The sequence below is a fragment of the Hippocampus guttulatus genome, chromosome 3, assembly GCF_054856545.1.
Source record: "Hippocampus guttulatus isolate MCC_2025c chromosome 3, RoL_Hgut_1.0, whole genome shotgun sequence".
Taxonomy (NCBI): domain Eukaryota; kingdom Metazoa; phylum Chordata; class Actinopteri; order Syngnathiformes; family Syngnathidae; genus Hippocampus; species Hippocampus guttulatus.
Window position 1 is genome coordinate 17,576,857 of NC_141263.1, and position 71,622 is coordinate 17,648,478.

The 71,622-nt window shown below is 42.3% G+C and overlaps 3 protein-coding genes across 6 annotated transcripts in view; 2 read left to right on the forward strand and 1 right to left on the reverse strand.

Annotated features, from left to right (window-relative positions):
- Positions 1-12,935: 12,935 nt before the first annotated feature.
- On the reverse strand, positions 12,936-20,655 carry dldh (dihydrolipoamide dehydrogenase). The gene is made up of 12 exons (XM_086107606.1): positions 20,259-20,655; positions 19,779-20,093; positions 19,106-19,166; positions 18,205-18,462; positions 16,827-16,887; positions 16,591-16,721; positions 16,297-16,466; positions 15,999-16,215; positions 15,711-15,887; positions 14,882-15,620; positions 14,529-14,790; positions 12,936-14,420 (listed from the first exon to the last, which is right to left on the reverse strand). The coding sequence occupies exons 1-12, from the start codon at positions 20,310-20,312 to the stop codon at positions 14,415-14,417; spliced, it is 2,451 nt and encodes an 816-aa protein (XP_085963732.1). The 5' UTR covers positions 20,313-20,655; the 3' UTR covers positions 12,936-14,414.
- Positions 20,656-29,500: 8,845 nt separating this feature from the next.
- On the forward strand, positions 29,501-43,800 carry fam120b (family with sequence similarity 120 member B). Of its 2 annotated transcripts, XM_086107145.1 has the most exons (16): positions 29,501-29,581; positions 29,845-29,967; positions 30,750-30,940; positions 31,407-31,540; positions 31,616-31,738; positions 32,301-32,492; positions 32,578-32,842; positions 32,929-33,112; positions 33,204-33,305; positions 33,775-33,947; positions 35,193-35,285; positions 37,930-38,136; positions 38,917-39,058; positions 42,005-42,181; positions 43,072-43,330; positions 43,400-43,800. In XM_086107145.1, exons 2-16 carry the CDS (start codon positions 29,847-29,849, stop codon positions 43,428-43,430), a joined length of 2,394 nt encoding a protein of 797 aa, XP_085963271.1. In that variant the 5' UTR covers positions 29,501-29,581; positions 29,845-29,846; the 3' UTR covers positions 43,431-43,800. The 2 variants fall into 2 exon arrangements, with proteins under 2 accessions (XP_085963271.1, XP_085963272.1); XM_086107146.1 differs by lacking the exons at positions 43,072-43,330; positions 43,400-43,800 and having other exon boundaries at positions 38,917-39,075; positions 42,005-42,152.
- A 12,779-nt stretch (positions 43,801-56,579) lies between these two features.
- The window catches only part of rufy2 (RUN and FYVE domain containing 2), a 16,334-nt gene continuing 1,291 nt past the window's right edge, over positions 56,580-71,622 (forward strand). Inside the window, exons 1-18 of one of the 3 annotated variants that reach the window (XM_086107150.1) lie at positions 56,580-56,723; positions 59,015-59,199; positions 60,846-61,019; positions 61,123-61,240; positions 61,506-61,607; positions 61,750-61,873; positions 62,121-62,185; positions 62,262-62,327; positions 62,414-62,483; positions 62,569-62,670; positions 63,334-63,450; positions 63,535-63,627; positions 64,039-64,113; positions 64,442-64,539; positions 69,173-69,292; positions 69,421-69,550; positions 69,800-69,894; positions 71,294-71,342. In XM_086107150.1, the coding sequence (XP_085963276.1) occupies positions 59,124-59,199; positions 60,846-61,019; positions 61,123-61,240; positions 61,506-61,607; positions 61,750-61,873; positions 62,121-62,185; positions 62,262-62,327; positions 62,414-62,483; positions 62,569-62,670; positions 63,334-63,450; positions 63,535-63,627; positions 64,039-64,113; positions 64,442-64,539; positions 69,173-69,292; positions 69,421-69,550; positions 69,800-69,894; positions 71,294-71,342 (1,674 nt within the window). In that variant the 5' untranslated portion in view covers positions 56,580-56,723; positions 59,015-59,123. Of the gene's footprint in view, positions 56,724-58,706; positions 58,873-59,014; positions 59,200-59,854; positions 60,575-60,845; positions 61,020-61,122; positions 61,241-61,505; positions 61,608-61,749; positions 61,874-62,120; positions 62,186-62,261; positions 62,328-62,413; positions 62,484-62,568; positions 62,671-63,333; positions 63,451-63,534; positions 63,628-64,038; positions 64,114-64,441; positions 64,540-69,172; positions 69,293-69,420; positions 69,551-69,799; positions 69,895-71,293; positions 71,343-71,622 lie in introns of those variants that run through there. The other 2 variants (XM_086107151.1, XM_086107149.1) reach the window with 2 other exon arrangements.

Genomic DNA, 71,622 nt, shown 5'->3' on the forward strand with positions numbered 1-71,622 from the left:
GTTTTTTTACATTTTGGAATCGGCAAAGCTGAGCTGGTTTTGAAATAAAATCAAATAAAATAATCGGCCCTAATTGTATTTTGCCACACTAGCTTCACCTATTGCTATGAATCTGCAGTATGATGGAGTAATGCTAGAAAGACAGCATTCACTAAATGGGAGAAAACCAAGAAATGTGACTGCAAGAATCTTTGAAGGCAGCCTGTATGTAATATGTTGTACATTTTTCTCAATTTCTCTTATTCATAACCAGATAATTTGAGGCCCCTTTTAACTGTGCCCCCCACCACTCCCACCCCTGTCCCCTCCCTCCTATCCTTCCACATCCAGTAGACAGAGGGCGGATGCCGGCAAACACTTCCTCTCTCCATGAAGTTACTTCCTGTCTCTGGGAATCCATTTCCTGTTCGCTGTTACTCCAACAGCATTCCTCGGGACGTCGGTGAGTGTGTGTGTTTTCCTTGCAGTGACACACAGTGTGTGGTGACCGTTCCTCCAGTCTTAGTACTTGTGAACGTTTAACTCTCATCTCAAACATTTGTCTCTGACAGAAAAATGCAGAAAATCCCCCAAACAATCTTTTCTGTAATATGTATCGTTTCTTAATTGTTGCTAACTTTATTTAGGTAGCCACACTCTATCAGTTGGGTTTTTTGAAAAATTATCTGAAAATCTTATGAATAAAAGGACCAATGGGAAACGCGAAAACCAAGACTGACACCCTGCATTGATTGAGATAATAAAATAAAGGGAGAAAAATAAAAAAGAAAACTTGGTAGGAAACAGGCGCAGTTTCCTTTAGCATTAACACTACTAGTCTACATTACATACAAACGCACATTCACACACACACATGCACACAAACACACACACACACACGGTAGTCTCGCTTCTAATCAGCGGCATGTTATCAGGCGGAATATTTGTGCTTATTCAGAGGGTTGGACCCTAAACCGCTGACGCACACACACACACACGAGACGCAAGACATACAGTACATCGAATGAATTTGAAACAAGCATTATCATTCATTTCTTTGCATTCATTTATTGTAGTGGATGTCATTAGATTTTGCAGGTCTCCCTTATGTAGTGGATCATTATCAGTCTTAAACTAAATAGTGACACAGTGGGTGAGTGGTGAGCACATTCCTTAGGTTGGAGGTGCTTGCGTGGGTTTGTTCTGGCTTCCTCAATTTCAGAAAACTTGCCTGTTGAATTCACTGAAAAGTTGTACTTCGGTATGAGTGCGAATGGCTTTTTATCGATGTGTGCCCTGTGATTGGCTGGCGACGAGTTCAGGGCCTGCATCGCCTTTCTCTTAGTCAACTGGGACCGGCTCCTGCTCACCTGCGATGGTAATGCACATGAGCAGTTGTGCGGTAAAGAAAATGGATGGATAAACTAAATAAGAGATAAGGCATTCAATGATTTCTTTTCCTCCCAAGTTTTTGAGTACCTGTTAAATAAGATGGTTTTCCTCGCCTGTTTGCTCTTTGCATCTCTCAACACGCACATCAACTACAGATGAGAATAGTCAAGCAGAGCCCTGTAATCATCCAACAGGAGTGTCTGAAGTCAGGCTGCTGGTGCATTTGTTCATTGTTGGTGCAGCCACCTCTCTCCCATCTGCTGCTACCCATTAGCATGGAAACGGGACCCGGAGCATTTTCACACATACACACACTGGCCATTAATCAAGGAGTCAGACCCTAAATCCATTCCCACACATACACACCACACAGACGAAGACAAAGAGCGTACACACGGACGCAAGCATCTAATCACGGAAACATCCCAGTGCACACTTTACTCCATAATGACCACACCTCTTCTTTCAATTGAGCCGACCTGGCCAACCCAATTTACTTACTTACTTAAGGGGCAACTGTTCCCTCGTGGCACTGTCGCACAAGAGGATTTGTTCCCATCAGCTGTTCAGTGTTTTGTTTTTTTATTGGGTGAATGTGGTGTCTAGCTGGTTGCGATATCATGAATGGGCACATTGAAGAGTAGGCTACATTATAAAGAAAATGAAAATGCAAGTGGAATTTAGGTGCAGGAAGATGTCGCTATCAGAATGAAACAAAAAGCAAGACACACCTGACAAAGGCACCGGGATAACATTACAGGAAGTGAAAATGGAAGAAAATCTGGAGTTGTCGTTCTAACGGCCTCCTCTCTTCTGGGAAGTTGTTCTACAAGATGTTGGCAGAGCGTTTGTGTGTCCATCCATCCATTTGTGAGGTCAGAAGTCACAGATGCTTGACCCAATAGAGGGCATGGCTCCTCATCTCTGTTGTAGCTCATCTCAAAGGTTTTTCATGTCGCACTTCCACACCAACCCAACCCAAGTATCCTGTACTCGATTGACCTGACTTTGTGCTGCAGGAAGAAAAAAAAGAGCCCACCTCGCATTGTTGTCATGAAGCAAGAAGCCAAGAATTTCTCATAAAGTCTTGATGAGATGAAGACTTAAGATTCAATAATAATTGGGGGATTGGAGGATTATTTGCTTACATTTACAGTATCCCATACACGTGGCCAAAGCAGACTTAACTGTCGCGCTATATGCCGGGTTCTGCCTCTGGTTTTCATCAATTTCACTACGATTCAAAATTGAATTTTCAAAGACCCAAATGTAACAGCCAATCGAAATTTACGTGTCTTATCACATACGCTTTAACAACAAAAACACATATAAAGCACATATAAAGATGCAGCCGGCTGCCACCATGCTAACGTGTGTGTGTGTGTGTGTGTGTGTGTGTGTGTGTGTGTGTGTACGCATGTGTGGGTGTGTATCTGTGTGTGGGTGTGTATCTGTGTGTGGGTGTGTATCTGTGTGTGTGTGTGTGAGTCGCCGATGATTTTTTTCACAATTATCTAGTTCAGACACGTTCGACTGCTACCTCGATGTGCGGCAGGCCTTACAAGCCAAGGCCTTCTTTATATTAACACAATATACTCTGTAACTGAGACCAAAATAATGATAATGGTGATGATGATGATGATGTTGATTTGACGTTGTTTGAGGAACTTTGTGGTCTAGCCGAACCAATGACTGATAGTTTATTGAGAGATGTGTCTCAATACTTTTTGTCAAAGTCTTTTTTTTCGCACATCTGATTAAAGAATCTGCGTTGGCTGGCGCAAATGTTCTCACAAAGCAAATATATTCCATCTCAAACCCCATGGCTATAAATCGCGCTGGCTCAACCACTCCACTCAGTCATGACTCCGCCCACTCCGCCTGGCTAGATTAGGGCCTTGAGGGCCCTTTTTTAGATGTGACACTAACCTCCCTTTAGACGTGGGGCTGTGGCCGGCGGTCAAAGTCCAAAGGGCAAAGTCACTGTGGTCTCGCCAAAAAACATGTTTTGGGCCATAACCGCCAAATTCATACACTGATTATGACCGCACTTCACATTAATACTCAATAAGGTAAAATGATGAGGTGATAGCATTAGCATACCCTGAAGTTCAAGGGTCAATTTGACTGTGACATCATAATGTTCTGGACTTTAGGGCTTCTTTTGAAGATTTAACCCATATCAAGTACTATTGCATGAATTCAAAGCATTCCCTGTATATATTGTGCATGCAAAGTGATTTTTGTCATGATTAGTTATTCTTCCAGGAACCCATCATTTTAACAGCACCATCTTCTGAAAACCCTATCATCAGAATACAAAACAGCCATCAACAAAATGTGTCCAAGTATACAAACGGTGTACAAATCTATCTTTTGTTTTATTTGTGGCCACTGAATCGGGAATGTTGAATTTGAAAATAAAAAGTGTATTTGCTGCTTTTACTATCGGAGGTTTTGTACAGTCATTGGTTTGTTTGTTAGTACCTGTACATCAAGATATAACTCCTCCCAATTTTATGTCACAATGTCGTGAATCAAACAGCCCACCCTAAAAACAAAATGGCAGTGTGCATCATTGCTGTCCAAATTATTGGGCGACATTCAACATAGGCTGCATTTGAAAGCAGATGACGTACCACACATTGAAAATGAGTCTTTCTTTTTGTCCTTCTCGGAAGATGCACCACTTCAGTCTTTCACAGACCACCCACATCCCAAGATTCTTCCAAATCAAACTCGTATCATTTATTTCCTAATTGGTTGATTGAAGAGCTTAACAAGTGTGTCTGGAAACATCCATCATCATATCTGTGTCAAATATCGTTTAATCATATGACCAACCAGTTTTTGGTGATATTAAAGGACAAAAAGAACATCTTAATTGGGAGTTGAAGTTGTCAATTTATGGATATTTGCATACAAGATGGCTGACAGCCTAACATAGCCAGGAAATATTCCACACCAACAAGAAGCTGGACCACAATCCGGATACCTGTCTGGTATTGAGATCTCTTCTCACCTGCTGCTCACTAAGAAATAACACAAACCTTAAGAACTAGGTAGACATCTGTTTTCTCTCCCTCTCTCTCTCTCTCCACTCTCTCTCTCTCTCTCTTGCTCTCTCTCCTCCTGTGTGTCCTCTGTGGCAACATCTGCTTCCTCCGCTACTCGTTCCCATCATGCAGTGGGCGTGCCCTTTGTGTTGCCTTGTGCAGCCTCATTGTTCTGGCCAATCATTGTCCCTTCCAATCTGTTCCCACGATGCACCACTAATGGCCAGAAGGCGCTGATGGAAGCTGGTGTCTCTGAAGGAATGACTCTGTCTTTACAACTACTTTAATCCCCCAGGGAGAGATGACAATAAACAACACTTGGAGAAAAAAAAGACAACAAAAACGAAGAAATGTAATGTAATCACCTCCGATGTGGTGGAGCGACTCGCCAGAAGGCTGAGGTGCTTTTGGCGCAGTATGGAATCAAAACATTTCATTGAATCATATTCTGTTGATATGAGTTGAGTTTGAGCAAAACAAAAAAAAAAGGAAAGAAGGAGGGGCACAGTCAGAATCAGTAAGTCAACAAGAGAGATGGAGCTCTGGGAAAAGATCAGAGTCGAGTCCCTGGGGAATGGCGACAGATGAAGTCGCTGAATAAGCTGTCTGTCATTGTGCGACTCGGGCTGCTGTGGTCACTTCGTTTGTTCACGAGCAACAATAGAGCGCGGCTGAGAGAGAAATCTCTATTTTCCCACAAGATTCGGCACTAAAAATCTGGAGTCATTGATGTTCTGCATAGGGATTTGACCTGGTGACAAATAGTGATGCTAATAAAATAATAAATAGTGGAGAGAGGTGCCCAGTCCGTGTGATTCTGCGTTTGAGTCATCTTTTCTGATGACCTAAATAGCAAACAGGAAATTAAAACAAACAAAAAGAGCCCTTCGAAAAGAAAATTGAGGATTACACTTGACAATTAATATTGATCAGTATAAAGACCATCAGAAACAAATGTATGACATAAAGTGCATTGAATGAGTTTTGAAAATAATTTATCATTTCACTGAATCTAACTCTGGCATAGAAATGTCAAATATTTCCCCAGACATTGCTTTAGCACACTGATTCCCAAGCGCGTAAAATTATCCAATTTCATTTCATTGGTCCAAAAATTATTTATCCATAACAGTAATAGACTAGACTACATTCTTTCATTATATGTACTTTTTGTGACATTTTTGCTCGGTGTTGTGCCGTGGGATTTTTGGTGTGTGTGTGTGTGTGTGTGTGTGTGTGTCTTTTCTCAATTCAAACAAGAACACTGCTTTCGAGCAAGGTTGTTTTTGCTGACCTACTGTATACTCACAATGTGCAGTTTTTCTTGAAAAGTCCACCTTGAAACTGAATTTTCAATAATGTACAACGTTCGTCTTACTCTGTCACCCATTGTGCAAATTGCCAGACTACATAGCTCACCCAATCATTGGACAAAATAATGTGGATGCTAGACAAAAGTAGTGTAGCGGAAATCTTTCAGAAAAAAAAACAGCCATTGCTTATTGTGTGCATGTGTCATGTGGCAGCATTTGTGATTCTGAAGGCTTTGGGCAGATTACACTCAAATGGCAACACATCGAAGCTAAAATCTGATTGGACATAGGACATAAAAAAAAAAGACATGGAAAAAAAATCAAATATACTAGTGGAGGCTTGACAGCCGAGAGTATGGCAATGAATAAATAATTTCCTACAATTTCATTTACCGTAAATTGTAAATGTAGGTCAGTGCTCCGAGTAGTGTTTAGGCCTTGCAGGCCCTGGCTCCTAACCATTGGTTGCATGGCAATTGACAGATTTTTAAAGGTTTTGCGGCCCCTTCGAAGAACCGACCGTTATTGGTTTCATTCCTGCCAGAAGCAGCTCCTGGCCTGCTATACGCAGTTAAGTAGAAGAACATGTTAGCAGCCAGTTGTTTCCGGGACTATCTTGCCCTCTGATACGTCAGGGGAAAAAGTAGGTCACCTTAACCAGATGGGCTCAAGTTTCCTCTTTTTGATGAAATCCATAGTGGTCTTAATTATCTGGTACATATTAACAATGGCAACAACAATGTAACCGTCTCCACTGAAGCTTGTACGGAGACCTGCTGTTGCGTCTGGGAGGACAAACCTGGTGGCAATGCACTCTTTCACCTCAACTCATAATACACCACTGTCAATGCAGGATGAATATGAATACATTTTTTTGGGGTGGTTCTTGTTTGAGGTTTGAAAAAGTCTCTTTTTTTGGTTTCATTGTCAACTGTGGAAAGAAGCATGCACTCAGAAACAAAGCCATTTGTTACTCTATAATATGAGAATGCAAAAAACAGTTCAGGAGTGAGTGGAGAGGGGCTACATGCTCAAGCACTTTATTAGTTCATTTTTTTTCTGAAAGTAAACTACAAGCCAGTCTCAAAACAGCAAATCGTTACAGGAAAATACTGTATGGAGGGCCCAAAACTACCATATGTGTTTTTGGCATGTGACAAGAAGCCAGAGTACCCAGAGATAAATCCACACAGGCAGGCCTGGTTTGGGTAATCTGTACAATCGCATTATTAAAATATTTGGGCTGCGACGCACACCCGTTATTTCCTTCTGGACTATGAATATATTTTGGTATAGTCAATCGACTTCATTTGAATCTGACTATGTTGTTGTCTTACAAATGTATTTTCAACATCGATTTCTTATGCCACTGTATTATATATACAGTATCACAAACTGCCTGTCTGCCTTTCATCCTTAGGACGTCACAGTCACACTAATTTACTAATAAATAAAAAAAACTAACTAAACTACTAATAAACTAAATTGCATACTCTCTGTACAAAACTGTTTTGAAAAATATATAAGATGCGTACAGTCAAAAGCGGTACTTGTAACAACAACAAATGATGGGAAACCCTCATGCTGTCACTCTCGTCAAGTTAGCATCAGTTGGTTGTGTAGTTTACCGAAAATGATACAGTATGAATAGTTTTCAAAGTAAGAGTACTAACAGGAAGTACCTATAAACTGCCTTAATCTTGCTAACATAACAGTGTTCCATCAACATGCCTGTGTTTAAGTGTAAAATTAAAATGTCTTATCCCATTAGACAAGACAATACGATACAAACATGACTCGCCTATTGGTCCATTTACCCAGTTTAACTATTTATTTTCTCAGACTTGGTTAAAGAAACAGATTGTGAGCATATAAGCATATTCAATTGTAATTTAGATTTTTAATTAATGCATAAATGCAATACAAATAGTGTTGGAGGGAATAGTCTTTTATTTTGGATTGAGACGCTAATAAGTGTAAAATTCTATATCTTCATTAAAATGTGAACTTAAGTGGGCTGGTCTGAGCCCTGAAACTCCAGGGCTGAAAATAAGTCTCATTCTTGTCCTGTACATAGGCAGGAGGAAAACACGTAAACTCCACACAGGAAGGCCCGGGCCCAGATTCAAACTCATGACCTCCTCTTAACTGTAGAGAGATGTACTAATCAGTCATCCACCGTACAGCCCAAATTGAAACACATTTTAAAAAATATTTTCATAAAAAGTCAAGGCTGCTCTCATTGAAAATGGGTTAATACTGTGGGCCATTTATTTTCTATATTCACGCATAAAACAAATGAAATAGTTTTATTCTTCTTTTCATTTAATGCGAAACATCTCTAAATTCCACTCCAATTGAAAACATTTTTGTTAATTCTAATCGAAAGAGCTTTTACCTAAAACATACTGTATTACTTCTTTACAGCCATAAAGTTTTTGTTTTGCTTGACACCATTTACATTTCTACATGTCTTTTTTTTTATTACTTTTTTACAATTTCAAGAGACAGCAAAAAAAAAAAAAAAAAAGGAGGGGGGGCGCACAAATGCATGGCTCTGGTGAGGGGAGGAGTTCTTAAACCTTTTACAAAAACTTTGTGGGTCCATTTTCACTGAAAGTAAGAATCACAATGTCATGCAAATAGAAAAAATGTCATTTAAGATTTTCTTCGAGGAGAGACACATGAATGGACAGTTTAATCAGCTTATAGCAGAGACACACTTAAACAACCTGTTCTCTGGATTGGATACGGTTCTGCCTACTACCCTCCACAATAAAAGGCATGGGTGGACTGAGTGAGTGTGCAAGAAAGGGACTAGCGCGGACAACTTTTTTTTTTTCATGCAGTACTTGTTTGATTTCTGATGCTAATATTTTGTGCTAAAATGCTCTTGATGGATGTTAATGAAACAGATACACGAATGGTCATAAGACAAAGTGTAGATCTAAGTCAGTTTTATTTATATAAGTGTGACGGCATAGGTTTTTTTTTCTACTTGCGTGCAAATACTTGTTTTGTTTTTCTATTTTCGCTTTGTCATCATGACAAGAAGACCTTTATTAGTCTCGCAATGGAGAAATTCCAGATTCACAGCAGCAAAGTTATGAAAGGAAGAAGTAGAACAACAAAATATAGGACCTGCTGGAAAGGCAGCCACTCACGCTGCGCCATTTTGAAGTCAAAATAACAAAAATAACACAACACAACACAACACATAGTACACAGACAGTCGTGCAATCACCACTTTTCTGCATACACGTTCTCTGAAGCAGTTATAGATGAAAGAGGAGAGGATCAAAGTGTCTCTTTCACCAGTGGATCAGAGACGTCATGCTGAAAATGTGCACACGTCTGCTACAAGCTATGTTTTGAAAGCAAACACAAAGCTATAGCGTACATTGACGAAAAAGAGATTGGCTCACGTAAAGGTTTTTGTTGTTCTTCTTCTTCTACTTCTTCTTCTAATGAATAAAGGATGTTAAATTATGACGGAAGTGACGCAACAGCACACAGTATGGCGGGAGCGGCAGACTACCACAGTCCTTAGTGGCCCGCGCGCCATAAGGACATTTAAAAACCGCAGTGTTTTATCGTACGCAGACACCCCAGAATGATATTCAAGCAAATTAATGCAGTGAAGCAAAATTTAAAAAATAGAATACCCGGTAAGTTAGAAAATCATATCATACTGTACTTTGTCATTGTATATGTACAGTGAGATTGAAGCAGACCTTCTCGGTGAATGGTGAAAACAATAAGTAAAGCACCACAAATGCTGCCAGCAACAGTTCCCATGGTGCATGTATGATGTGACGAAGAAAAAAAATCCACAGAAATGAAAATCATCAGTTTAATGCATTCCCCTCCAGTAGGTGGGCAGTGTTTTAATTGAAATTTGACAATGACTCACAGCAAGTGATTTGTCAAAGGAGAAATTGGTATTATAGAATGTGGTACAGTACTTTTCTTGATGTGTATCTGACCTGCAGTGAATCTAAAAAGTCAACACACCCCTGTTCAAATACCCAGATTTTGTGGATGACAAAATTAGACCAAGATAAATGATTTTAAAACGTATTTTTCAAAAAAGAAATTACAATTAATGTTAGAGAGGAAATAAAAATAAGCAATTGACATCATGTGTTTGCATAAGTGTGTACACCTTCCAATAACTGGAATGTTGCAATGTTCAGCATTAACACAATCACATTCAGCCTTGTGTTAAATGTGAGTTAGCATACACCTGTCAGCATTTATATTGCCTGTGATTAGCCCCAGTTAGGGGTTGTTTTTGTCGGCGTTTCCTGTCTTTTTTTTGTTTGTTTGTTTTGTTTTGTTTTTTTGCTTTGCTTAGCTTTCTAGCTGGAGGTTTTGTGCTTGCAACCGACTTCTACTTCAAACTGTTCATAATTCCTTCCATCTGATCTAAGACTAGTTCCAGCTGAAGGCAAACAACCTCAAAGCATAATGCTGCTATGCCCGTGCTGCGCTGTAGACAGACCCTTTGGAATTTGTTTCATTGGATGATGATACATTTCCCACATGTGAGATTTTAAGAATATGCAACGAGGTCTCTGCTCCAAAATAAAAACAAACGTCAGGAAAAACTTAATAAAATAACATCTGAAATGTATTTGATCTTAATCAGAGTGACTTTAAATGGTGGCAGGTGTGTGCCGACTCCCATTTAACAATGAGCTTGATTCATTCTGTATTCAGCCCAGTTATAAAAAGATGTGCATACTTCTGCAACCACATTATTTAAGTTTATTTTTTACGTCCCCTTTTGACTAAAAATAAATAAAAATCAATTAAGTTGTACAAAGTTTTTAAATGATTGAGCTTGGTCTCATTTTCTTCTCTTTGTTTTGTTGGCTTGCCTTTTTTTTTTTTATGTCTGGAAAACACACATACACCATGGCCTTCTATTTGTACGTTTTAGCGTGAAGGACTGGGGCTATGTCCCTCAGCAGTTCAAAGAGGGCTGTTCTTTCTATGAAGCATATGGCATCCAGTGACCATGGCTTTGTGTGACTATTGACACCAGAGGGAGGATGCGAGTGTGTGCGGTTGTTCAGGGCCACAGGACAGCCTAGTGGCAACAAAAGACAGGCCCTAAGCCTGTCTCCTGTGATTTTCCAACTCAGCGAAAAAGCTTTTGTGGCAGTGGAAAAAAAAGTTAAGTTAAAAAGCTCACCATGGTATGTGCTAACAACCACCCGCCGCTTGTGTAATACAAGCAAATACTTTTTAAGCGGTCACAGTCTCAGTCTTTGAGAGTCAAAATATCCCGCGATTGCCCCTAAGCGCTGGCCCAGTGACCGCTTCCGCCTGCTGCCGCACGTGGTCATTCCAAATGTGTCGCATGACTCACACCATTGTGTGAAGGCCGTCATAGTCCAGAACATCTTAAACCGATTTCACGCAAACACAAGTTGTTTTATCTGTGTTTTGGCCTTATTCTATCGTCTACATGCAAATTAAGATTTACGCTGACTTTTTTGAAAAACTTACCACGACATGATTGCAAGATACAGTATGTGATGAAGTCTTGAGTTGGTTATGTTTGTTTGAAATGAGTTTTTTAATCATTTTTTAACAGATAAAATCTAGGTCAACTTGTATCAGAATGATTGAAGTATGGCGAATAAAATGAGCAACTCTTGATCCAAAACATTAGAGAATGTGTCAAACACGGTGAAGGCAATATTATGGAAAGTGTGTGTGGAGTATAAGCGTTACAACTCAAGACTTTTGGATGGCAAAGTAATAGATTACTCATAAATGAAAAACTCAGCGGGCGCCATCATGGTGGTCGACTGATTAGTACGTTGGCCTCGCAGTGCAGAGGTGCAGGGGTTGATTCCGGCTCCGGCCTTCTTGTGTGGAGTTTGCATGTTCTCCCCGTGCCTGCGTGGGTTTTCTACGGGTACTCCGGTTTCCTCGCACATTCCAAAAAACATGCATGGCAGGTTAATGGAACACTCCAAATTGTCCCATGGTGTGAGTGTTAGCACGAATGTTTGTTCGTCTCTGTGTGCCCTGGCAACCTACTGCCCGAAGACAGCTGGGATAGCCTCCAGCATGACCCTTGTGAGGATAAACAGATTAGAAAATGGATGGATGGATGGAAAAACTCAGTTGCCTGATTTCAAACCAACAGACTCAAACATGCTCTTCACGCGCTGAACTCAGAAAAGAAGCAATTCTTAGCCTCAAACAATCAGCACTTGATTACGATGGATTTTTTTTTTACCCAAGTGAAAAATAGGATGACACGGTTTTTTATAAATATGCAATGGTCCAAATAGTTTGAAGCAAATGAAACTGTTCACTCTCTACATGAAGTGCCTGTAATTTTGAAATGGTCACTGCCATGTTTTGTGAAACCTCTTACCATAAATTAAAGCAATTTACGGAGGCAACATATAAACATTTGTCACCGCCGAAATGTTGTGGGCCTATGCGTGCATTATGTTTATCCAAATGTTTTGCCTTATTTTTATAAGTATTTATAACACTTCAAGTCAAATTACTTTGTTTGATGAATAATTCTACACACCCAGTGGTCACCAAATGACATGTATATGCACATGGACGCATTAAGACACATATGCAGACGCATACACATACGCACATCATAGTCAGACAGGGGCCACCGGCACTAAATCCAGACTGTGGTTTCCCTCTCCAGCTATAAATATCCCTCCGCTTTAAACAAGATCACACACACACACACACACAGATATTCAAGACATTCTTCAGACAAAACTTTCTTCGAGAAATCTGTCAAGACACATAACTAACAAAATTATAAAGTGATGTCTGTGTCATACCCATGCACATTCACACACATACATGCAAAGAGATCACTCTCGGTCTTGCAAATTGATCTATGATTATGGGGTGTATCTTTGTCTCATTTAGTGGTTCCACAGGAGACAGTCTTCTGCCCCGTTACACACAAACATGCGCACAGACACACACAAACACATACCATGACACTATCATTTGGCAACAAGAAATCCCTCTCCTATTTGTTGGATTGTTTTGACTCAAGCCTAAAATATCTCATGGGAAATAAATTGTTTCCATTTCTCACATACATTTTTCTCCATGCATCAACGGGACTGACTTCTATGACGTCCTGCGATTACACCTTCGGCAAACATGAAGACACACATTCCAACACTGACGTACTAATATTTTCTCTTTTATTTTGGAAAAATATTGCGCATTTTTTCCAGCAAACAAAAATCACAGGCTCTGTACAGACATACAATTTTTCTTTTAAATACAACACAGTCACAGTGGTCTCAAGTGCCTAACACATACATACACTCATACATACATACATACATACATACATACATACATACATACATAAAAAAAACAATCATACTTAAATTATAACACAAAATATCACACCAAATTGGAACACAAATAATAATTAAATTAAAAGAACATCTTTGTTTCAATAATAAAAAATACGATTTAAAAACATGAATCGCATGAGGCTAACCAATGATGAGCAGGCAAGGGCGATCGATGGTGGCTAAATGATGACTGGCTAACAGTTGGAAGACGCAAATGACCTTGTCTGTGCTCACACTCTCTCATCAACGCAAGTTACACACGTGCACCCCCGTAGTGCAAGGAGGTCTTGGCAGTTCCGATGACTCCATCATTGTTTGACATAGACACACAACAGCGTCAGAGGTTGGGCCAAACAACTCTATAGTGGTAGTAAAATAACCCATGAGCTGTGTGTGATTATTTTCAGTGATTTTTTTTTTTTTTTTTGCATGTAAAATTCAGCTTGTATTATCAAGGAATATTTTGCCAAAATGATTGCCCTGTGTATCCAGAGCTTCAGGGTCAGGGGCCAGTATGGCCCAACAGGATCCATGTTGGATCGATTTGCAGTCAATACTGGAGTCTTCACTTCTGTACGTTTCTGCTGAGAACCAGCTCAGCGGACACAGCCTGTCAGTGCTGCAGACTTAAAGATGTGTAGTCGGACCACTTGTGTTCTGAAAAAAGAAATCTATGATCTTTTCGGAAATTGTCTCCAGTGCCTTGGAAAGACTTCCACCCTTTGCCATGTCTACACTCTGTCCTCTGCAGCACTGTACAGAACATCACCTATGACAGCTTTGACACTGTACTTTAATAACGATAGCACATAGCACAGTACTACAACTCATAAGCTCCCAGTACTCCAAAGGTACCACTCTGTTCATTCGATCAGTACTCCACAGTACTACTATTTCATCATCCAGGCCAACGCTCCCTTGGATCCACCTCGATGTCAATACTGTATTAGATATGAAGCACTTCCATTGTCCTTCAGCAAAAGTCATTGGATAGCATAAGTACTTAGTCCATCATTGTTTCAAATTTGAACAAGGCATGCGCTACTTCAGGTGCTTGGAAGATACTTTGTAGGGCTGAGCATCAATTATGAAAGCGATGTCCTCATTTGAGGTCATCATTGTCCAAAATTCACTGACTCTGCATTGGTTCAGTGTCACCTTGGCTCCAGGATCCTTCGGTAAATTCCACGGAACAGCAGCAAACCGCAGGAGTAAAACCTCCCGGAGACAAGCTGAGCTGTACTGCTCAGGGTTAGCGAGGACCACCATCGCCCAGAGATTGATCACGATGAGTATCAAACCTGAAAGACAAATGACATCTTTACAAATGCACTCCATTTCATGACAAATCAATGCCTCACTGCCGGTAGAAGTTCTGTCTACTCAGTATGCAAGAAATTATGTCTCACCTCTGTCGCGATTAAGCACTCGTCTTTCTGGTCCGACATGACATACACAGACTGGTATTTGGTGTCTGTGGCGCACTGGTACTTGCTCTCACCACTGGCGCTGCAGTGATATTCAACATCACAGCTTGACTGGTATTTGACATTACTGGATGATTGGGATTTAAGATCACTGCCGGCATGTTGCTTCAGATCGTAGGATGATGGATACATGGTTTCGCTGCAGCTTGGTGACTCTTCCGCTTGTTTCGCTTCTGATGCATCACTACATGACAGAGACGGAGGGACATTGGGAATTCAACGAAATGAATATAATTTCTGAGCATGGGTTTATAATATGTTTGACCACCATGTACCTGTTCTGTCTTTTCCTGTATATTTCCTCAGTATCAAACTCTCCCAGCAGCTCACACTTCACCTGTGGCACGTCGTGGTCCTCCTGTTTGCACAGTGACACCTCCTCAGGCCACAACTCGTGGACGAGGTTATACTCCACACTGGAGTAGCGAGACTTGAAGCCTTGCTTCTCTGATCCACCAAGCCCATTCAGCCCGCTGATCCCACTCAGACCACCAAGCGAACCAGCCAGTTCAGAATGGTAATCTGCCTTTTTGTTGGTGTTTTTAATGGATGTTGTCATGACAGTGACCAGCTCCTTGTCACTGCGGAGGCAATTGTTGGTGGTCGTCAGGTTGTTCATTGTTTCGTGGCTGTCGCTTCGGACGCTGTCGCTGCGATGACTGTGCCGCTCCTGTAGTTTGACCCGGGCGTAGACCACCAACACAGAGCAACCGATGAGAATCACCAGAACTAGGAAGACGCCAGCGCACACGGCGGTCCAGGGAAAACCGCTGTCGTCGTTGTCGTCATCGTCAAAGCTTTCGCTTTCCAGTGAGGAATATCGTCGGTCCGGTCCATCCACCACCGGCTGACCCTTGGGAACTTCTGGTAAGAGGAACTGGCAGTTGTGCCCGCCGTAGTCTGGCAAGCAGGCGCACACATAGCGACCACCGCGCTCATGGCAAGTGGCTCCATTGTGGCAAGGATTGTGAGCACAGCGGGAGATGGGGGAACTGCAGTTTTTGCCAGTATACCCTGCACAAGAAACCAGTCTTAGGAGTCTGCTTGTGTGTATGGTGTACTCTAAAACAGGAAAGGTAAGTCATTTTGAATATGAAATCATACCTGGTGGGCAGGTGCATGTGTAGCCATGTGCTCCCTCCTGGCATGTCCCACCATTCTGACAAGGAAAAGACAGACAATGTCCAGAGAGGCCACTGCTACTGTCCTCACAGTTGGTACCAGAAAACCCTTCAGTACACTGACAGAGGTACGAGTTCACTAAATCCACACATTCTGCTCCTGCAGAGGGAAAAGTAGTACGAAGTCAGCGTGGAAATCACTGATATTTCACATGTCGGTGTTGGCGTTCGTGATGTTGCCGCACTAACAAGCAAGCAGAGGAATGCCTACCATTTAAGCAGGGGTTGGATGAGCAGTGGTCAATTTTTTTTTCACAATTGAATCCAGCGTATCCCATGGGGCACTGGCAGAAGTAGCCCCCCTCCGGGTTGTCGACACAGCGTCCAGCATTGAAGCAAGGCCCATCCGCACAGCTACTGGCACTCAACTCACAGTTGTTGCCATAGAAACCAAGTGGACAGGTGCACTGATAGCTTCCGTCTTGGTCCTATATTAGAAAGGAGGTAAAAGATGATCGGTTTTCTTGTTTCGGTGAACATTTTTATTGACGGTTGTCTCTTATACTTACGGAGCAGCTGCCACCATTGCGACAGGGGTTTCCAGAACATTCATTGACCTCGATCTCACAGCTGGCACCTGTATAGCCAGGTGGACAGGAGCATGTGTAGCTGCCCTGGCCAGTGTTGGTACACGTGGCACCATTGAGACATGGCTTGTGGTGTGTACAGTAGTTGAGATCTGAAAACAGCAAGAAAAAAGGTATCAAAGCAAGATTTTTTTTTTGTTGTTGTTGTTGAAAGTTTAATCTTTTGGCACGCAAGGAACCATATTGCAACTGAATGCATAAATCCAAGAGACTCACCCTGGTTGCAGAAGAGGCCGCCCCATCCCTCCTGGCAGTTGCACTGCCAGGGTTGTTGGCACGTACCATGGAGGCAGCCCGGGTAACGGATACAGTCATCACAGTAACGACCACTGAATCCCACGCGGCACCTAGAAGCCATCATGAATCAAATGCCGTTAGTAACAAAGCCAAGACCATCCCAGTGTGAGTGTCTGTTAAAAATGGGGGGGACAACAAGTCATTTCTCAACTTACTTGCATTCACCAGGTTTCTCACAGAAGCCGTGATCTTCATCACAGCCGGGAAGACAAATTGCTACAGAAATGAAAAACAAAGCAAGAAGGTGAGTAAAGCAAAATGCCTTATCTGTATGTTTGTTCTGTGGGCTGTTTTGTGGCTTTGCCACCATTTCCTTTACCTGCTCACCTGTCTCTCAGTCTTTCATTCTATACTTTGAGCCACTGATAGGAGACCGATAAAAAACACAGCTGTCACAGGGCAAAACAGTCAAATAGAGCAATTAGGGTCAGGAGGCCATTCCTGATAAAGACCACTCACTGCCGAGTATTAGTTTAGACTGTGCTGCACAATTTGCTGGACTGTTTACCTTCAAGACTTTGCTGCTATGGTGGCTTTGGATACCAAAGAATGGGGGTGGTGGTGGTGGGGGGGGGGGGGGGGGGTGAATTCGGGTTTTAGTGTCCAAAGCCACCATAGCAGCCAATGGGCCCTCTCTATTAACACGGTTGCTCTCCAACACAAAAGCATCCCACACAAAGACGCCTTTCTCCCTCTTGACTGTGGCTCCGGAGTCTTTTTTTCCTCACTCTTGCCCACTACCCCCTTCCCAACGACCACCACCTATACAACTGTACACCTATAGCGCCCTCTCTGATCTGTTTCTCCTCTCTTTCCCATCATTCTGTCCTGTTTCTATTTCTTCTCCTCTCGCCTTCAGCATCCCTCCTTTCCTCCTCCCATCTCTGCTCGCACCCAGCCCAGCATCCCCCCCCCCACCTCCACCCCTCTTCCAACCACCTCTCTCCCAGGGCCAGCTGGTCTGTGTGGCGCTAACCACCAGACAGCTGCTCCATTGTCTCCTTGCAGCGAGCAGCTGCCCCCTGAACAACAATACACAGCCCCGCTTGGCCAATCACCGGCTCGGGCCACAACAATGCAGGACCCCCACTTGGCCAATCGGGGAGGAGGTTTGGGGGTGAGGAGGCCCCAGTGGTCTAATGGAAGGCACGCGGCGTGTGAATTACTGAGGAGCCACTGCGGCTCATTAGAATGGAGGCCTCTGGTGCTTGGGGATAACTAACTGACGCCTGTTGCACACGGGCCCTGCATTAGGACACAGGGAAGGGGGGCTTGGGGTCCTTGAACAGCAGCGACAGCCAAGTGACTGTTGGAGTTGCTAACTTTATAAATGACTACTGGATGCCATTTGAAGCCATTATCACAGGTCAAGTTTTGACGCATGATGGAATATGATGTACTTTGCTCTGCGCTACATAGACAGCTATTGGTGAATTTTAATATTCGGTAAATTAGTAACAGTAACAGGAGGAATATCACTGCACCAATTATATCCCAAGCAGGCCGAATGTCAACAAATCAATCGAGACTTACGTTCAGTGCAGTACTGTCCCTTCCAGCCAGAGTTGCAAATGATCTCGCCACGCTCTCCGCAGGTGAAGTGTCCAAAGGCATCGTCTCGGGGCCGACAGAACACGGAGCAGCCCTCGCCATAATAATGCTCGTCACACAGGAAGCGGTAGGAGTAACGTAGCTCCGTCCTGCCTGCTGTCTGCATGTCTTTGGACCATTCCTCTCCAACTGTTAGGTGACGCTGAGTGGTGATGCGGCTGATGAGGTGCTCTGGGTTGTCTGTAAAAGTCACCCAGACACGGCAACTCATTGGTCATTTGTTTTTCATGCACTTTATGCTGCAGAGTATGACACTATCATCGGGATTCAAAACCCAACAGTTATTTTTGCATGTGTACGTATCTGCGTTTTACACAGTGACCAGCACATTTTCCCGAATCGCCACACGTCTGAGCTGTGCTCAGTTTAGTCATCATCAGTGTTATCATTATGTGATAAGATAAGACTCGCAGGTGACACCTGCCCAAAGTGTGTCCTTTATCTCACGCCTTGTTACAGCCACCTTCATGTTTGCTTTACTAATGCAACAGCCATTATTATAACTCCAACCCTTAAATCTTTGTTCACATCCCATTGAGCTCAGAATGAAGTTATTAAATCAGATAACAAGTTCCGTGTTATTGTTTTGAGCTTCGATCACTTGAATTAGGTGAAGAAATGTCATTAAACAAAGTTGTTACTAGTGTAACCTGTTTTTTGACTATTTTGTGTGGATTTTTACAGTACGGGTCAAAATGACCCACAACATGATCAATGTGATTTTTTTTCAACATAATATGAGGGTTAAAGAAGAAAACATTGCCACAATTAGCCTGCTGTCGTGTCTTCAGGTTACACTGCCGTTTCTCTGCCTGTCACCCACCTGTTGCCAGGTCGTCCAGGGAGTCTGTGTGCAGAGCCTCAATGATCAGTGAAAATGTCCCCTGGGGGAGAAAAAAAAGAGAGACACGGAGAGTCAACAGCTGCTCAGCCTGCAGAGCCGCATGAGGAAAGGGGGAAGGGGTGGGGGGGGGGGCTGGCAATAGGGACGCCTCCCAATAAACTACATAGCCTCATTGAAACGCTCTTGATTCGGATCCTAATAAGGCTCACGACGACCTGCTTCCCTTTCACGACCCTGCGACTATCGCACCAGGACTCCGTCGCGAAGCAAACGAGGCGGAATTTCACGCTGCGCTGCCAATGATGTGCCAACTCGGAGGATGTTAAATTTCCCACCACGCCTGGTCGGAGAGAGGCGTTTGGTGAAAACACCACCCGACCGAATCCCAACCCCCATGCGCCCGCGACCCCCCCCCCCAACACCCCTCCTAACCCCACATACACGTACACTCTACTACAATAGAGCTTCTCACACACTGCTGACAAAGACCCTCACAATTTGGGGAGCATCTGTTGTGTTTTATAACTTTTAGAGTCAATGTGCTCCGATGGAACAAAACGATAGAATTTATAAATCGCTCCATTTAAATTCGCAGCTGCGAAACAACAAATGTTTTAAAATGACAAATATCACGATTTCTTGAGTCACTCACCGGCCATGTGAAGCCGAAATTGAAGCGGATCGGGTTGGTGAAGGTGTCCGCGTTCGTTTCGGGCACCTGGAAGGAGTTGGAGCCCAGAACTGGGGTCACCGCACCGCCGTACGTGCAGGGGGGCTCAGGAGACACGTTGGCCTGGTAGTGCTTTAGACAGATCCGGAAGAAAGTCTTGCACTCGCACTGCTGGTGGCCCAGCTGATGAGCCGAACCGCCGCCGCCGCCGCCGGGGCAACAGTTGGCGTTGCCCGACACCCCTTTTTTGTTTAGAAATTCCTGCAGCTTGAGCTCAAACACCCCCGAGCACAAAACCTAAAGTCGTAGCATACACACAGGTGATATTAGAAACAAGCAGGCCGAACGATCATAAGGCTGCTGTCATTTAGGTGGGTTAACACTGAATTAAAATCGACAGATAATCATTGAGTAAAAACGAAGCCGTTGAGCGCCGTGCCGTTAAAATCGATGCTACAATACCTGGCAGGTGAAAAGGGAGAGCGTGACAACTAAGGTCAGACGCAGGCGTCCCATTGTGTTGACAGCCCGTTCAAAATAATCGCTCAAAGCTCCACAGGTTGGTGCAGCTCAACTCAAAAAAACATGGAGAAAGTTTGATGGGCTGGTCCTTAAATCAGAATTCACTTTCCTTATGATTGTCTCTTTTCCCAGACAAGCCTCTTTTTTTATTTAGGATTTTTTTTAAACCAATAAATAATCCGCAGCAGAATGATCCTTGGGGGAAATCCCTGTATGAAATAATTCCAAATAATCTTGCGCAAAAAAAAAAAAAGTGGGCGTCCTTGTTGTTTTCTCCCTCTTGATTGATGAAATACGGGTCCCGAGCGAGGAAAACAAGTTTGCTTCGGTCTCACTCGGGTTAACTGTGCGTGTGTCTGATGGCTCGACGCTCCTGTACAGGCTTTTATATCAGACCAGAACGCGCAGGGTAATAAGATGCAAATAAGGCCCTCTGCTCCTCTTCTTCCCCTCCCTCCACCACCACAAGTCCGCCCCGGGGCCATCACAAAAAAAAAGTGGGGTTGTGGGGGGTGCACTCCACACACAACTTTTTTTTTCTAGGACCACCCCCTCCTCGCTCTTGTCTCTTTCTCTCAAAGGGACACACCAAATGGCTATAGAGAGCTGTTAAATGTACAACAACCCCTCGCTTCCCCTCCTGATACCCCAACCCTTCTCCTTTTACATTCCGACATTTTTTTGAACCCACGAAACCATCGCAGCGCTGAGCTGAACCGCAGGAAGGGCCGATCGCGGACCTCGAATTATTGTTATACTGCACGTTGAAGTCAGCCCGGCACACCCCCGCGAGCGAAAGCTCATCGTCCAAGCGTTCACCTCGGACCATCTGCCGAGCCGCATTCCTTTAGTGTAAGACCTGGCGCGGCTTTCACATGTTCACACTCCACATGGCCTCTTCTAATGGGCTTATCTTTAATTTGTGGCCGCTTGATGCACAACTTTACACCTCGTCAAGCGCATTCATGCCACTGACTGATGACGCATTGAGGATTTTTATTCCGGTAACCAATGAAATGCCTAAACACGCTCCCCAAAAGTGCGCAAATGTGCATCCAAACAAGTAGGACACGCAAGTCATCTTCTGTGTAGGACTGATTCTCTTTGGATGCAAGCAGTAAAAAGAGACTTGGTGGTGTGTCACTCGCGTGGCTGTCATTAAGGGACTTTGAGGGGGGAAAGAGGAGCGTGTGTGTGTGTGTGTGTGTGTGTGTGTGTGTGTGTGTGTGTGTGTGTGTGTGTGTGTGTAGAGGGGGCACATACAGGGAGTAAAGTTTTTCTCTTTGTGCTTTCAGCTGTATGGTAATTGGGCCAGCAGCACCTGCTCTCCCACAATAATACAACACCAGAAAGAGAGAGAGAGAGAGAGAGAGAGAGAGAGAGAGTCTCATCAGGTTTGATAATATCACCGTTCTGCATGCAATCACATCACAGGACCCAATGCAAATCCCTACACTGGATTTGGGATGTGCATCTGCGTCTTTCCTCAGAGAATTTGCACGTGTTTGCATGATGTTAATAAGAGCTTATGGCAGCCATTTTCGCCAAAAACCTGATTTTAACATGAGCTATACTGCTTTATGGATCATCTAATGGGGTTTACTACACTTATAATTGATCTTGCATTCAACAAATGCCAAGCCTAATAAATGTCACCAAGCTTTTTCATAGCCTTGCACTTAGAGTCACTGTCAATACAGTCCTTTTTGATGATATTAGAAAACCTGTATTGTAAATTCTGCCTTTAAAAAAAACACAATTATGCAATTTTTATTTATACTGTCAGAAATGTATCACTTTACCATTGTGTTTTTCATTGTCATACTTTTTCACACCAAATTGTAAGGTGCAACATCGGCGTGTGAAAAAAATAAAAATAAATGCTCTCAACATGGAGCCGATGCCAAATTCCCAATCACATAAAATAAGACTTTTCCTCCATGGCACAAAAATCAAAATGTGCCAGTCTTTAAGATGAACGGACCATTTTCTGGCTATGAAAATATGGTCTTAAGTGTTGAACAGAAACCAATATGTAACCACCTCACTTGTTGTGGCGTTGTTTCATTGTGTGGGTTATGAAGCCTGTGGCTCCCAATGTACAATACAATACAATACAATACAATAGAGCTTTATTTATATAGCACTTTCACAACAACTGCAGCAATAACAAAGCGCTTTACAGAACATGTAACATAAACTAACAACAATAACATACATTGGAGAACATGCTTCCTGCTCGCTGTAAACCTCATAATGATTTGCATTTCAACATATTACGGTAGCCTGAATAACACTAAATACATACATACTATTAAGTTGTTCTATAAATTATCTCCACAATTTAGAATTATACATTTCTCAATATTTGTACCTTTTTTCAGAAGTTATCTTTGAACATTCATAATGTATTCTGAAATAAATTTCTGAATTCACTGAACAGAGTCTTTAATTGTATCCATGTGCTCCAGATGTATTTGGCTAGTTTTGCAAGTTGGCTTGCTCTGATCAGAGGGATGGAAAATTCTGGCTTTATTGTAGGCCAGCTAGCTGACCCTTTGATGCAAATTAGAAATCTGACTGGCCAAACAATCTCATCGCTTGGAATTTAAATTACATTAATCAGCGTCTCTGATTCTAAAGGCTGCAGGTGGATTACAATGCTATGGAAACATATACCTGTACAGGCTGAAGTCCATCCATCCATCATTATCCGTACCGCTTACCTTCACAAGGGTTGCGGGCATGCTAGAGCCTATCCCAGCTGTCTTTGGGTAGGTACACCAAAACAGCCATTCAGACTCACAATCACACCTAGGGACAATCTAGAGTGTTCAATTAACCTACCGTGTTTATGGAATGTGGGAGGAAACCGGAGTAGCAAGAGAAAACCCACGCAGGCACGGGGAGAACATGAAAACTCCACACAGGAAAGCCAGAGCCTTCTGTACTGTCAGGCAGATGTGCTAACCAGTCAGCCACTGTGCCGCCAGGCTAAAATCTTTTTGTACAAAAAGTGTGACAGCCATATACAGGACTGGAAGTTGTTGGTAATATATTGACATAATATCACGGGAAAATATATATATAATTGAGTTTGTCAATATAAGACAGTGCTTGGTGTTTAGGGCACCAGAGAAGACATTGCTGGCCCCCAATGGCTTGCCGCTGCCTCATAAAAATAAGATTGATTTGTCTAAAAGAGGTTCTGTTTTTTTTTTTCTGCGATCCATTTTGGACCCCACTCAAATTGCCCAAAATGGTTCCTTTTCTTAGTTCTTACCATTGCTCAAGGCAAATAACCAACAATGTGCTTGTAATGTGCCCTTTCATGCGACTTCAGGGGCCTTTAACCTTGAGCTTTCACACCATTATCCTTGCTTGACACGGTGCTTCCAAGCAGATACCAGTGTGTGTTTAGCTATATAGGACACTGATTTCATTTAACCAGTTGATTTCGGCCTGCAGCATTGTGGAGTGTCTCAAAGGGTTACAAAGCTCCGATGTGGCCTGTCGTCAAATCTCTCTTTTAGGCCTTTTATTATTTCACCTCATCGCGACTATCGGAGGTGCCCTATGCACCTCTCCCTCTGCTTCCTTATACCATCAGTCATTCATCACCATGACGTGGCACACATTTTGCAATTACTCCTGCAAAGCGTGACTGGGACGTATGGCGAATTGCAAAGTATCCACTCCCCCAAGCAACTCCTGCTCTTACACGACCACGTTTCTCCACCCTCAATTCACGCGCCGAGATTCTGGAATTGAGGACTTGGAGCTCCACCCACTTATCTCCCTATTACGCGCGTACACGTGCGCGATTTTGAGAAATTGTTTAACTGGCCGGCGATTGTTTAACTGGAGTGCTCCTCACTTTGTCACTTAGTATGCGCGTGTTGCGCGTGTTGCTGCGTGCGCGCGCGACCGCCAGCGTGTTCGTGTTTGTGCTCGCGTATGTGCGTGCGTGCGTGCGTGTGTTCGTGTTTGTGCACGTGCGTGCGTGTGTGCCCGTGCGCGCGCGAGCGCGTGTGTGTGTGTGGAGCTAGGGGCTCTGTGACACGCACCACTACAACAAAGGAAGAGGTCTCGCGCCCCGCCGCCCATTCATCCCTTTCTCTGGCCAAGTAATTCCCATTGATTCTTATTGAAGGACGAGTCGCGAGCCCCTCGGGGGAGAACTGTGTGATTTGTGAAGGGTCGCAAGGACAAGACACGCCCCTCCTCGAGCCTGGCCATCTGCTCCCCCAAACACCACAACACCAACTACCAAATGGTACCCCCACCCCCTTACTCCCCTCATCTCTGTACAAATAATTCAATCTCTTTCAACTCACCTCTCAGAATCTGTGTTTACTGTCTTGTCTATTTTATTTTCCTCCACTTTGATTGAATGCATTCTGCACAGGAAGCAACCAGTTGCTGACGTTGGGCATTTCACAGTGGAGGCATGCAGTGGCAATGGGGTGGCCATATGGCTCGTGTGTGCATATGTGTGTCAATGTGTGTGTATGCATGCCAAGAAATGGATGGATGGCTGTCGTGGGAAACCGTGCATCATCGCCATCACACACACTGTTGCACTTCGCATGGTAGCCTGCAGAAATCAAAGTAAGGCCATTAATTAACACATGACCACGGTGATGATGGACTGACCCGAATTGTACTTCTTTTGAATGGGTGGGCTGGATATGCTCACAGGATATAGGATTGGGCATACCAGCACAATTTTATGAGATTCAAACCAATCCTTCCAAAGGTAATACTGCTTAGTTTCGAATGACACGTTTCAAGAGGTATTAAGCATTATGTTAATTGTTGCGACTTTGTTTGCAGTGGCGTTGTACTATACTGAATCATGTTTGTAGTGCCTTTCTGACATTGACAGTCAAAAGTGAGCAGCACTATCTTTGCAAATGATGTATTGGATTCGTACGGTTGTACCTAATCTCGCAACCGGAAACTGTCCATAGTTTAACTGTTTCGGAGTCAGCTCTTGTATTGGATTGTGATCTGCACAACTATAGCCAGACTGCGCGTTATTTGTAAAAATGGCAAAGAAAGAAAAATGTATTGCGTGAAATAGGGGTCACCTGCGTGGTTACCACAGCCACCAGGTAGACCTCAAGGATCCTGAGAAGACCAACGGCCTCTTCTCCAAATAGCTTATCAGTGATGGGACATGATGGTGGTTTTCTCTGAATGTTGTGGAGGTGATTATTTAAAAATATTAGCACTAGCAGAGATTTCTACAAATTCAACGTTGTGTATTGATATTTATTTAACTCCTAACTATTATGAGAAATAATTAAAATGATTAGTCTCTATAAAAACTGAATATCATTACTTAATAATAACAATATAACAAATGTAATTTGAGCAATTTTTTTAAATTTCAGAAATGTGTATGTAACTGCCAGTTTTTCGCATTAATCAGTACCCAAGAAGTAGCTCTCGGTTTTAAAAAGGTTGTTGACCCCTGGTGTGAAACAGTGATCTAAACCCACCCCACCATCCCTTAATTTTTTAAGACGCAAAGACCCCCAGAGCTGCCTTAAACGAAGGTACCAACTCAGCCTGTTAACCTAATCTATAGCACTAGTGTGAGGATTGTCAAATCAGGTTCGAACTCTAGTTTTAGAATTCCTCAATTACGTTTTTTGCCTCATTTAGAATAAAAAAGAGTGAGGCTGGCGGCCCAGTAGTCCAGTGGTTAGCACGTCGGCTTCACAGTGCAGAGGTACCGGGTTCGATTCCAGCTCCGGCCTCCCTGTGTGGAGTTTGCGTGTTCTCCCCGGGCCTGCGTGGGTTTTCTCCGGGTGCTCCGGTTTCCTCCCACATTCCAAAAACATGCGTGGCAGGCTGATTGAACACTCTAAATTGTCCCTAGGTTTGAGTGTGAGCGTGGATGGTTGTTCGTCTCTGTGTGCCCTGCGATTGGCTGGCAACCGATTCAGGGTGTCCCCCGCCTACTGCCCGGAGTCAGCTGGGATAGGCTCCAGCACCCCCCGCGACCCTAGTGAGGATCAAGTGGTTCGGAAGATGAAGAGTGAGGCTGATTTAAGTAGCTGAAGGCCTAATATTGAATCAAATGCCAGTATTTGTCTTTTGGTGTATGGTTTCATCTTAAAACAAGTTGTATAGTAATTCCACAAGTTTGGAGTATGTGTTTTGGAGTGTAGATACCAGTCTGCTTTTAACGATGGTTTAAAACTCAATGACTGAAATTACAACTCCCAGGAGACATCATTTCACAGTACTGTATAGCCGAGGCTATGATGTTTTATTTGAATCCAAAACAAGCCAAAAACAAACAAAGCCCCCTGCATTGGGAACAAATCGCACACTCCATTGCTCGCTGAGATCCCTGCTCTGCGGCCCCCTGGGGGTCCTTGGCCTTTAGTTTGAGAACCAGTGGCCTCCAGCAGCAGGATTAGCCAGGCCAGCTGCCCAGAGAGACCCCAGGCCTCGGACGCTGACACAAGGCCTGACCCCAGGGTGGCTACTATCAGGGTCCCTGAGGGGGATTTGGACAGCTCTCGTTGTGTATGTATGTGTGTTGTTCATTGAGTTGGACAACTGTTGAGCCAGCGCAGATTTGGGCAGCAGTGGTCTTTGTAAGTGTGTGCGTGCTTGTATGGTCAATTCTTTCCGGGGGTTAACTGCTGATCCAGTACAAATGGTGGAAGATGGAGGTGTGGGGGGGTGGGTGGGCTGTCGTGTGTTCCTGGAACATCTGCCTCTGTTTCTTCTGAGTCAAGCTATGGTCAGGAGAGGAGGGTGGGGTGTGGGGGCACACAGAGGGGGCTGAACTGAGGGGCGGCAATGGAAGAGGAGAAAAGGAAGAGTCTGTAGAAGTTGTAGGAGGAGGAAGACGACAACACCCAATGAGAGCTGGCTGTATACATGCTCCCTTCCGCTACTTGTGTTCACCTACACACGAGGGCATGTGGATACTGGCTCCAAATGAACACAAAAGTGAAAAAACAATTTGGCTCATCAACAAACTCTACACCTTAGTGATCACTCACCTGTATTTTCTCATCCGACGGGTTTCATTCTTTTTCACCTATTGTAATGGAGTCTTTTCTGCTCAGCAAATCTTTCTGGAAATTTTATTTGTAATTTTTGCATAACTCAGCAAGCGGACAAACAAATAGTAATTTTTTTAAAGCTATTACAACATAACAGAGTTAACCTTTTGACATTTGGACCCATGGTTGCAAATTATGAAAGAGTATTCATTGGTGTTTTTTGGTGGTGGTGATGTGCAGATTATTACTGAACTATCAATACCTGCTAACCATACTTTGATGCTCTAAAATAATTTTGCATTTCAAAATATCAATTATTTTGACATGTCAGTCATCTGAGTTCCTGTTTATCGTTGATAGGAACACAGTGGAAAGCATCTGAACTTCGAGAGCTTATCTAAATGATACTGCACACGTTTGGTGGGAGCTACTGTTTCTTTTGCCTGAGTAAGTGCGTAACACGAAGGTGACGTGGCATGCTGCTCTGTAACTTAGTCTCTCGGTTTCAGTTTGTAGACACAATAGCAGACCGTAATCAGAGTCATGTGTGGAGCTATTTCACTTCAACGAGCAGCCAAAATGCAGTTTGTGAAATTAGTGAAAAAAATGTAAGGCGCTATGGCAATACAACAAACCTTGTGCAACATTTTGGGTTCACACAGAATGCACGGTATTTATAATGAGTCGGACGGATGAGGAGAATGCAGTAACAGGTGCTGCTGCTTCAAGGACAAGATGGGGCATCTCTAATGTAGTCCTTTGGTGCTGCAGGCAGGTACTATCCAGGTGCCCAGGGAGAAAATTTAATACTTAAAGCACCCATGAAGCTTTGCTACTTTTGGAGGTGTTGAAATAAATAAATTTGTTCATTTCTCCTCTGCCATGTAAATCCGCTTCAATTCCAAGCGCCGACTCTCAGCTCCAAATACACATCCGCGCTCCCCGCCGACACTCCTCTTTCAGCTCCAGCAGCCATCCATCCAGCCGCACCAATGCAGACTGTCCAACAGCGCCGACATATTCGCTGAACAAAGCGGGGCTGTGAAAAATGCTGCCCATTACAGGCGCAAAAAAACACATGGGTCCCAGGTCTGTCGAGCAGCCAGCATCAAATAGCACCGACATCCCCCCATCAAAATAAGTGCTGGTACACGTGTGCTGTCGAGAGCACAGATTCTTCTCCTTCGATGAGCGTTGTGGACAAAATGTTAAAAAACTCCACATGGAGGACAACAACCATAACAAAAAAGCAGAGCTCTTGAAGACGGTGGAAGTGGGACACAACTCTGCACACCAGATTTTTATTTTTCACTTGATATAACAGTTCTACTTTAAACAATAATAAAAAGACAGAAATTTTTGAACTGAAGGATGAGTTGAAACCTCATCAATCTGGATCATCAGCATCTGTTCTGATCCCCTAATGTCCCACTTTTGTCTTGTATTGTTAAAAGTAGAAAGCGTGACTAACTCTCTCAGTCATGTTAATTCTATTTTTTAGTGTACAGTATTGACATGTCTTGTAGTTTGAGAAACTTGAACCTCAACAAGAAAAAAAACTACAACGATACGATATGATTGGCACTAAAATGTTTTCATGATATGTCAACATTACCTTAACTTTTGAGGGCAAATTTACAGCTGAGCTCCCCCTTCCTTGAAGATCAGTTGACTGTGAGAGGTGAATTGCCCTCCGAGCCCACTGAGCATCTGGCTGGGGAACGACAGATGCTGACAGCTGGACTGACAGCCAGCATATGCCGCTTTCTTTATTTCTGCTAAGCTCAGACAATAGAACTGAGAGGGCGGGGGTTTATTGTATGGAGGGTAGACCTAATAGCTTATGACTTCAGAAAAGAGTCTCTATTCTCCTGGAGAGCAATTAGTCCGTCTCTCATCCCAGCCTGGAGAGTTTATGGGTGGACTGAGGCCACAGACAGCAGTGGTCCACTCATATTCATGCAACATTGAGAAGGTTATACTTTTCAAATTAAATCTACAACAGCTACTCTCGATTTCTATTAAATGTGTATCTTTAGATGTGCATGCTGTTTTATCTGTGGAGTGGCCGCACAGATTCAGATCACACGTTTAAACCGAGTCGTGTTGGCCGCATGCGCTCCGCACTTGCGCTTTGTTTTGTAGCGTCGTGACGTCACACACGACGCAGGAAGTGAGAGCAAACCAAAACAATCTGGACGCTGTGCTGCATCACGCGAAATATTTTAAGTAAGTAGCCTGATAAAGGAGATTTAAAATAGTAGCGCCAACAACAAACAGTATGTCTTCAGTTACTTTGCAATGTCAGCCAGCGGCTGTACCGTAACTAATGAACCTTGAAAAATGGAAGCTAAGCTAATCGTTAGCATCAAGGAGAGACGAATCCAAAAAGTAGCATCTATCTCATTCGAACGTGACGACGTCAACAGATATCAAGTAGACGCTTTCTTAGTGCCACTTAATGAATGTTTGTGTGTGCTCTCTTTCTGTAGAAATGGGAGTGAAAGGTCTCCAATATTTCATGGAGCGCTGCTGTCCAGAATCCTGCGTGACTGTCAATCTGAGAGAGATGGCCAGACAACATGTTTCCAAAACAACCGACAACTCTTCCAATTGTGAGTCTATCTATCAGGCTCATGTATATTTGCAGTGTGTCTATAAAGTCACGACACAAAGGCAAAAATGCACATGTTCAAGAAATGCTCAAGACATTTTCAATGTTTTGTTGAATTGGAATAATTCATAACAAATCACTCTAATCTTAAAAGTATTACAACATTTGTGAGAGCAAATAAGGTTGATGTGATTTGCCAAATTCAAGTGCATTTGATATCAAAATCCACATTACTGTCAATTGCTTGTGTCTGTCGGGGGCCTTTCTCAAGGGCACTGTAAGATTATAGTAGGAAACAGACAAGCATCTCTCCAACAATTTGTTACAATTAAAAATGTAACTAAATTCTCATTCAATAAACACTTTTCATGCCAGCAAAAAACTTTAAATTGAGTTGTACATATTAAAGGTCACCTTAATATTGGTAAATTTATTTATTTGAATAATTTAATGATGGTTACAGATTACTGTGTGTGTGGAGAGTCAATTCACGGTACAACAAAATTATCGATGCTGATTTATTAGCACTCAATCATATAGTAATGTACTGGGCAACCAGTACAGAGGTGTGTTGACCACTTTTCTGTTCCGTTTCCGGTTCTTTGCTGATCATCATATTTTTGCCATCTCTTGTACTCTTCTGCGGTTGCATCACTTAAAAAACATACAACCCACTAATTCGGCTGGGGTCTGAAGAGATATGCCAGTTGACTGAATTTACTAAACCTGTGTATGCATTTCTATCCTGAAAATTGTATTCATTTATATTAACATTTGGTTCAGGTCCCACACTCGTTGTGGATGGCATGGGCTGCCTGTGCCACTGGTACTTGTGTAAAGACTGGGTGTGCGGGGGGCAGTGGAAGGAGTACATGAGTATCCTGAGAAGCTGGGTGGAGACCTTCACCTCTGCAGGAATCCGTCTTGTCTTCTTCTTCGATGGCATGGTTGAGGAGAAGAAGAGACACGTGTGGGTGCGGAACACAAACTTGTATAGACAGTATTGTTGCCTTAATAGGATTTTCACACCTTGCTATTTCACCTATGTCACTGGTGTCACACTCAGGGGGCCAGATGTGGCCCGCCACATCATTTTAAGTGGCCCGCGTAAGCAAATCAAAGATGACAACTTCCATGATGCTTGCTAAAATCTGTACCAAAATTTCAAATTTTCATATACAGTATAATTAATCAGTGACATATTGTAAGCATTCTCTTGTTTCCAAACTCCTCATTACAGTTACTTAAACAATAATTGAATAACACGTTATTCTTGACTTCTTTATATAGTTTCAGCCGTAACGGCCCTCCAAGAGAAATGGTAATTATAATGTAGCCCGTGACAAAAATGAGTTTGACACCCCTGATCTATGTGGTGCCTGCTGAAATATGTTCCCTGTTCAATCGGGTTGAAAACTGTTGTTTGATTACTGCTTGCAGGTGAAGCGGCGGCGAAGAGTGAATGGGGAGATATCTAAAATATTCCGTTACATTAAGTTACACGGAGAGCAACCAGGCAAAGATCTCTTCAGTCTGCCATCTGGCTTGGCAACATTCACACGCTTTGCCCTCAGGTTTGCAATGTGTGATAATATTATGATAATAATAATAATAATGATGATCATTTTGATTTTTTGGGGGGGGGGCAGGTCATTAGGTCAGGATGTATTTTGCTCAGTGCAGGAGGCTGACTATGAGATTGCCTCTTATGCCCGTCACCATGGCTGCATGGGCATTTTGGGACAGGACTCAGACTTTGTCATTTTTAACAGGTTGGTTAACTTGAGGCTGTTATTTTTAGTTAAATATGAATGTGATGTATTCATAAGAATGTATGTTGTAATATGAAAACGTATACATTGGTTGTTATTCTGTTGTCTCAAACAACCATAGTGTAGCAAAAATGTGTTCTCCTTCACAGACAAATACAAAGATAAAAATGATGCTTTTATGTCAAGCAAATACTTTTCTACTTGTCACAGACTATAAATATTTTTTCATCTTCATCCATGAAACAAGATGAAAGTATTTCTTTGGGGACTCAGACAAAAGAATAAGAGAAGCGGAAAAATCTAAAAACATTTGGAGAAATGTGTTGATGATATGTGTGATGATATGAATACATTTCAAAAAAAGCCAGCCGTCAAACCACATCATTCCGAGCATACAGAAATTGCTTGCAACAATAATGAAAAAAAGATGGTGTGCGACTTTCTTCATTTTCTTTTGAGCCTTGCACAAATTCATCCCGTGTGTCACTGACAAGTCAAATTGACTGTAGAAAATCCACACAAGGTGCCAGATCTAAATGTGTAATTTTTGTTCTTTTCCAAGCGCTCCTTACTTATCAGTGGCAAAACTTCACTTAGACCGCCTCACCACTGTCCTGTATGACCGAGAGATACTTTGCCGTGCCATTGGATTGAATGTTTCTCAGTTACCGTTACTGGCCTGTCTCCTCGGAAATGATGTGGTGCCAGAGGAGTGCATGCAGGCGATCCGGAATAATGCAATGGCCGCATACAGGTGCGAGTCGGGTCCTCTTCATCTGAGATTGTCATCATTAAAATATTCATCTGATAAAAGACACAAAACATGTACTTTTTCTCAGGAAGTCGTATGATGCAGCCCACTCTGGTGCTCCTCAGGGGCAAATGGTGTTCGCTGTATCCCAGTTTGTCAGCTCTTTGTGGGGCGCAGAGGAGGAAGAGATGGGGCTCATCCCTCTGACTCTGAAACTACCGGCTGCAGAGAGAAAGCTCCTGGAAAAGGGAATTTGCTCCTATTTGCTGGCTGCACTGGAAGTTCCTCAGCAGGATGCCACACCTCCATTTACCTCTACCTTTGAGAAATATGTCAGTCCAGAAATATTAAAGGTATGTCTGGTACCATGCCATGTGCACATCTATAACTACTTTGCTGAGTCTCACCCATGTTTCCCTCTTTGGTTGTCTCGCTATAGGCTTGTAGAGAAAAGCATGTCTCGGCAGAGAATTTCATGGTTTACAATGTCCTGTGCGAAGGAGTGATTGAATGTAGTAACAGTCTGGAGGATGAGGAGGATCATGAACTGTTGCCTCAGGCTGTCGTTTTTAAGTCCTCCAGACAACGCATCTATGGTCTGCTCCTCCTCAACAAGCACGATGGTAGACGCCGAAGACACATAACATGTAGAGTAGCTTTGCACCCATGCACTCCCACGTGCAAAGTCGTTCTTAAAACCTTGTGTGTTTTCAGATAGCAAAGCGGAACCTCCAGCCATCAGAGAGTGGATTGTCTATCCAGGCAACCCTTTGAATGAGCCCGACATGGTCCCCGCCGTGCCAATCTGCATCCCGTGTACAGTAACTGCAGTCCTCATGAAAATAGTCACAGCTAATACACTCAGAGACTTGTTTGTAAATACATAAAACAATTTGAAAGATAATTGCTGAAAACATGTGCAAAGGCCGAGATCTATGGAGTTCTGAATTGCGGAGATATTTCGTTAAATTGTTTGTCACCTTTTCACTTTACTTGTTTTTTTGGTTGGGCGGGAGGGCAGGAGAGCTGGCTAAAACAGCACTTAGTGGTGCATTTTAGTGAAAAAGGCCCGTCGATGACCCGGTGAAGTATATTCCAGCCACCAAGAACTTCAAGCGTTTATATTCTCGTGCCTCAAACATGTAGTTATGTGGATGTCTTTCTTCACCGTTCTTTAAGTCACCTGATAGAATTCCCCATCATTAATGCAGCTTTTGCCACATGCATTCAGTGTTTTTGAATCCTCAACCAAACACTTGAATATTTTATCTGTCTGGTTTTGTAGGTGAGCAGCCCAGTCTGGACTTGATGTGGTTCACTTCTGGCCCGGACGTTTCGGCCTTGCGTCTAATGAGCTTTTTTTCAATATTTGACTGCGAAGAGTTTGCCGAATTGCATGGAGTCATTGAAGACTTTCTCCTGGCTGCTCTTTGTCTGGTCACCTATATTGTCCTCCAGGTACTACCGAGTAGAAGAGTTGACAAATTTTATGGTAGTTATGTTTTAAAGCCAAATGTACTTTGGTTAAAAAGTGCAGATATAACACCAGAACAGACTTTTCATTTTGGATATGATCATCTGCTCTTTCGGTAACATGTGATGTGATGTTAAACAGTTCTCGTGAATAGCGTGTTGGGCGACTTGGCCGCAATTATCACCCAGAGTGACCAGTTTAGCTTGAGAAACGTCAACAGCAGCTGAGATAACCACCCAAGAACTTCATTCTTTCATTCACCTCACCCACATTGTTTCTTTATAATGGGTTTCGAGTGTTAGCCTTTTTCATGTATGTTTGTTTGGCGTTACCAGTAGGCCACCAAAGATGAGATTTTGAATTGCTTTTTATTAACATACAATTTATTACAACTTTGCCCTAAAACTAATTAGGCGTTAACAAGAAACCAATACTTTGTTTTTCAAGAGGAATATCCAGTTGATATGTTTTTCCCTCACCATTTCACAAACAGTTAGGTCCTCGACAGTGGCTGTGTTGATTTTTCCTTTATTGCGGCACCACAATATCAAGATGATTTTCAACTATAAATGATGATTTACAGGTTTTCCGAAAATTTATCATTGAATAATTCCAACCATTTTATGTCGCCTCAAGTAATAGGCTCAAATGTTTTTGGGTTCATCTCATAACTACATAAAAATATATGTGCTATGGTGAAGGTTATATCAACTGTCATGCCATATGGACGTACGGCTTCGATGCCTTGCTTCTGGGCAGCCGCTCTCACTGTCCATATTAGTCGCTGTTGTTTTTCTGGGTTCCAGGTCGATTTTTGACACAACTGTCAGACGTTGGCTTTTGCTTTTTGTTGGTCTAAAAATCAACAAAAAACATCGCAACAGACGGGCAGCTTGTTTGAGGGTCTGTTAGACGAGTAGATGAGCAAAGTTGAGCGGACGGGCCAACAGACAACAGTGGCTGTTGTTGTCTGAGGGCCGCTGTATTCACATTCGCTCACCCCTCGTCTGTTTGAATAGCTTCGGGGTTTGTTTGTTTTGAACACACACACACACATACACACTGGCTGCTTTCTTTACTGCATTCAGGATTGTTACTTTCCCTTGTGAGGACAGACCAAACAAACCGACCCACTTTGAAGACACACCGGGATATGACTGAATTTGAAAGCCATTTCTTTTTTGTACGTCACCATATATTTCTCCATCTTCCTATCGGTCTTTTTGTAGGTACCATCTTTATGTTCGGAGGATGTGGATGCTTACCTGAGTCAGGCTGTGTGTCTGAGGCTCAGATCTCTGCAAGAGCTACAACAGATCAAGGTCAGGAAAGTAGTCGCTTATTTCAACTCGTTCAATATGTGATGCGTTTTCCTATGTAAGAGAACAATGGCCCTTGTATACTTTACAGTAAACACGCTTCTAGTCGGGGAAAATGAAAAGGGGAAAAAAATGTAGAGAAAACCCAAATAGGCTCTTGAATGGGGATCTCGTCGAGAAAACAAACAGCGCAATTAGAAGTGAGCTTGTTATGTAAATGGTGTTGTTTGTATTTTGTGTTTTTCTTTTTTTTTTCCTGACTGTAAATCGTCTCTGTATCTGTCTGTCTTGTCGAGACTATTACACACAGCCCTTACTTTGAAATGCAGTTCTTGTTCATTATCGACTACGTACGTGATATTTTAAGTGCCATTGTCAATCAAAACTGAGTATCATTTTTGCCAAGACAGAATCTTCAATGGGGCTTTTGTCATCAATGGCAAATTGTTCCGCTGTAACTACTGTAGAGACCAGTGCGTGTACCTCACAAGTTTGACCTCTCACAAGCCTGATGTTGCTGTCATCAGGCTGGGAGCAATCCTTCCTGTTGACTTTCTTAAAAAAGCTAATGTGAGATTTAAAATCACTCAATATATAACGTCTGTGGTTTGGTCCGCATCCTTTGTTTAAATTACAATTATTTACAGTTGTTTTAAAAAGTCACGATTCTTGCCAGAGAAGGACCTTAAAGTGTCTTACCAGCTGTTCCTAAAACCAGTCGCTGCCTTGTTGTTGACCCTTTTATTTTCCCTGCTTAATTACCGTACTTATTTTGTGTTTTGACTCTTCGTCTGTTGGCCACACCGTAATTAGGGCAATGTCTTGTATTTAATAGGTGATCTCCGGGAGAGGTTGGAGGCTTTTGGAGGGTGTGGGCCTGAAAATGATCAGTATAGATTCACCACTAAGCAGGGACAGACAAAAAGAAGAATAGGCTTGCATATGGTTTGCCATTGTTGCAGATTAGAGTGTGTGTGTGTGTCCATCATTATATCTGTCTGTCTGTGTTTGCACATTCTACATGGAAATGTATATTTAGAGAAGTCGCTATCATGTTGTGTATGTTCACATTAATGTAAAATGAAACCAGCCATTTGTGTTTGTTTCAAAAGGAAAGAGGTTGCGGTTAGGTTTTGGGATGCCTTGTTTTCTTGCAGCATTCCTCCCCATGGAGTTGCCTGCGCGCGCGTGTGCGCGCGCGCGTGTGCGTGCGTGTGTGTGTGTGTGAGAAAGACGGAGAGAGTGTTCTGGCGACAGTCACCCGTCTGTCCTGGCTGATGCTCACCACATGTAGCTATTTACGTCACACACACCTCAATGAACAGCCTATATACACATGCGCAGTTTTCTGTCTTTTGTCCTACTTTGTGTTCTCATATTCTTATTCTTTGTTCCTCTTTCAGTCTTCTTTTCCTTCTTTGTGTCAGTTTGTTTGTGCGCTTCAGGCTTTTTCTGCGTCTGTCCAATGCTTCATTGTTTTCGATGTGTGAAGCTGTGTTTGACTGGAAGCAGGTGACAGGCAGAGCTGCGCAAGTGTGCGTGTGTGTGTGTGAGTGTGTGTGTGTGTGTGTGCGTGCGTGCGTGCATGCACTCATGTGTGTATATAATCACAGCTATCAGCGCTATCTGCCAAGTGACAGGTGACAGCATAAAATGTGCACACAGTGAACATCTGCCTGCTGTCATTGACGCTTTCCAACATAATGCAATAAGTACTCTGTAGTAACATTGGAAATTGTAGCAAGTCCTGAACTGGATTTATAATGATATCTTAGATAGTGTAACTTGCGTGTTTTTGCAGCTTTCGCGATTTTTGACCTCGAGTAAAAGTATAGGAAATGTGTTCTGTGCGGTGATACTAAGGCACATATTCATTTTGTATCTTCAGATTCTATTTACTGAGATTAATATCAGTCATATCAATTTAAAAAGCAGACTTTGGCCCATGTCAGGATAAAAAAAATTTTAAATAGTGTCACAGGTCCTCACTTGAAAAAAAAAAGTTTAGCAAATAAAAAGAATACTGTATTTGACAATGTTGTTTCTGAACACCACTCATCAATTAAAAAAACAACAACTTTTGAAGAGAATTAGCATTTACAGATGGTGTTTTTTTTCTACTTTCCAAAATTGCGTTTATGTTTTAAAGTGATCAAGAAAAACAATAATTGATTCTTTTCCAATTTGGGAAAAGATAGCACTGCTTATAATGAATTCTCCACTTTTCCTAACTTGGGTTTGGAACTTTGTCTGTGGTCTGTTGCTTTAAATGTTGCTGCCAAAAAGAATTACAGGTAACATATCTGCCTTCTTGTCATAAAGGTTGGTCAGAAGAAAGCAATCCTTAAGGTAGATTAATGGTTGCATCAAGGCACCTTTTCGAACAGCGTTTCCTCAAAGTACTTCCTGGTCATCGCTCTTGGATAAGAAAAGAAAGGAAAGTACCGAAGCAAAATCCAGAATCCCAAAAAGCCGATTGTCCTCGACTGAATTGTCTGCTGAAAGAATGAAAAGTGACGTGGTGCAAACTCATGCTACTTCTTGTCCAAGTGCCGCAACAGATGATCAAACAAAGCATCAGACTATGTGTGATGTGTGTGACCAAGCCAATATAATTCCAAAGTTCTTCTTTTTTTTTTTCCCTCAGCTGCCATTCCTCTGCAGCCGAGCAGTCCAACTGGGCTCTCTCTACATCCGAGGACTGAGCAACATGCTGGGGGCCAACTGTGCCAGTGGCTGCCCACTGTCCAACGCTGCCCTCATGCCTTGGCAGAGCTTCGATGGACAGCTCTTCCACTCGAAATACCTGCTGGCGCATAGCGGCACTGAGCAAGCAGTGCTGCTGGACAAGCATGTGAGTGGGAACAGGGAGCCCAACACTTTAAATAAACTCTGTTTCATGAGGTACACCTGCACGGTCGAAAGATATCCAGGGCTCAAAATTCCCTCTTTACAAAATATATGCCCGGATTTGATTGTCAGTTCTTATTGACTCCATTCCTCTGCAAACATGGACAGGCTAAGCAGTATCGAAAATAAAAGGATGTATGGGCAACTGGACAGCCTGGCGAAGTTGTGATTGGCATGTCTGCCTCCCAGTCGAGGGGTCCGGAGTTCGCATGTTCTGCCCATACTGGTTTGAGTTTTCTCTGTACACCCTTGCTTCCGCCAACTTGCAATTCAGGTTAGGTTCACTGAAGACTTTTATTTTGTGTGGAGTGTAAGAGGAGGTCACACTTTATACAGTTGGGCCAACTTTAGCCTATTATGATTTTTTTTTTTTTTGGTTTTCTTATTTTTATTGTTTTTAGATAGAAAACCCAGTGGTGTTGCTGATAGCAAAAGTTCTAATGATGACCCAAGACTTAAATACAACAATTCGTGAATTTAAATTACAATGCACTGTGTGCGTCTTTATGGAAACAGCTGTCTTTCCCTTGAAACTACAACCACAACAAAAGACATGTTCAACAACATTTTTGACATATATCTTCAAATGGATTTCTTTAGATTGTTTGGATGTGTTCAGTGATGCGTCCATGTGTGTGTACATATCAGTTTGAAGGAAAATGATGTCACAAGTCAGGCCCGATTAACAGCAATGTCTTTTTGTTATTGTCCGTTCTCTTTCCAGCCGTCCAGTCTTGCCTTGTTTCTCCAGCTGAGAGAGAAACATTTAGAAGTTTGCAAGAAGAGAAACAGAGTCTTGCAGTCTCAATCCAAAGTTAACGTGCTGGGACAAAGCCATAGGCCCCGATACAGAGATGGACGCACAGGTGACTAAGCGACAAATGTACATATTTTCTCCTCTATATTTTGTCATTCATCAATTTTCTCTTTCTGAAACATACTTGCTCTGTGTTCGTTTCAGTTTTATTACTATGCAGTTTAAGTTAAGACTGAATTTTGTGGCTCAAATACTCGGCGCACTTGTCAAGAGTCTCATATCAACTGCGGATTTAGTTCCATGTTTTGATCTTGCAAAGGCCTCACATTTGAACAATGCCCACCGGGGCTGAAAATACTCATGGAGCCAAATGGAGAAACAGCATATTAATCTGACCATTGATCAATGGTTGTAGTTCTCTGGTAGCCCTCAGTGAACCACATTACCCAGAGGGCCGTGCTGTAACCACCTCCATGTGTGCTGTGGTCTTTTACACACGCACGCACGCACACGGCTGCAAGCACATGTGCACGCCTGAATCCAACACTTGCTTTGTCAGTACACTAGTAATAGCATGTTTCTGTTTATAGGCTGGGAGCACTCTATTTTAAGACACACAACAACAATGATTACAGGCTTCTCTTTACGTCTCAAACCCCCCCATCAGCCCCCACTCGGCCCTCGGCTCCCCTTTACCTCACTTGTTCCCATACGATGATCCTTTTATCTTCTCTGTCCTGTCTTTACCTACTCATTTCCAAGCAGAATTTTCACACCTTACCATTTTTACCTCCTGTCTGTATAATTAAAAAAAAAAAACAGCTTGATGAACAACAGGGGAGAAACACAGGACGGTTTTAACCCCCCAAAATGAAAAAAAAACTATCTTGGCAGCTTGTTTATTCCCTCCAATTGTTCATCACGCTGTATATGTACAATGTTCAACATAGATGATTAGTAAGTAAACTTTAAATCAATTTCTCAGTGAGCACAAGAACGTTTTTTTTTTATGAGCAGCTTCAGCTTTGGTAGACTTCTCATGAATTCGATTTTTTTTTTAATCTAACATTGAGTGATGCTAGACCCGACCTCAGTGGAATACTCATTGTTGTCACATAAATTACATTTACATTCTAAAAGTACAATTGTGTGCATATTGTCAAACTGTGCATTACAGGTATAGTTCCCTAAGGAAAATCAATCACAAAATTCATTTTGAAAAGTTTTAGAAAAACGAAACAGTTCTCAACAATAAAGAGAGAAAAAGTTGTCACTTTTTATTGTAATCCCACCGCTCCAAAATGCGCTTTACTCCACCGACAGCTCAAGTGAAGCTCGAATGAAACTGCAAGTTGGAAAAGAAATGGAAAACTTCCGCAATTCAAACAAACCTCTGACCAGTGTTGAGTACACAAAAACTATTTCCAGTCAAAGTTTTGACGCGAAACACCACTGAAATGTTGATTGAAATGCTCGTCTTTACGTCAGTGAAGTAATTGGCCTTTCAAATAACTTATGTTTGTTGTCCAAAAAAACCAAAAATACCTATTATTATGAATAGACTTGAACTCTCCGCCACTTGCTGGTCAGTCATCGGGCACGAGTCAGCAGCAGCCTTGTGAAATATGAACCGTCGTTTTTATGCAACTCCTGTGACTTTTGGTGAATGCTTTTTTTTTTCAAGCAGCAGCTTGTGCCAAGTTGGTTTACCCCAAACTGTCTGCTCTTTACTCAAGTCAAGCTCTGTGGGTCTCAAGAGGATGCATAAGATGGAGGGCTGTGCCCTTGCACTTCCCATCATTATTTCAGACGTGTGTGTGTTTGTGTACACACGCGTGAGAGCTTTGTGGTGCCATACCAGGCCTAGCTTGGTTTGTGTTTGTAATCAGGCCCAATTTAGCTCAGAAAATATCTCTCTCCATCCTAAATCTCTCTTTAACCATGAATCTACTTTCCTCTCCCTTTTTTTCCCTATAAGGACAAACTGACATCCATGGTTGTTTTCAGAGTAACTACTAGTCTCATTTAACAGCCTTAAATTTATAGCAAGCCGTTTGTGATCCTTTCGCTTCCAACTTCCCAAAAGATGCTTTCCCTTTTTGGTACATTTCATCCAGACTCAATCATATGTCACTGATATTGTCGCTATCTCTCTCCTTGTTCATTCCAGATGAATATGAAGGACATTTTTGCTATAATTATAGTTATCCATTTATCCATCCATTTTCCGATACGCTTTATCCTCACAAGGGTCGCGGGGGGTCCTGGAGCCTATCTCAGCTGTCTTCGGGCAGTAGGCGGGGGACACCCTGAACCGATTGCCAGCCAATCACAGAGAACACAGAGACGAACAACCATCCGCGCTCACACTCACACCTTGGCACAATTTAGAGTGTTCCTTTAATCTGCCATGCATGTTTTTGGAATGTGTGAGTAAACCGGAGTACACGGAGAAAACCCACGCAGGCACGGGGAGAACATGCAAACTCCACAAAGGAACGCCAGAGCTGGAATCGAACCCTGCACCTCTTCACTGTGAGGTCAATGCGCTAACAACAACGTCACAGGCCAAAATTGTAGTTAGTTATAGTTAATTTTATCAATGTAAGATGTAGTTTCAGTTAGTTTTTGCATTTTTGTTTTGATTGAATTCTATAAATGAAATTGTTTTTCAATTTTATTAAAAATGTTGTCATTAGTTTTTGTTAAATATAATAATCTTGCTCTAGGCTACTTCCTGGTAGGCCGCTAAGCAACTATTACCATATATGAGCAAGCTTTCGCCTGGGCATTGTCATCCATGTATCCTGCCTTGTGGTGAAAACTAAGTGCAGTGTGAAAAGGCCACAAGATAGAGGGCAAACGAAAGTGTTGGCTTTCATCCCCTGAATAAATACAATTTCACATCCAGTAAAACATTGTACATTTTTTTGAGATGTCACCTCTGACCTCACTGCTGATCTTAATCTTTGTTGCATTGTTAAATATTTCTGCTCACTTTTCCGTTGAAGAAAGATGTGAGGGAAAACATGATTTTCTATGCTTGCGCCTTCAGCTGGCGGTGACAACTGGCGGGAGAGGGGCGATACATCGTTCGGAGGATGGACGAGGGAGACTGGGCAGCGAAGTGGTGGAAACAGCAGAGCCAAACTACAAGAGAGACCTGCACACAGAGGAAGGGGAGGAGACCAACATTCCCACCCTCGCTTTCTTGCTCCCTCTGTGGATGAAGGTGGTATCAATTTTAAAACGTCCTTTATTTGAAATCATCTCACATATACCACCATTCATATTACTGATGTCAAGATTCGTCAACTTATTTGCAACTTGAAACGTTTGCATATCCCGCAGGATGAACGCAACGACGACACGCATGGATCTTGTTTTGTTCTGGATTCTTCCTTTTAACCAGGTCATCAGTCGCGCACACGCAGACGCTAGTGCTGCCTGCGTGCCACCTCTCGACGGCATTCCTGTGTTAATGCATGAATCGTGACACTTTGACTCGGTTGCTCTCTTTCTTCCTCTCCCTCGGGCCGCAGTTCATGTCTCCGTCTCTTTCTCACTTGTGTCTCTGGCCCGGTAACGCTTTAAGGCTGCACAGATGTCTTGCTACTACTTTTGTCTCTGAAGTGCTTCGTGGGTCACATGCATGAAGATTCACGGTTAACCAACAGACAGATTGGGGAGGTGGCTAAATAGGGTCATGGTCAAAGGTCGAGATAATAGGGAAGTCCCAAAGCTGGACGCATGGAGATACTTGTGAGGTGACTTTTATTAAGAAGTATTTGGGTCTTGTCCACGTGAACATCTTTATGTTGTCTGCTGACTGCAATCCCTCCTGCTCACGATTGGCCTCATTCACTATATTTCCTGAAATTGTGTCTTTCGAGCTTTCAGTCACTTCGCTTTACCTCTTCAGGAAATGTTTGAATCGATTTCTCCGATATCAAAGAGTTCACCGCTCAGCCCATTTGAGTTTAGTTGCTCACCAAAACAGCAGCGCCTACCGAGGCACGTCACGATGAAGTGGTCTCTGTGGCCACCACTCCCAAATATGTACACTTTTCCGTTGAAGAAAGATGTGAGGGAAAACATGATTTTCTATGCTTGCGCCTTCAGCTGGCGGTGACAACTGGCGGGAGAGGGGCGATACATCGTTCGGAGGATGGACGAGGGAGACTGGGCAGCGAAGTGGTGGAAACAGCAGAGCCAAACTACAAGAGAGACCTGCACACAGAGGAAGGGGAGGAGACCAACATTCCCACCCTCGCTTTCTTCCTCCCTCTGTGGATGAAGGTGCTCAGAACACGAGCTCTCGACCAGAACACACTCTGAGTCGGTGGCGTCCTAGCAGAGGGCGATACCAGTTGGCTCCCAGGTAACATTGCCTGAGGTGTTTAATCATCACATTTGTTCATGGTCCCTCATTTGGAATTCCTCCTCTCAGATGGCGTCAGCCTCCTGCTCCTGGAACGTAACTCCACCCTGTCATAGCAGAGAGGATTAGAGTGCAGGACTTCAAGAGTTAAGAGGGTAGGAAAGAGCTGATGAAAGGCATCACAGAATGAAGTCACTCTGAACAAACTGATTAGATGTCAAGAATGTTTGACTAAAGGATGCAGTAGGGGGGGGGGGTTCGTAGAGATTATTGAGAGGTCAAGGACATTGAAATTTGTCATTTTCGTCAGCTTTTGTTTTGTTAGGTTTTTTTTTGAAGAAGAAACATCCAGTGGCATCACTCGCCACTGATCAAACTTGCTCTGATGGAAAACAAAGTTGACAGTATCAAGAAACAATTGTAGCCAATTTTTTTTTCAATTTTAAAATTAAAATTTGGATTGAAAACAGCAGGAGTGCTTAATCGTCAAACCTTTATTTTTAAACCTTTTGTCGGATCCATGACCACATATGCAATCCATTACAAAGTCCACCACTCTGATCTACTACTTGACATGCTACCTATTCCAATACTTAGACACACACACATAAATCTCATACTACATAAGATTTTGAAAAATATTTTACTTGTGGGGAAAAAACATCACTTGTACAGTGCAGTGACATTAAAAAAATCAAAACAACTTGGATATTCTTCTTTTGGTCACATTGGTACAGTATTGTGCAAAAAGCAATACACTGAAGTAAGAAAACTGTTCTAATTTGGAACCTTACGTAGAAAAATAATGCTTCGTGTTCAACTGGCAGTTTGTTCGAATTGATAATCTGTTTTTTTATATGTGGGTGAGTAAAATATTGGAACTAGATGTACAGTAACCTTGCAGGTGTTACATTACAACGGCGTGTTTTGTGGTATTGCGTCACTCCTTTCTGTGTGTCTGCAATGATTGGTGTGCTTCATTGCTGTGATCGTAGGAATGGCATTGTCCTGTAATGTAATACAGCGTCCAGAATAAGGAGTGTTGTCTCTTCTGGCAGATGTTAATTGGACACTTTGAAAACTTTGCCTCTTTGTGGGGCTGCGACCATGTGACTGCCTCGCTCAGTTCGATGAATAAGATGGAGTCATTTAACGTCACTAGCTGTTATGTTGGATTGGTCTATTAGAATCGTGGAATGTAACAATGGAATGTAGTGTGTTAGTACCCACCTCTACTCATGAGAGAGAGAAATTAGTGGGTTGGATAGCCTAGATGTCAATGTAACGAGTGAAGTGGCCGTGTTTAGATACTAATATGAAGCGGCAGGATGTATTCTGTGGTGAAGCAAATGAGAAAAGGCTGATTAAAGAAGAAGTGGGGGAGGGGGGAGACAACAGAGGAAAAGAAATTTAGGACTGTCGGCGCGAGGTCAAGCATTAGCTATGAGGAAAGCAGTGGGAGAAGGTGGAAGGGAGGAACTACTAAGAATAGACAGACCAGCAGAAAACAGGAAGAGATGGAAGAAGTGAGGCGACTTTGGGAGAGAGGAGAAAACTGACAGGTTCGGAGTTGATGGTCTGTTGTGTTGTTTCAACCACAGGAAACCCTGTTGGCTTCCTCTTTCTATATGTGCGTGCATGGGTGTGGTTCCTCCAGCAGCATGGACAAAAACATGCAGTCAAGCCCATTGGAATCCTCCGGTCTGGGATTGCTCAATTCAACTGTTTCCCCTGCTTTGGTGGCCATTGAATTAGTTGCCTGCTACATTCTCTAAGCACATTCTAAAGCTTTTGGAGCCAAGGCAATTTCCTATTGAATGAAAAGTGGAATGAGTGTGGATTAAAATACTCTGACCATAAACGTGATATACGTGTATTTACATTCACCATCGTGAAACTTATGCCTCTCTGACAGTCTTGGGCAAAATACTCGGGCAATACTATCTGGTTGCTTTCTTGATGTGGATGCGCTTCCATTGTCAAATTGTCGTGAGTCACTGACCCAGTCTGTTATTTTGGATTATTCTACAGATGCACGAACAGCGCTGACACAGACCTCCATATATGTGCAAGACATATTCGGTGACTAAATATATGGCTTCTATACTTACAATATACGTCTAAAAGTGCAAAGTCAAAAAACTGAGGGAGCAACTCCCATAACATATATGAGGCTGTGTATCTGATTGTGATTGAAAAAAAGTGTTCAGTTGAATTGACATGATAATCCTTACAGCTGTATTACATACTTTTAATTATATATAAAAATATATACTAATATATATATATATATATATATATATATATATATATATATATATATATATACTGTATGTATATATATATATATATAGAGAGAGAGAGAGAGATCAATTTGCTTGCAATGAATTGTTGAAGTGTGTTGAAAGCCTGCCTCTTCTTCTCTTACCTGTGGCCATTCTACTCTCCATCATCCCTCCCTCCCACTGTCCTCCCTGTGTCTTTGAATGAATGCACTTTGACTAGTGGAACATATGCTGCTGGTTGTTCAATACCCTCCCTCTGAGCCATAGCACATCCGTGTGTGTTTGTGTGTGTGTGTGTGTGTGTGTGTGTGTGTGTGTGTGTGTGTGTGTGTGAGAGAGAGAGAGAGGAGAGAATTATTGGTGTGTGTGTGTGTGTGTGTGTGTGTGTGTGTTCATTGAAACGTGTCTCCTGTTGCACATCGGCCATCTGTTCCTTGAATGGACTGATGGAGTACTGCTGTAACCATGGCGATAGGCCATTCAGTCAAATGGCACCATCAAGCCACCCCTGGCTGTTTTGTGTGTTTGTGTGTATTTATGTTTATGTTCAGGAATGGAAATGACTGGCCGAGTGGAGGAATTCCCACGTGTTGATGAAAGCATGCTGACGACGTGTGCAGGAACTCTACTAGATTGTTTACCACAAACTCAACAAACCTCATATGCTGTGAGATGGATCTTATTTTGTTTAATTAATCAAACCATTGTTGATTTTACCATAAAAGAAAGTAAATATACTCTTGCATTTTTTTGTACTGGGGGAAAAAAAGGGCTGTGCTCAAGAAATGCCTTGGCACTCTGGACACATTTTGAGCTCTTTTGTACATAAAAAAGTGGTCAAGTTAAGATTTCTGATTAACTCATCCCCCAAAACTTTAGTGATGTCATTAAAGCCAAAGGTGCTTCAGCAAAGTGTGAGTTTCAGGGAGAGTGTGCTCACTAATACAGTCATCTTATTGGGATTTTTTTAATAAATCGACTCCCTATAACATGTTTGGTTCTTTTTCACTGGAGTTACAGAGGTTATTCATATTTTATTAGGTGATAGTTTCAACCTTTATTTGTAACATTGGATTAAATTGATATATTAAATGGTCATACACTGTAATCAAAATGATTTCAATTATACCTTGGTTAGGATACTAATTAGTGAGGAATAATGGGACACATACACACACCCACACACACACACACAAACAACATCAGTGCGACAGTGAAATGAATATTGAGTTTCAACTGTCTCAAATCACTGGCCTATTCATCTGCACCCTCAGACCATTCAGCGACCCCACCCTTACAAACACACTCACACACACACACACAATCCCCACTTACCCATTACACACACACCCTACTCCACCCAGTGGTCCGGGGTCTGCTGGCCATATGTCAGCCCATCTCTTGTGAGACACCTCTCCTGAGACCCTGAGCCCTCTTTTGTGTGCGTGCATGTGTGCGTGCATGCATACCCTAATGTGTTTGCCATTTTTGCTCACGATCCATCTCGAAACTGCTGTCATCCACCAAGTGTTTGAGTGCAACTGACCGCACCACATCTGCACAGAGTCAATACTTGTCTAATTGCCAAATAGGATCAACGCTATTCACCGGTTGTTCATACTTAGACCACCGGGGTCTTCGTCTTTGCGGGGTGTCAGGAAAAGCAACACTTCATGTTGAACTTAATCTGTTCCAGGATGCTAGTTGAGCTCTTATGTGTTCATGTGGACACAGTTTTCCCCATGAGAATCATGGACATACAATAAATCCATTCAAAAAACGGTTTCGCCTTCAAAAAAACATTTATTAACTGTACGGGCAATGTTTATAGTAACATTTTAACGTTGTTATGTGTCGTGCATAGGATTTATGTACTCACCTTTGAGCCTGCATGCAGAATGTGGTGCAATTTTCTCCACGCCACCATGAATGCATCAATCACAATGAGGATCGAAAAAAAAACCAATGGAGGTAAACAAGGGTCTTCCCTTTTTGCTGTAAGACAGTTGCCCACTATAAAGCGACATTTTCGGAGCAGATAAGAGATTTCTGCAGCAAAGTGGAGACTCTACGGTATAAAACTGCAGTGTCCATAGCTGAGGCGCAGCAACATGGTAAGCTAACATTGTATTTGCCTGCTGTGTATCCTCAAATATTGTCACAATGTGATGAATCTTTTTTTTTTCTTTAATTGTTATTATTGTCTGTGCCATATTGTAGTGAGCATCCATAGTGTGTGAACTGCTTTCTTACATTGCATTCAAGGTCAACATCAAACTTTCCATCTTTGCCAACAGCCCTACACCAATTTGGAAAAACACAAAAAGGTAAAGAAGAAGAAAAACCCAAATCCTTACGATGCCTCCTGAGCTGAGGTCTTGTGTGATGATGGCTGACATTAGCTTTGCTCCTCACATTAGCAAATCTAATGAATACTTCCATTCATTTCCTATCGTGCTTGTCCTCAACAGGGTCGCGGGTGAGCTGGATTCTATCCCAGCAGACATCGGACAAGATTCAGGGTACACCCTGGACTGGTCGTCAGCCAATCGCAGGGCCCGTGAAAACAAACAACCAGTCACCCTCACATCCGCACCTATGGATAATTTAAAATCTTCAATCAACTTAACCTGCATGTTTTTGGAACGCGGGAGAAAAAAAAATCCACACTAGCATGGAGAGAACATACAAAGGCCCGAGCTGATATCTGAACCCGTTAAGCCGACATACGAACCACTGATCCACATGTAAGTGCAAATGTATTCTTCTCTTAAAATGATGCGTCACTCCAAGCAAACTTTCCTGCGTGTCCCTGTGAGGAATAGCGAGTTCAATATGGGACTGATTGAATCATCCCCAGTGCTTGGCAGACGGCGGCCCATTCCTTATTGCGGTGTTTTGTTTTCAAGTCCTGTTATGATCTTGGCTTCAGGGTCAACCAAGCTAAATTCTTTCCCATTTTGTCAGCCGTTCTCACCACTGTCGCCAGTATCTGGCAACACAGACAGGCGGATCACACACAGATTTGGCCCAAAAGTGCACTTGTGTTATTTTATCGACATCTAATTTGTCATTGAAAATTGAGTGACTTGAAAACTTTCCTTTTTACGCCTGCATAGGAACTTCTGCTTGCCTCATCATGAAACTTTTGGGAAAATTTTATGGATCCGCTTTGTAGTTCTGATTTAGTTGAATGCATCGGGGAAATATGCATGCTCTGTTTCAGGACGAAAAAAAATCATCACACCATTTGAAAATGTATCATGACTGCAAAAGTCTAAAAACACCATACAAACAAAAATACGGAGACACCTGGCTATTATGCCCACAGGAAGTAACAATTGACATGTGGAGCTTCTCCCACCTTTGCTGCTGTCAAAGATTTGACTCGTCTGGGAACGAGTTTGACGATTTTTCTACATCTTTGAGGCCGCACATGTTGAACTTGACCTCGCAGCCCACAATCTCTGGCCAAGTTCATTTCAAAATTTGAATGGGTTTCTTCCTAACCAAACTCATCAAAGCATGCATGCCATTGAGGACCTTGCTTTTTACATTGGAAACTAAAAAGAATCTTTCACAAACTATTCCCACAAAGCTAGAAGCGTCATTTTCCAAAATGTCTGAAGAACTAAGAGAGGAATCCACATTAAGAGGTGTCTTTCAATTCCTTTTTCTGTTTTGTTTGCAGTTTGAACTATGAAGCCGTGACCCCGCATGTCGGAACTTTTATCCTCATTCTCTCCACACCTTTGATTTCACTTAAGCAGCCATCTTTGTTTTGGGGGATCTTGTGTAAACAGAGTCACAGCGTGCACATACGCAAACATTTACCATTTGCCGCAAATTTGTGCTCTTCCTTTAAAGTAAGCAAACAAGCGTCCGGTGGCATCCTCACAAATGTCTTTTGAGTTGAAGCTCCCACTAATGTAATGCATACTAAACGTGTGCGAGTGAGCTACTAGAGTAAGAGAACTCCAGTGTGTTGACTCTGGCCTGCGAAATATATTTGACAGCCCCTCTCGTTCAAAACAAATCATACCATGTATTGTAAACATGACTTTGAAAATGAAATAAATTACAAATTAATGTTGTGTACATGCAAGTCACCAAGACGACAGGCTATTCAAATACAAACTCATGTGCTCAAGCGCATGCGCTGCCTTAACCCTTTCGGAGACAGCGGTTACTACAGTGGACAATTTATCGGGTTATCATTATTTGTGCATGAAAGTGGTAAAAGTGAAAAGTCCTGCCAACACATTGTTTTTGCAACAAAAACACATTTAGATTATTGTAAGAATATTCAATTCATGAATTCAAGGACATAAGACTTCTCCCCTGCCCAAGTAAACCATGAAACGACCCAAAAATTACAGTACGTTCACATAATCTACGGTAAATGAAACCCGATGACGCAACCCATTGTATTTCTTATCTCAGTGGTATCAATTTTAAAACGTCCTTTATTTGAAATCATCTCACATATACAACCATTCATATTAATGATGTCAAGATTCGTCAACTTATTTGCAACTTGAAACGTTTGCGTATCCCGCAGGATGATCGCAACGACGACACGCATGGATCTTGTTTTGTTCTGGATTCTTCCTTTTAACCAGGTCATCAGTCGCGCACACGCAGACGCTAGTGCTGCCTGCGTGCCACCTCTCGACGGCATTCCTGTGTTAATGCATGAATCATGACACTTTGACTCGGTTGCTCTCTTTCTTCCTCTCCCTCGGGCCGCAGTTCATGTCTCCGTCTCTTTCTCACTTGAGTCTCTGGCCCGGTAACGCTTTAAGGCTGCACAGATGTCTTGCTACTGCTTTTGTCTCTGAAGTGCTTCGTGGGTCACATGCATGAAGATTCACGGTTAACCAACAGACAGATTGGGGAGGTGGCTAAAGAGGGTCATGGTCAAAGGTCGAGATAATAGGGAAATCCCAAAGCTGGACGCATGGAGATACTTGTGAGGTGACTTTTATTAAGAAGTATTTGGGTCTTGTCCACGTGAACATCTTTATGTTGTCTGCTGACTGCAATCCCTCCTGCTCACGATTGGCCTCATTCACTATATTTCCTGAAATTGTGTCTTTCGAGCTTTCAGTCACTTCGCTTTACCTCTTCAGGAAATGTTTGAATCGATTTCTCCGATATCAAAGAGTTCACCGCTCAGCCCATTTGAATTTAGTTGCTCACCAAAACAGCAGCGCCTACCGAGGCACATCACGATGAAGTGGTCTCTCTGGCCACCACTCCCAAATATGTACTGAAAGTTTGTCTGTCGATTTTCTGTGCTCAGGGTTGTTGAGGGTAATTATTCCATTTCACTTAATTAATCTGAAATGTATTGTTTATCAATAGCGAGTATATCATTGATCAACTGTCTATGCCTGTGATAGTGACAGAAAAAATAAACTGAAATAATCTTCCACTAAATGGCAGAAGGTACAATTACAACCTGTGTAGCTTCTTGTTGCCATTCATATAACAAAGTAAGTTGTGGCTTACAGTAATATCCATATTCTAGCTTTGTGTTCAGTTGATCAAGCCCAGACTTCCAACTGAGTACGTATATTTGTGAGTAGATTGAGATGAGATCACCGTTGTTTCAGTTGTCATACTTTTTATGCCATTTTTGTTTGGTGGTGTGCTGTGAGATTTCTCGAATGTAAAATGGGTGCTTTGGCTGAGGTATGAAGCAGTAGCAGTTCTTTACCGCTGCAAACTAAACCCAAACTACTGCAGTGAATGTACTGCATTGTGAAAATAAACAAATACCTCGAGCTATCTAAAAGTCTGCTCACTTGTCCACCCGCCCCAACTAGTAAACCATTTGCAGCTTAGACGCCCGTCAAGTAGGAACCGAAACACGGCGTTTACAATTTGTGAATAAACACGCAGAGAGTGGTTTCCTTCAATCACATGGAGGGGCATCATTGGAAAAATTGCGTGTAAATCAGTGTCGCGGCTCTAAATATCTACCTGGAAACGCTCTCCTCACTGAGGACAGAAAAATTAAAGAGACATGTCATTCGTGAGGAGCACCTCAGGTTGGTCCCCTTTTTTTCCCCCCAACTACATTTTGCCAAGATAATAATGCTCAGTTTTATTCATGCTGTCATAATTGCATCATAGCTGCAATCTCAATCTTAAAGTCACAATTTACTACTTGATTGCGCTGTAATTTAAGTTGGCACCATTGAACTTGTATAAGAAAGCAGATGGAAACATTAACTTGTTGGTTCTTTTTATGACCTTAGACAGCCTCCCACCAACTGATTTCTGTGAGGGTCCGGGGAAATTCTTTTGCACAGCCTGGTAAGTTATTTGACCTTCACACACACACACACACACACACACACACACACACACACACACTCGCGCAAGGCAGGGGGTTACATTGTAGTAAAAGAGGTGATAGTGCTTCAGCAGGTACATGTCACCTCTTCCTGCTCTTTGATTTGCTCAGACACTTCCCTTTAGCATAGGACCGCCAAATACACACACAAAGCTACAGCCTCTTTAGTGCTTGCATAAAGTAACCCTAACTTGTGTTTGCAACAAGTCATGCTTGAAATACCATGATTGAAATGCTAGATTGGTTGCAGCCAAAGGTGTTATGTTTGGAACCACTGACCACACAAGGAGAAAGAAAGACAATACCGTTTTGGAATTTGGAATTGTATAAACCTCGGGAAGTCGATCAATTCAGATGCCATTGCTCACCGGAGGAAGCTGGACTTGACACACAAGCCTTAAATAGTAGAAATGAGTCCCAGTGTCTATTTAGCATGTAACTGTCAAAAAAGGAACAGGGTGAATGGGAAGAAGGAGCTCACAATGCCGACTTTTTCAATCTTTATCTCTCATTGACTCCAGTCATGTACTGTGCTGAAAGAAGATATAAAACATTAATTTTTGGCAAGTCTTGCCAAAAAGCACTTGTATTGTAAAATGCAAAATATTTTATGTTTGCTGCCTTACGATGCTGATTGTCCCTGTACCCCCAAAAATCTGTGGTAAATAGGCCTCCTTCTGATACTTACCAAATACCGTATTTATTCCCAAAGACAAGGTATCTCAAAGTTAGGGTTGGGACACAAAAGGGGTCTTAGGTCAAATTTATTTGTTGTTGTCACGTTAAAGTGCGGAAAATGTTTGATAGAATTGGAAAATAAAATAGTTTAATGTTTGATTTTAGCCTTGATTCATATTTGGCAACCCAAAGCCTACATGCCTCAGTCTCAGGCGCGAAGGAATTGTGACTTCTCCAAGTCGGACAGTAAAGATCACAATAATGATGGTGGAAAATAACTAAATAAATACAATAATATGAAACTGACGTAATAATATCATAATGATTCCTTTTTTTTTTTTGCCTAAGGTTGAAAGAAGTCGTTTTCTAGTCTTCCAATATTGTGAGTGCCTGATAGAGAGTTCATGTAATCATTCTGACCAATATTGTAGGGAACGCAGCCCCTTCTATTGTGTATCCCCCGGAAGTCATCTGACACGGTGATGTTTGTCGGAGTAATTTGCACTACAATATGACATTCAAAATATTGATTGTGAAAAGAAACTTGAGTTTTTCTTTCAAACCTTTGGGCCGACCTCATTATTATGTTGAGAGAGGAACATCATACGGTATGTTAATCCAAGTAACCATTATTTCTTTCGAGACGGTGTGTTTGCGTGTGTATTAGGAGGTTAGTTAGAGGATCATCTCCTACTGTCATTGAGGTGTGAAGCCTGGACTTCTCATGTCCTCCTACACCCCCACCCCCGACTCCCTTTTTACACCAGACCAGGTGTCAAAGCCCCCACTGAGGTGACACTTTTCACTGGTGTGAGAAAGCGCTTCCCTGCAACAACGCACACACGCACGTACACAAATAGTAGAGGACGAGTCGTGCTGGGAAATGTCTTTTCTTCTTGTATCGGATCAAAACAAGAACTTTTACAGAAAGCAACAGCCAACTAAACTCATGATGTCTGTGAACACATTCTAGCTTTTAGGGCCCACTAATAGTCTGACTTGCGGTTGGTCTGCACTGAGATTTATACATTCATTGAGCATTAATCTCTACCTTAATGGGTGTCTGTTTTTAGGAAGCTTGTCTTGTCCTGCTCTTCCTCCTCATTTCCCCTTACAGATAAAGATGTCACTCAGGTTGAAGAGACGTGTGTGTGTGTGTGTGTGTGTTGGTATGGCGGTGGATGTTGAGTCACCCGCATGAGGGCAAACACCTTTTTATATCAAGGCACCAAAATGACTTTTAAGGGCTGAGATTTTGCGGGTCTGTGTGAATGAGTATTGTTTTGACAACTTTTCAAAGGCTTGCAGAAGTGTCAAAAGTATTCACACTCTTTATTTAAGCACTTTAGTAGAAGTACATATCCTTGTGTAACCAAAAAGAAAAAAGTGGTAAAATGTATTGTCCATAAAAGTTTGGTGTAATTAATTCATGTTTAAAGGCAAGCTACTATAAATGAGGTGTTACCTTTTCAATTGCGCCAGTTGTCTAGGTGTCGGCAAAGCCGTTAAAGCATCGATATCTGATTTAATGAGCCATTTGCAGCTTTACAGTGCAAACAGGTCCGTGTGTACATAGATTTGCATGGCTTTCCCGAGATGTTCATCTCGAATTAGCTTATAGACGACAAAATGAACAACTGTAACAAAATGAGTAGGAGCAAAAGAGTTGATAAAATCGAATTGAAGACTTTATTGTACATCCAAATGGATGTAATGAAAACATAAAAGACAACAAATAATAACAATGACAATTATGTAGTACTAACTGCCAAGATGAGAATTTTCTTGTAAATGTTCCCACGGCTCGAGCGCTTCTCGACCCTCGACCGTAGCTCAGAGACGGAGAGAGGGTGCTTGAACCGTCATCCATTCTTGTTTTGTGAACCTGTCTCGGCGAACGTAAACTGTCAATCTCCTTTACAGTACTGGCTCACTGGTAAACATATTGAAATAAAAGGCTCAGTTGATTCAATGAACAGCCAGCTCACCACAGACTTGGCTGGAGGGCCTATCCTTTGGTGTGTGGGCCATTGAGTGAGTCTTTTATGTACCACGAGAGGAAGCCCACGTACCACCACACTTTGAGAATTAATTGTCTGTATCATTTATGTTGCCTCTTAATGAAGGTGCTTTAAGACTGTGGATGCCAAAAAACATTCTCTTGGATCACTCCCACCTCAGTTATTGTAGCTGTATCTGCCGGTGCATGTCACAGAACTCCCTTGTGATAAAAGATGATAAAAGTTGTCCTCTACTGTCCTCCAAGGTGTCTTGTTCCACATGGGGGTGGGGGGTGTCCACGCGACTCCTTCCAACACAGACAACGTTTGATGTATCACCCCCTCCGCCTTCACATCATTTTCATGGTTTCAAGCACTCTACTTACTCGTCTGGAGTCTTTTTGTGGTTAGCATTTAGAAAACCTATTCAAATCACACTTTGTTTCATTACAGGCTTTTGATTATGCCCATACCTGTCAACTCATACGGTTTAGCCATAGTTCATACGGATTTTGTGGTGAATCTTACATATATGGCCGTATCGCACAAATCATACGGATTCTGAAAATTTCCGTTTTTATGTTTTTTTTTCCCCTAACAGGTAGTTCCGTTTGCTTTTGCCCAGAATGGTGCTAGTCTACTCGAATGCTTTCATTTCCGGTAACTTAAGTAATGCCACTAAGTAGAATGATGATTAGACATTAACCAGACATCGTATTATGCAGATCTACAATAAATATCATTGAAAATTTTGCGGGGTTTTTTCTGCCGTTATTTAGACATATAAAATGCTTTGGTATGTTATAAGGATTTTTTGCTCTTTACAAAGATTTTTTTGGTAGTTAATACAGGTTGACGCTCCGAAAAGTTGACAGGTATGATTATGCCATCCCCAACTAAGTGATTCAAACGTTGACCCATTGGAAAAGCAGTGGTATCCGTTTTTCATTTTATGGCATAATCCACAGCAGCGAGCGCCCCCTAGTGTGTGTGCTGATTACGTTTATTCTAAATACTGAACAGGCACTGCCAATGTACCGAGTTGACAAAGAGAGTAAGTCTGCCACCTAGCGTTTCTTTTTCAAGGCACACCACATTGTTTCAGGGTTGATCAGTTGCAATTCATGCATCATAGACCCGAGTCTTGTATCACCTAGTTAAGTAATCAAATTTAGAATTAGCGAGTTATTGCTATATTTCCAAAGAGATGTGACCTACCTTTTATTTTGATTGTACTTGAACGGTTTTAAACTACTAGCACATCATGTAAAATGTTTGAGAGGAATAATGTTGACTGTTTGCTGTATTTGTCCATTAGGCCATCCTGCTTCACACCACTGTGCTGTTCAAAACACCAACCTAAATTAGCTGCCATTTCCTTAAACGATCCTTAATGCATCGAAAACCAAATCTGCGTTTCAAAACAATGAAAGCACGGTGCAGTTTTCAGTGTGAATTCAGAAAAAGAGAACATTAAAACATTGAAGATAACCTGTATTTGAATACCCATCAAGCGTGTTTACAGATGCAGAGAACCTTTGCTGAATAAATTATGCGTTTATATTAAACGATGGATGGATGGATGCATGTAAAACTGTGCTCTTATTTCTCATAGCGGTGCCTAGATTATATAAACAGCTGTGTTGGTATCTGGTATTGTTTATTTTGGCAGTCTGCAAGTCATTCATCCCTATAAGATCTTTCTGTCCAATCATCAGGGATCAGACTCAACACTACTCATGTACCCATTCACCAACATGCATTTTGCACTCATTCACATCTTCATGTATTTATAGCACATGAACAGTAAACCTCCTTGCCGTCTTGAGTGGATGGATCTTGCGTTCTCTCCCCCTCCCTCCTGTCACTTCCTGTCGCATCCATCCCCGACTATCCCCACCCCCGTCTCTCATTGGGTACTGTGTGGTGTGATGGTTGTGGTTTCTGTCTGTGATGTCTCTGCCACAGCATGTACCGGATTACTGCCCTGCATCAGATAGATAGATAGATAGATATTTTTCAACATCATGGGAGTGGAACGCATATTTGTTTGCTGAGCTCGTGAGGTAAGATGTCACATGATATTGTTTATGGGATGATGGCTTGATACATAACGTATATGGCATGTGTCTCATCTGTTGAGGTTGTGTTCATAAAAATCCATGTATTATCCTTCAGTACTTTACAATGTTTATCCACAACATACTGTACATTAAGTCACATTCCAACAGTGCTGCAGTGAGGCAGGCATTTATTGCCATGAAACAGCATCTCATCCCTATTGGAGAAAAGAGCTTTCACCGAGCAGTGTGAGCATCATTGATTGGCTGGTTGAGCCCTGTTGTTGAAGGACGTATAATACATATACTGTAGTACTAACACATTGTTGTACATGTGAGATTCGGGGAGGGGGGGGGGGGGGTGTCAGTGAGGATGGGCTTTTAAGTGGAGGACGGAGTTTGGGAAGAGACTGAGAATGCTTTTGTCAACTTCTGTATTGACCAAAACAAATACAGTGGGACCTCCAAAGTCAAACACAGTTTGATTGCTGACTCACCTTCAGTTTGTTTTAATTTCAGAAGCAAGGTGAATTAATTCATTCCAAGCCTCAGTTGTTACCACCATAAAAACATGATTACCGGTAAGTGTACAGACAGCGTTTGAAGTAACAGTACAAACTGACCAGCTATCCCATGTCGTAATAAGTATTAGTTCCTTGTTCGATGGTTATCATTACCGGTACTCTTCCTATTTAGCCTACTAACGCAGAGACAATGGTGTTTAACAGGGCTGGATGATAATGGAAATAATAATAAACATGAATATTTGAATTGAGATTAAAATCATGATTAATAAAACAATTATTCATTGACTTCGAAACTTGTAAAAAATGTCTTCAACTACTAAAAAGTCAACTATCAAAGTCAAAACTATCATCATAGTCACATGCTCATACATCACTGCATGTTGAAGACTTGATTTTTGAGCCAACTATTCTTTTTGTCTAATGCAAAATGACCTTGTAAATAGAATGTGAAATTCAAGCCTTTTGCGTTTTCATTCTGCTACATCCACACCTCTGATGCCTAGCGTCTTTGCATCAATTCAAACCATTGAATAAGCGTCTCTATTGTCGCTTTATATTTCTTTTTTAATATATATCTCAACTTTGAATATAACTTGAAAGACAATGAGAAGATTAGTAAGAAAGTAAAATAAGAATATACTTATATACAGTAATAGCAATAAAAAAAAAGCAATACATGAAACCCAATACCGACTGTTCCTACTGTGTGTGCATTTGCCTCTTGAGTGCAGCGTGGTGCACGCATCGAGTTTATACAATGAGACATGAAGAAAGTTGGAATTAGTCTATTAATATTTAATATTTAATTATAATAATTAATATTTAATTTTTTTTAATTTCCCCAGTGTGGGACTAATAAAGGATATCTTATCTTATCTTATATGATTCTTTTTTCACAGAATGGGAGGAATTTGTGCCGTTGTGTACTATGTGTGTGAGCTTCCACAACGTTTGTGTATGAATATTTGTTATTTGAAGAAATAGCACTTCTGAAGTTGATGCTAATTTGCCGTTAGCATGTCAATGCGATTTTACATTGACTTTAGCATTAGTACTTGCGATGTTTTTGTAAAATAAAAAAAAAATAAAATGTGGTGAATATAAATATACAATGTGTGTAAATCATTTTTGTTGTGCATTTAGCTTTAGAGAAAACTCCAAATGTTGTGTCATTAAACAGCTTCAATGCTGCTTAAGGACGGCAGAAGCACATTAAACTGCTCAGCTCACACTTTTGACTCTTACGTGACCTACAGCGCATGACAAGACAAGTAAACAAATAAGCAGGAGATTTTAGACAGTATGAGGCAGCAGTGGCCATCAGACCACAGGGCGTCAACACTGAGTCATGAGCAACGTTTTTCCTCTGCAGGAACTTAACAGTGAAAAAGGATCTGGAAGTAAACCAGTCATATGATCCATGGTCAGCCGGAAGCTATTAGGGTGAGAGAGGGCCAAGGGAGAGAGCTCTTAGCGCATTGTTGCAAATGCACATGAAGAGGAAAAGGGCAATACATCGTTTATTATTGCCTCCGGTCATAGTTTGTGTTATAACGGACGCTCCATAGGGTGCTAGCTTCCATATTTCTTCTCATGGATGCCTATATTTCCAAAGCCAGAGCTTAAAGGTAAACTTTGATTTGATAAGGAGTACCAAACTGATTGTTTATGAGTGCAAAAGATCTTGTGTGATGTACTGTATCTTTCTCTTTATTTGCAATAGGGACAAGGTAGTATGTTGGGCTTATATTCTGCTCATAAATTCTGCAGATTCTCTTCAGAAGCACACCAACGCGAGCCATTTCGAAACCCTGGTATTGGTGTGACCCACAATCACATTGGCATCGAAGCATCAGGTCAAGGAGGCTCCCGCCCGGCTATGTATTCCCCCCAGAGCCTCCATCGCTGGGGCATCACTCACAGTGAGAGTATGGAGCGCTTAGCCTATGGTCAAGGTAAGCGGCCACTGCAAGAAGTGCAGTACAACCGAGATTGGTAGCCAGCTAAACACAGGCCACATATACAAGAATTCACACTCACACCTAAGAACAATTTGGAGTCTTAAGTACCATTGCTCTAAATCAGACCTAGCAAAGTACCGCCCGGGGGCCACATCCGACTCACTCTGAGTTTCTGAATGGCCCTCACAGTGACCATGAAGTCAAAGTAAAATGTACGCAGTGCTTCGGTTGTAAAGGTTTTCATTTATTTTATTTTTTATGCACACGTGTGGATGCTAGAAGTGAAATAGTGAGCAAGAGGTATGACCTGTGTCTGCAGTGTTGCCAACTTGGCGACCCTTTCACTATTTTCTGCAACTTTTGCGACCCTTCTAGCAACTGCTTGTCCTAAACAGAGACTAGCAAATACGACAATAGTGGTCCGAATGTTAGTAATATTCTTAAACACATAAGCACATTACTTACCGAACATGAATATGCACTGTTTGTGAGATACAGTATGCCTAAATTTACGTGATTTGCGTAATAATTACAGCGCTATTATTTTTTCATTCTCGCGAGAACGGGCTTTTTGATGGCAGGCAATGCAGTTGTCGCGCGTAGCCTACAGGTGGCGGCAAAGCGGCACGGTATGTATGACGTAGTGTTTCCTTTTGTGTGTCTCGTGAGTGAGTTGTTGACACCGCCCCTCCAGAGAGAGGCTGCAAGGCGGGCGGCACTGTCACAAGCAGACCGCGGCTCACTTTTCCTGGCTGTAAACAGCTCCACGGCGAAATCATGTACGGAAAAGAAAGCGTCTCCGAGGAGTGGCTCTTCTGTATTTTGCCTCCGCCGGTGCTACGGACGTTCACCATATAGACTATCGAACGACGCCTATCTACGGTCGGCGAGCCTCACGTCACCTCCCGTCGTTTCTCTTGGACTCGTGCTTCACCTGTCAGTATCGGTCATTGTTTAGCTGATGCAACTGCTGATTTTTCTCAACTACGGTTGTTAACGATCTCCGGGTAACTCGGCGCCAAGCTCACCCGCCGAGCGTGGGGCCAGACCAGCGGCTGCTTAGCTCCAGAGACGCAGCCAAACATGGCATCGGCCGCCGAGCACGACCTGGCGCTTTCTGAGGCCGACAACAGCAAGGATAAATCTCAGGTGTTCGGAATATTGAGGTTGCAAGAGGAGAAATCTAACATCGGCGAGAAATGTATCCCCGCTGTGAGGGGAGGCGGGGGTGGAGGAGGAGACGGACGATGGCAGGCTCCCATCTTCGCGTTAGCCAGGAAAGCCTCTGAAACCATTTCAGGGAGCATTCACGTGCTGCCTAAAGTGTCGGAGAACAGAGCATCCATGCCAGGAGAATGGAACGTTCAAGGTAGTGTATTTCGATAGTGCCTCTCCTCATTCGCTGATTTTGGGGAAGACGGAGGGTACTTAACACCCTAGACTGATCATCAGCCAATCGCACGTCACAGAGCCATTAATACAGTCACAGTCGCATGCATATGCAATTTAGAGTCTTCAATCACTCTGGCTACCATATTTCTCAAATCTGAGAGGAAGCACAAAGAGAACTATGCTTTTGCTCTGCCGGGAACAGTATCTCGAAATTCATAAAAGTTCAAACATTTCTTTCTTTCTGTCAGCTTTGCGGGATCCCATGGCCATGGAACGAGCCAACCTGCTCAACATGGCCAAGCTGAGTATTAAAGGCCTGATCGAGTCAGCCCTGAGCTTCGGAAGAACGCTGGACTCGGACTACCCGCCTCTGCAACAGTTCTTCGTTGTCATGGAGCACTGTCTCAAACATGGTCTGCGAGGTGAGACGACTACAGCTTCATGCACTGCACATGTTGCAACTCCCTTTCAATAGATCCTGTGTGTATGTAAGTGTCTTATTGGCTCTCCTATTTTTTTTTCCAGTGAAAAAATCCTTTCTGGGATTTAACAAGTCTCTTTGGGGTCCTCTGGAGCTGGTAGAAAAACTGTGTCCGGAAGCAGGAGAGATCTCAGCCTCTGTGCGAGATCTGCCAGGACTCAAGTAAGGAGTAAACACGGCCCATGATTAGGAACTTCAACCAAAAATATATCATGTCACACAAAATCATTGTGATACAATGTTCAAGATGCCTTTCTCACAAGACTTCACAAAGGATTAACCCCACAAGAACATTTTCCACAAATGTGGTCCTTTTTTTTTTTTTTTGTTTTTATCAACAATGTCTATTCTAGAGATTTACATACAAAGTGAAAGAAAGACGAAGTAATCTGATGACATGTTCAAGTAACCTTTTCTTTGCATTAAGGACTCCTCTAGGTCGGGCCAGAGCGTGGTTGCGACTGGCCCTTATGCAGAAGCGGCTGGCCGACTATCTGCGACTCCTCATCACTCGAAAAGACTTACTATGGTAATTGTTAACACCCACACAAACACAAAAAGACAAACTTCTAATCATGAGTATTAGAATTGTTCATCCAAAGCGTGTGTGGCCGTACAGAATTTGGAGTTTGTTGGACTACTTGTGAGAAGCCGTTGTCCTTCCTCTGCAGTGATTTCTACGAGAATTCGGCACTGATGCTGGAAGAGGAAGGCGCCGTGATCGTGGGCCTGCTGGTTGGCTTGAACGTTATTGATGCCAACCTGTGTGTCAAAGGTGAAGACCTGGACTCTCAGGTAAGCGCAACCACATCCGCTGCACTCCACTCACCTCGTCTACAGGATCCAGTGGCGCGGAGCATGTTAATGAGATCATTGCGGAGGTAATTATAATTGGACATGACTTTTGTCACTAATTTGTATCAAATTATAAATGGGATTGCAATTTACTGCTGCTGCGGCGGGTCACTCATTGCATCTCAGTTTGTTTTATGCGCCTTAGTAAAAGAAAAACGTAGATCATCATATATTATCTATTTTTTAGGTTGGGGTGATTGACTTCTCCATGTACTTAAAGAATGACATAGATGATTACAGGAGCGAAGAGAGGTACGTTCTCCTGTTGTTTATTCGAACGTTTCATGCCTTGCCCCTTTAATATGAATGTTTGTTTCCATGACAACAGGAACAGCCAGATAGCATCTATCTTGGATCAGAAAAACTACGTCGAGGAACTTAATCGGCAACTGAAGTAAGACTTCACTTTTGACCTCAAAGTTGGGAATTTCCAAGATATTCATGGAGATTATGGTTTATGTTCAATATTGCTGTGTCCAGTTCTACAGTTCATGGGCTACAGGGCAGAGTGGACTCTCTGGAAAAGTCCAACTCGAAACTCGTAGAGGAGGTGAGATTTAGCATCTTTGGTGAAAATGAAAGGTTACACTCAAATTCATCATCTGTCTCTTTCAACTTTTTTGTTATATGTGCAGTTAGCTATTGCCAAAAACAACATCATTAAACTACAGGAAGAGAACCAGCAACTAAGGAGCGAAAACAGCCTCATTCTTCTGAAGGCACAACAACATTTAGAGGTACTCATACACATTGTAGTACAAAAAAAGAAGTACTTTTTGTCGTATGATCAGTGGGAATAGTGACCGAGCAAGATTTTCTGACTTGATTGACGACTTGCTTAACTAAGTCGTTACTTGACTTGCTTTGTTTGACTTTTGTCCCCCCCCCCACAGTGACTTGGGCCTTGCTTGAGCCTTGAAGGTTCTGACTTGAGACTTACTTGTGACTTGCGCATATCAACTTACTCCCACCTGTGCTGTATTGTATTGTTTCAGGAGACCAATTCAAAAAGTCGAATTTGTGTTTAGATTTAATGAAGATAAAATACTTTTCTCGTATTTTCAACTGTATATCAAAAATAATTGAGATTGCAATGTAAAATTCCAATTTTGGCGTTTCATACGCTGGATGGTAAAATTATAAAAATAGAAAATAAACAAAATATTTTATTCTGTATGTCATGAATCTCTGCATCAGAGTTTCACCTTTAAAAAAAAAAAGATTTCTGCATTATTCAAATTTATTGCGATGCCTTTGTATGACTCTTACTTCAGAGAAGTACTTTTAAGATGCATTAGGCCCAAGCCCGAAAAGTTACACCAGTGGTGGAATTCCGTTCTATTATTGACCAAAACAACACAGCACAAACTTACAAGCTTTTTGTTCCTTGTTCTATGTAGGTGTCTCAAGGTGACGTGTCAGTGGAGAGAGACACATACAAACAGTCTCGTCAAGGTTTGGATGAGATGTACAACGAGGCGCAAAGGCAGCTGAAGGAGGAGTGTCAGCTCAGACAGGTGAGAGGCTGCACCTCACGTTTAAACGTCCGCCGTCTTGTGAGTTGTGCCAACGCCAGCGCTTGTGTACGTGGTTGTGAACAGGATGTGGAGAATGAGCTGGTGGTCCAAGTGTCAATGAAGCAGGAAATGGAACTGGCCATGAAACTTCTCGAGAAAGATATTCATGAAAAACAGGTGCAGATAACATCTCACGAAAAGTGTACAGTACCAGTCAAAAGTTTGGAAACACAAACAATTCAGTACTTCTTCATTATTAAAAAAAAAAAATCTGAATTGCAAGTTAATACTTAAGTCATCACCATTATGATATCTATACAATATTGATTGAATTATTTGGTAAACAACAAAATGTGAATCAAAAACAGAATATGTTTTACAGTTTAGATTCTTCCAAGTAGCATTCTGATTTGGAATGACTTTCTGTTCTCAGCTGTGCGTTCGCAAGAGCGAATCGCTTGAATTTCTGAACCTCTGAAATCTGAGAGCATTTCAATTTGAAGTTGTCTCCCAACTTTTGACTGGTACTGGATGTGCACACCTCATAAATGTCGAAGGATTTGTGCAACTGTTATTGTTTACAAACAGGACACGTTGATCGGTCTGAGAAATCAACTGGACGAAGTCAAAGCCATCAATGTCGAGATGTATCAGAAGATGCAGGTGCATACAAACACACTTCTTGTCTCGTATGACAGCTATGAAATAGAAATCTTCTGTTAGACCAGGGGTCTCAAACTCAGTTCCTGGAGGGCCGCTGTTCTGCATGTTTTCCAAGTCTCCCTGTTGCAACACACCTGATTCAAATGAACAGGTTCAATGTCAGGCTTCCGCAGAGCTTGTTGCTGATCTGATCGTTTGAATCAGCTGTGTTGCAACAGGGAGACTTGGAAAACATGCAGGACAGCGGCCCTCCAGGATCTGAGTTTGAGACCCCTGTGTTAGACCAAACTGGCCAACAGCTTCTGAGCCAATTATTCTCGTCTTCTAGTCATCTGATGACGAAATGAAGAAGAAGAACAACATGATCAGTCGTCTTGAGGAGAAGACCAATCAGATCACTGCCACCATGAAGCAGCTGGAGCAGAGGTGAGCAACACAAAATCTTGGGCAAACAAATTAATCAGCACAAGAAAATCATGTTTCCTCTTGTATCTCCTCAATTCACCCAACTCCCGGTTGCTCTCTTTTATATTTTTGTTATATTATCAGGTCGCCCTGACTCGGGGGGTTGTACAGACTTGTCGACTTTACTACTCCAAAACGATGCTTTAGAGCTTGATGTCAAATATTCGCTAATCACGTTTTTTTTTTTTTCGCAATGTTTGCGGAAGAGGAGGGAGCCCCTCGCTGGAGCAGATGTTTTTATTATTCTGTACCAAAAATATCAATGACACCATCGGCGACGACACCAACTTTTACCACGTTAGTGTTGACTTAAAAAAAAGTCTGTAATAATGTAAACCCTCGTTCCGAGTGTGACCTTGCAGAGGAGAAACAGAGGAAAATGGTTTTGGTCTTTACTCCAGTCACGCCTGTCAGGGTTTCTCCCAAGAAAATCGGTCATTAGCCACCAACCGGAACCCGTTGTCACGGCAACATGATACACAATGACGTCTTGTCATGAAAGTGTTTGAACCAGGTGGCCTCTCAAATTTTGTCATCTCTTCGCTCACCAGATAACATTAGCTACAGTTAATGATTAAATGTATGAACTTTGTTTCTGTGCGAAAACACTCAGTGAGTTTCAAAGAATTCTGTTCGTTCATTTCCGCGTTGGGTTCTGTTAGTTCATGTTCCCTGGTGCCTTTATGTGGCAAAGAGATTTTAAAAAAAAAATCACAGAATTATTTTCAGAATTCTGAGGATGATTCCACGAACCCGTGGTTGATTTCTTGCTAATCAGGGAAAAAAAAACCAATCAATTTTCGCGACATGAATGGAACTTTCGTTGTTGAGTGCGCACAGGAACTCACTTGTAGTCACTGCTCGCTTTTGTCTGAGAATTTTGTGGTGTCGTATGCAAAAATTCTCAATTTCTTTGGAGTGCCATGCATTTGCATGAAGATTGCCGCTCCTCTGTAGCTCGATTTGGTCAACAAAACAATAAATGCGGGCTCTCACTCTGATGCAGCGCGGTTCTACACCACTGCACCAAAATGCAGCCGCAATAATGAACATATTGCCAAATGAAGATGACAGTGTCAGTCATAACCAAGTATTACCGTATTGGCCCGAATATAAGATGGTGTTTTTTGCATTGAAATAAGACCGAAAAAGTGGGGGTCGTCTTATATTCGGGGTCTAGACATTATACCCATTCACGACGCTAGATGGCACCAGATATCATTGAAGCGAATGCTGAACTTGACTCCCCAGGCCAAAGCGAACCCCTGTCACGAAGAATAAAAATAAAAATAGCGGTAGCACGAAGAAGAAAAATAAAAAATAGCGGTAAGAAAGAAAAGAGAAGAAAATAATAGAAGAGATAACAGAAAATGGAGAAACGTAGCGGCAATCTGGAGAAAAGTGGGTCGAAGATCAGCGAGGTTAACCGGCAGCTGAGGAGAAGTTATGATGTAATTAACATTTCAAAAACCAGAAGCCATTCATTTACGAATGGAGATTGCACTTTAGTTTATATATTTAAAGGTTGAGATATTAAGATCTGAACAGGCAAAATAACATGCTTTTTCTCTCAAATATATTGTTAGCATCATTTGTTTCAGATGTACTGTAATTATTTTCTGTATAAAAATTAATTTGGTGTTCAAAAAGTCTTTTTTCAAACTTGAGTCTTGAAAAAGAGGGGGTCGTCTTATAATCAGGGCCGTCTTATATTCGGGCCAATATGGTATTGACAGTATCTTTTGACACAGGATTTCAATGGACCAGATGTGCCCAATGATTTGACGTGTATGCCTTACATTTTATTTAAGCCCCCCAAAAATTAATAAATAAATATAAGCTCCTTCTATCCTGTTCTTCCCAAATCATCAATGAAAGCCTAAAATACATATTGGAGCATATTTCCGTCAAGATTCTTAGTAACTTCTTTGCGATATCTTGGGAGAAATCCACTGACGTATTTAAGCTGCCACACATGACAAGTTTGGGTATTGTTGCACTGTGTCGACGCCGATTCATGAGGAATCCTCCTCACAGCATCAGTGAGAAACCTCGCGTAACTCCTCCCCCCACCCCCGGAGTCACCCAGCCATCCGTTTCAGTGTGCTCCATCCTCTCTCTCTGTGAATGGTTTTCCTCTGCGCTGACATCGTTACTTATTTTTTGCTAAGCTCAAAAGGAACTTTTCATTAACAACCAAACGAGTCAGCAGCTGTATATTGTGCAGGCATCAAACTGTGCTGTGATTGTATTCATTTTCCCGCTTCTCTTCACGTCACTCATAGAGTGAAAAACAACCACAACTCTTGCCTCGAGCGTGTCGGTGGCGAATTAGAATACTGATGTATTGACATCCTTTCTTCCTTCCTTTTCTTTCTGATCTTTTCCCCTCCCCCCTTGTTTCCTTCCTCTCCCGCCTGTTTATCTCTTTTTATGCCATGAAATCATCCATTGATCCATTTTACCCACATTGCTTTGCGATTTGGTTCCTCTTCCCTTGCGCAGCGATAAAGATCTGCTAAGTCAGACCAGAACTCTGGCCATGTCGTTTGTCAAGTGTGCCAGCACAGACACCGAGCACCAGTACAAGCTAGTGAAGGACATCTCCTTCTGAGCACAAACGCATACTTACACATGGACTGACTTGGATCAACGATACCCAGCTTTACTTCTATTTTTTCCTTTTTTCCCCACGTGTTTTTGTGGACGGTGCAGTTTGGGGAAATATTGTCGTCGTTGGCCGAGTGAGGGAGGCGGGCAGCGGGGGAGAATCATTTGTGATGATTGCGGTTGTGATATCTTATTTTCTCTCATTGTCACGTCACCTTTTCCTCATTGTAACATCTCTCGAAAGATATTAAAAGAGAAGCTGTCAGAACAGGGTAAACTCCACATACCGCTATAAATAGATGCAAGCTTGCTGACTTTAAGATAGAAAGTTGAGGCTCTGGTGTATACAGAACATCCTATTTTGGAGCAATAACTTACACAACACCCAAGTGATATTTTCTCATTCATAATGCTTGGGGCACCATCCACTTCGGTAGACGACATATATGAACATAGAATTTTTTTTTTTTATTGTACAATCTGAGTTGTTATTATTATTCCTGCTCGTATATACATTTAACCCATCAACAAAAATGCTAATATGGTAGTCACATGAACAAGAGATCGCTTTAATATAGAGGAAGTGCGTGTTGCATTGATATTTAAAAAATAAAAACGTGTTTAAAAAAAAAAAAGAAATGGAGAATGTTACAGTTAAGCAATTTCTAAGTTGGGCTGTATGCAAAAAGCTGACGGTCGCAATGCAGTCAAGATTTCATTCCGTCGGATGACCGATTATCGATGTCTTGAATCAATGCATATTTTCTTCTACGCTCTCTTTTACTTACAGTTTGACGATTTCATACTTTTAATATAATCGTAAGATTCACATTTTCACGAAGAAACGAAACTACAGGTGCATTTTACTTGCGTTATCTTTTATCAGAACAAAATGGAAGCGATGTAGCTGAATCCATGCGGTACCGGAATCCCCCTTCCTTCTTACATTCCAGACTCCCTGCAATAAGTGAAAATCTGTGGAATACAAATACACGACTCAAATACACTCTAGCCATGTTTTTTTTTCATAGCACTTTGATTGTAGGTTTTTAAGCGCGCTTTTAAAACAATGCAAACACATTTGTGCATATTTTGAGAGCGAGAGCAATAGAAAACACAGAAATATTGTACAGTCTGAAGTGTGAGCCACGATAGGGATTACTCTACTGTGAATTAATAGACCCGAATGATAAACATAAATCTCCCAGGTGGAGACGTAATGCTGACGCTTGTCGTGTTCCCAAAATGTTTAAATTTATTCTTCGGGACGTGTGTCAAATAGACTGTCCGCTAAGCGTTTCACTTTCAAGTTCCTCGGATTTAATTGTTTAATTGATTCCGTACATTTCAGAATCGATTCAGAATCTACATCGCAATGCATCCTGGACTCTTTATTTATTTTATTTATTTTATCCCACCCTCGCAACGACAAAAAGTTGAGCTAAAAATACATGATTGAAGTTTTTTTCTGCTACAGCGCCATCTGCTGGATCAGGTGGGTCACTTCCCCCGTTAACCTCAAATGCAAAATAGCCACTGCTTACAGCGCTGCAAACTAAAACATTGAACGCCGAATGTTACATCGTGTCAGGGCTTGGCGTACTATTTATTGACTGGAGTGACGGACTGAGACATACGAAATCCATGTTTCTAGAAACCTAACTGTCGAGGGATTTGTAAAAGCCCATGTTGTCACTGCCTTTGACCACCTTGATCAATAAAACGTGATGTTTTGAACGTGCTTTGGAGTGTCTGTGTAGGAAGCTCACTTGTTGATCGCAGGCCATCTCCGCCATTTTACTTTCTGCCTTCGGTTGCTCCATTTTAAGTTTTTTCCCCTTTCATCCTCCGTTGAACGGCTTGCGCATCATCCCGGTTCTTTTCTACTTCCCCATCGTCCTCCTTCCCGCTCCTACGCCAGTTTTTTTGTTTTTTTGTTTTCCTCGCCATGGTCCTGAGTTTGTCGCTGGTTGTAATGGCGCAGATTACAGGAAGCCGAGAGCCACCGCACCACGGCCGAGGAAGGCACCAGGCGCTTCAAGATGGACTTTGCCAACAAGGCCGACAGCCTGCAGAAGCAGATCGACCACAGAGAGAAACAACTGTAAGCCCGGCAGACGCACTTTTGTCCTTAATGCCTCCTGAAAATGGCTTGATGTGCGTCCGTTCCATTCGGCAGTCGCCGTTTGCGCCGATTCTTAATGCGATGCGCGCGGGGTGTCCGCTTCGCAGTTTGCAGCTGGAGACGGACCTGAAGATCGAACGGGAGTGGAGGCAAACGCTACAAAACGATCTGCACCGAGAGAGAGAAACGGTGGCTCAGCTCAGGACACAGGCGCTGCAGATCAACGGCCTCAAGATGGTAAACAAAAGAATGAGAGAAACACACCTGATGAGTACATGTACTCTGCCTGTCACCCAAACTGGGCTGAGATCAGCTCCAGCTCGCCCACCGCGTTAATGAGGACAAGCCCCATAGAAAATGAATGGAAGGATGGATAGCATCCATCCCACTGTTTTACCTAATGAAGCAAGTGACATTGAATGCCTGTAAACCACGCGTTGTCTTTTTATTTTTTATTTTTATTTTTATTTTATTTTTTATCCACAGGAGTTCCATCGCCTGCAGGATGAGAACTTCCAGCTGAAAAGTATATGTGAAGACCAAGAACAAGCTCTCGAGGAGCTTGGCTCCAAACTAAGCGAGTACGTCTGCTGTTTAACTTGGCCTCGACTTGGTTTCCATGTTCCAATTGGAGGGGGAACAAATGCATGAACATTAATGCAGCTAATACAGGACTGTTGATGATGTAAATGTTGGTGTGGCCCACCCACCTCTGCTCAAATAATGTCATGACATTTTCTCGAACTACACACACACACACACACACACACACACACGGGCCGACCGACCAAACCAGCAGCACTCAAACATTTCTCCATAAACATCATTTTGATATTGTTTTAATCAAGAGTCTCTTGGCTTGTACAGTGAAACTCCTCTACAACGAAATCATTTTTGTAGCAAATTTTTCACAACAGGAGGTTTTTCACCGTAGCAAATTTGATCTCAGATGTAAACACACACACACAAACGCATGTGTACATGCACACACAAATGTATGTGTACTATTTATTTCTATTCCATTAGTGCATAAGTATGAGCATATACAGTACTTATTTGACACTTCATATAATCTGTGTAGAAAGAAAAAAAGGGAAAGAAATTGCGAAATTTACGATCAGCATTCACTTTCCCTTACATCAATTTCCTGAATAATGTCTTTTATTTTGTTTCCTCCGGCTTTCATTTTGATCACTTTTACCCTCTCTTCCAGCGTCAGAGCTCTTCATGTCTTAGCTGCTTGACATCCAAAGGTCCTTTTTGTAGCCATTTTAGCAATGCAACGTTCTTGCTGCGTCTGAAACTAACAAAAACAAATACTTCCTGGACTACTGCGCATGTGTAAACCAGTGTGGTGGTTGTTGTTGCCGTTTCTGAACGAAGCAGTAGAGGTCGCTGTTGGACTAGACTTCGTTGGAGTGAATCTCGTCACAAGGCAAGAGCAGAGAAAAAGATTTCGTATACGCAACAGGTTTTTTTTGTTGTATGCGGGGCAGGAGAGTGGGAATGGTGTTCATGCATGATTCATGATTTTTTTCACATATATTATTTTGCCCATGTAGGTTTCGTTGTAGAGGAGTTTCACTGTAGTGTAATACAGCAGTAATATTCTTTCATATTTTTCCAAATATGCATTTGCGGTTAACGCCCGCTGTTCAAGGGGCACCGAGCCCAGCCATGAATATCAGAAATCCACCAATAATTGATGCCCCGAACCGGGAAAGGAATTAAAATTGCTTATAGTTGCCGAGAGATGGTGACAAAGCACTTAAAACACAGATGACAATAAAGCATCAACCCCATACACCTAGCATGCACCCAGCCACGAAGCCATGTCACACAAACAACTATTCAGGAGTTAAACTATTCAACACAAACAAATTGGGCTGTCACTAATAAATAATATTTAGAATCGATTATCCTTTGGAATATTCCGTCTGTCTGGCTCTGTCACAATGTCCTCAACACTCTGTCATACAGATCCAAAATGAAGATTGAGGACATCAAAGAAGCCAACAAAGCTCTTCAGGTAAAATAACCGCGGTGTGTAGCTTCATGTATGTAGCTTTCATCTATAACTGCTTCAGACAACAAAGTGTATGCAGGAAAGTGGTTAAGATTGCACGATTGTCTGTGTCTCATGTATTACTTTGTCATTCTTTAACTTTCTTTTGATGGCGGCGCGGACATCCTCAGCAGCTCCTCTTGTTTTATGTTGTCTTGAGAGGGAAGAAATGTCATCTGTGCTGTATGTACAGCACATTTGACAATAAAGTTGTATCCAATCCAATCCAATCCATTGACGTGGA

What these genes read in the sequence shown, in the direction of transcription:
- dldh (XM_086107606.1), bottom strand. Translation starts at nt 20,312, where the DNA reads ATGGGACGCCTGCGTCTGACCTTAGTTGTCACGCTCTCCCTTTTCACC. An exon ending in TCTCCCTTTTCACCTGCCAG is followed by an intron (nt 20,094 to 20,258) that starts GTATTGTAGCAT and finishes CTACGACTTTAG; the next exon opens with GTTTTGTGCTCGGGGGTGTT. An exon ending in GAGAAACCTGGTGAATGCAA is followed by an intron (nt 16,722 to 16,826) that starts GTAAGTTGAGAA and finishes GATGGCTTCTAG; the next exon opens with GTGCCGCGTGGGATTCAGTG.
- fam120b (XM_086107145.1), top strand. Translation starts at nt 29,847, where the DNA reads ATGGGAGTGAAAGGTCTCCAATATTTCATGGAGCGCTGCTGTCCAGAA. An exon ending in AACCGACAACTCTTCCAATT is followed by an intron (nt 29,968 to 30,749) that starts GTGAGTCTATCT and finishes CATTTGGTTCAG; the next exon opens with GTCCCACACTCGTTGTGGAT. An exon ending in TTCACACGCTTTGCCCTCAG is followed by an intron (nt 31,541 to 31,615) that starts GTTTGCAATGTG and finishes GGGGGGGGGCAG; the next exon opens with GTCATTAGGTCAGGATGTAT.